The following is a 72,089-nucleotide window of genomic DNA, read 5'->3' as shown; positions in this document are numbered from 1 at the left end:
TTCATTGATGATTTCTCCAGACACACATGGGTGTACTTTCTTAAGTACAAGTCTAATGCCTTCGACTCATTTCAAGTTTTTAAGGCATTTGTAGAGAAGTAGTTTGGACTTTCTATTCGGTGCATACACACGAATAATGGGGGGGAGTATGTGAACCAGGCTTTCAGAGATTTTTGTTTTGAGCATGGTCTTTAGCATCATCTTTCAGTGCCCTACACTCCTCAGCAGAATGGTGTGGCCGAGAGGAAGAATAGAACCCTTCGGGAGATGGCAAATTGTATGATCCAGTCTAGGTCCATGGATTCATGTTTTTGGGCAGAGGCAGTCAATTGTGCCAACTATATTTAGAATTGGATGCCTCACAAGGCACTTTGACATATGACTCCTGAGGAGGCATGGTCCCGTGTCAAGCTTGATGTGTCGTCATTCAGAGTTTTTGGTAGTACATCATATGCATTTGTACCTACTGCTCAGAGGAAAGCAATGGAACTAAAGAGCTGACCATTGATTTTTGTTGGCTACTGCGAGGATGTTAAGGCTTACAGGTTATTTGATCCTGATTCCAGAGAGGTCCTATTTCGACGGGATGTCCAATTTGATGAGAGCCCTCCTGTAGTTCATTCCTCACCTCCAGTGCCTCCTCCAACTCCCACTACTCCCTCTTCATCTCCACTTTGTTTCACAGATGATGAGGATGATGATCATGGTGATCCTGATATACCTCCACCACAAGATCCTCCCTAGATGCCTAAATGGGCTCAAGCTACTATTGATGCTGCAAGATCTCTAGCTGGTGACCCATCCACATCTCGTTGCACCCTTTCTCACACTACAGGTTCCAGTCTACTCAATCATGCTATTAGTACTAATCGTCAAAATTTTGCGGAGGCGATAGGACATTCAGAATGGGAGAGTGCAATGGAGGAGGAATATTCTTCTTTGATGAAGAACCACACATGGGATCTTTGTTCTCTTCCTAAGGGGATAAATCTAGTGTGTTGTAAGTGGATTTATTGCACTAAGTACGCTGTTGATGGTTCCATTGATAAGCATAAGGCTCGTATTGTTGCGAAGGGTTTTTTGCAAGTTGAGGGTGTTGATTACTCTAAGACATTTGCCCCTATCACCAAGATGAATTCTATTTGCCTTATCTTATCCCTTGCAGCTTCACAAGGATGGTCAATTTATTAGATGGATGTGAAGAGTGCCTTCCTACACGGTGATATCACAGAGGAGATTTATATGGAGTAGCCTCTAGGTTTTGTGCAGGATCCCACCTTGGTTTGCAGGCTTCAACGTTCATTGTATGGTCTCAAACAAGCCCCTAGGGCTTGGTATGAGAAGATGGACTCATTTTTTCTATCTATCGGCTTCACTCACTGCCATTCCGATCCCATAGTGTACATTCAGCATCTTGGTGATGAGATTCTAATTCTTGTTTTGTATGTTGATGATCTTATCCTTACAGGTAGTTTGTCATCCATGCTCCAGGATGTTAAGCGTGCGCTAGGGACTAGTTCGAAATGACTGATCTTCGTTTGCTGCACTATTTTCTTGGTCTTCAGATTCATCAGTCTCCTACTGGCATTTTTGTGTATTAGCAGAAGTATGCTCTTGACATACTTCGTCGCTTTCACATGCTTGATTATAAGGCTGCTCCTACACCATTTCAGTCGGGTGTCACTTTTTCTACCTCCTGCTCTTCACCTACAGTGGATGCTACTTTGTATCAGTAGTTAGTTGGCAGCATTTTATACCTGACACACACTCGCCCTGATCTTTCTTTTGCGGTTGGCCTAGTCTCTCAATTTTCTCAGGACCCTCATGAGAGTCATTGGCAAGCTGCCAGGCGTATTCTACACTACATTCAGGGCACCCTTATGTATGGCATTCACTACACTATGGGGACTCCACACACTGTTGGCTACACTGACTCATATTGGGCTAGTGATGTTGATGATCGAAAGTCTACTTCTGGCTTTGTGTTTTGCCTTGGCTCCAGTCCCATCACATGGTCGTGCAAGAAGCAGCATGCTCGAGCACTTTTATCTATAGAGGCTGAGTACAAGGCCGCAGTTCTTGCTAGTTAGGAGGCTTTATGGATTCGTTAGTTGATGACTGAGTTTGGATTTCCTCTTGATCACCCTACTGTTTTGTGGTGCGATAATCAAAGTGCCATCCATATTTCTCGCAACCTAGTGGAACATCAGCGTACCAAGCACATTGAGTTGCATATGCATTTTATCCGTCAGTTGATCCAAGATGGTGTTATTGCATTGGAGTACATTCCTACCGCTAGTCAGGTTGCAGACATCTTCACTAAGCCTTTTGCATCACCACGCTTTCTTCAGCTATAGTCAATGCTTGGGGTTACGAAAGTTGTCCTTGGGGGGATTGGTTGAGGCCTTCCTTCCTTCACTTCATGCTTTTTTTTCAACATGTTGTTTTTACCTCTTTTTGGAGGAGGGTTTTTCCCGTAGGGTTTTCCCTCTTTCTCTATTTTACAGAGGTTTCATTTAGTTGCATTGTACTTGGGTACCTAAAATGGCCTTGTTGCCGGGACCCATTTTTCTTTTTTTCCTTTATTTTGTGGGCTTAAGGCATTCCCTAAGTTGCACTTAAGGGGGGGTGTTAGAGTAAATAATTAATTAATTGTTAATTATTTATTCTATTTACTTAAGCTTACTTAGGTTCATGCATTTATTTAATACTTTGTATTTAAGGCATGTTAAGGTTAGTTGTTGACAACACGGGAGTTTGTTCCCTTCTAGCATGTTCCACTTTTTGGTGGATATGTGATGAGTTGTCATCCTTAACTTCTACCTCCTTCCAGCTTGTTCTACAAGCTTCCATGAGGCCTTTATAAGTGGTCTCTCAATCATTTTAAATTCATCCCATTTTTTACATAGCAATTCTAATTTCCTATTGTGAATCATTCTTGTGCAGTTTTTGCTTCAAGCTCTTTGCTCCCTAGGTTTCTCTTCAGCAAGTTATTTGCACTGCAGGTGATCTTGGCACATTATCGGAGTCAGATTCTCAACTCCTACACTCTATGTTATCCTTCACCTCTGTAGATTTAATTCCAAAGATATCTTTCCCATTTATTGGTGTTTTCCAAAATTTATAACTTTTCTTTTTTGACTTTTTCCTAATTTTTATATTACTGCATTATTATGAATCTACTACTAGAATTATATATTCTTCTTCCTAATCTTTTGTGTACTCTATTAGCTTTAAACTTTCTTCTTCTGTGGTTTCCTTTGCCAAGTCTATTTGTTGGTTCATATCCTTATTAATCATCATATCTTCACCATCCCAATATATATGACTAGTGTCATCCTCAAAATAGTTTATATCTAATCTATTTACCATCCTATTGTTCACATTGATCTCAATTTCTATATTAGTATTATAATTCTCCTTCTCTTTTCTTTGGTCTATAGGTTGTTGTATTACCTCATGTTCCTAATGAAATTGTTCTCCTAGCATAACCTGATCTTCAATTTTGACCTCTAATAGTTTAATCTCATGTGTCATTTTCTACCATTCTTTAATGCTTCTTTCTGTTTCTTTCAAATTGTCATTCTCCTTGTGACAAATTTTGCTTTCTTTCAATGTTGCTACTATTGTCATTTTCTTGGGTATACCTTTGGTTCTCTGTTATGGTACTTCTAAATATTTCAATTGACTTTGTTCTTTACTCTTTTTTACTATAGGTGTATTTTCTATTTGTGTGCTTTGCTCAATATTTTTCCTTTCATCTAATTTTTCTATCTTTTTATATTTGTCCTTATTATTTGTCTTAATCTCTTGTTCCCTCTTTCTTTATTCTAATATTTCTAAAGGATTCCTCTATGGTTGATATATTATGATCAATTTCTAGATTTGTTTTAATAATGCCTTTAATTCCCCCTTCATATTTCTTAAATTCAATCTCATAAATGGATCTATTTGTTATAATCTTTTTTCTCCTAATCATTTTTTGATTTGGTTCCTCATCTATTAGAAATTTAACATTACTGATTTTGTCATACTCTAAGTCTATACCTATAAGTTTACCAATTGATTTACCTATTCTAAATAATGTATATAAATGTTTAATTTCTATTGGAAGATTATTGCATTCATACCAAGTTGGTAACATATGCTCTTTTTCAACATTTCAATTAGGTATCCAAGTTTGAAATTTAACTACATGCCCTTTATAATAGCATTTTGATATAGAAATTATTATATTTCTAATCTCTTTATTTTTGCAATGAATATAAATTGATGAATTTGATGAAGTACTAATACTTACCTATTGTTTGCAGAGCTTCTCTAATTTCTTTGTCAATTTTGATAATAAAAAAATTCTAGTCTACTCCAGAGTACCTATGCTCCTAGCTCTAAACATTCTTTCCACTTTTCTTCTATGTACCTGTCACTAATGATTAGTATATTAGACCAATTATAGAAATTAGTTCCATTTACCTTATCTAGTGGCAGAGTTGTCATATTGTCTTTTGTGTTGGCAACTTTGCATTATCTGAAATACACTTCTCCCTTTTATGTGGTGGTGTATAGATTTTTTAATTTTTCTCAGAAACCCTAAGTACTTTTTCTGAGTCTACTTGTTATTGCTTCTACCCTAGCGGAATACAGTTAGCTTCTAAAATTTTGGCAGGTTTATATATTGCTAGCTTACTATTGTTGTCCACTTTTTCTTGGAAAGTAACTAATTTTGTTATTTTCTTTTCTTCCTCTACTGGTTTGATAATTTGGGTAGACTATTTCTAAGGATATTTACTTTCTTCCATCATTGGCCTCTTCTTTTGCGATGCATTTCTTCTTCGATTCCTATTTGAAATTACAACTTGCCATCCATTGAAATTTTCACATGGATTTTTATTTAGCTTTATCATCTTCCTATCCATGACTTCATGTTGTTTAACCAGGTCACTAAATGTGTTCAACTTTGAATGATCATTGTTTAAAGCTTCAAATCTATTGTTGGTTGGAATAAAGGGGATTGCTTGTTTTCCTTTTAGCCTATCTCCTTGTTGCTTATATTTTGACTAGAAAAAAGGAAAACCCTTATTAGGGCCAAATTTATTTTCCACTGATTTTTGGTATCACTGTTGTCCAAAAAAGGAATAATTTAAGAATTTGGGAAATACTAATTTATTCACTTGATTTGCTACTTTTGTAATTCTCACCATTTTTCAGAGCAGTTTGTGATCGAAAACATTTTTGGGAACTTTTTTAACTGCACTAAGGTGAAGGGCATCTTTTAGTGCTCAACTACTATTTGAAAATCATCAATCTTCATTAGTGGTAGTGCAGAATTTGGTGATCCACTGTATTTGTCTATGCAACCATTAATAGTCTTTGAGGAATTGATCCATGAGGTACCTATGAACTTCATAGGGTTTGTTTAGAACTTAAAATCATGCCACAAAAACTAGGGTTTAAATATTTATGTTTCTCTTCCCTGATATTGATAATGTCAAAGAACTTGCCACAGTTAATTCTTGATCATCATTGAAATCTAGATTCTTCTTTCTCTTGTGGCATGCAAAATGTATCGGCCTTTGCCTTATGGGGTTTAGCAATTCTATGTAGAAAGGTATAACAAATGAATAATTTTATTTTTGCCCTCGCTTGTGAGAAATCTGGAGGAAAATGTAGACCAATTAGGAGAGACATATGCTTGCATCGTCAATATCGATGTACAATATTACACACTACTCTTATACTAATTTAATTATTTCACATTTTGTATTTTAATATTATATAATATTTTATTTAAATGAATTATTTCATCATATCTTTATTACATATATTCTACTTATATTTATTTAATAATTTAATAAAATTAAATTATTATAACTTAGGGCAAATACGCCACAACGTGCCACTTGTTTAATTATGTATTCACTCCAACTTTATAGACTAGCTTATATATATTTTATAATATATATAGGGAAGCCGAGAGTTATCAAAGCTTTAATTTTTATTATAATATATAATTTTTTGTATCAACTATTAAATTAAAGCCTCGAGAACTCATCTCTTCCCTATATATAAGCTAATAGGAATGACATGCAAACATGAAACAACCAAATAATCATTTGTTAATAATTTTCATGTCTAATAACTTATTTCATATGATGTAAATACAAGATTATCATCTAATTAGTATTATATTTAGGTTTTAATATTTAGTGTAGTACCATGTTTATTATTTAATTTAGTGTACTACTCTCACCATATTCGCTCTCTCTCTCTCTCTCTCTCTCTCTCTCTCTCTCTCTCTCTCTCTCTCTCACACACACACACACACACACACACACACACACACACGCGTGTCTCTTAATCTCTAGTACTCTCTCCATATTGAACTCATGCATATAACCCTTTCCTTTTTGTCCCTCTATCTCTCACACACACACATGTCCCTTCCTTAATGTATCTAAAACTCTCTCTCTCTCTCTCTCTCTCTCTCTCTCTCTCTCATTATATATTTAATTTAATTTTTCTCTATACTTCATCTACTCAGATAGTCTCCTCTACTGATTGTCACCATTTTTACCCCTTTTTAACTACATTTCTATGTGTATGTTGTACTCTTAACTAATTACTATAAGTCATTCTCTCCTCTCCCCTATCTTACAATCTCTTGCTCCTTATTTACCTTTACCTCATAGGGTAAAGCATGAACCTATGTAACCATTTGGGATATCTTGGAGGATTATGGCCAAACATTTTTTGACCGAAAGGGTTTTAGCCATAACCATATCAGTTGTACTTATGTGGCACATTTCTATGCCAATGTGGCAAGTGCAGTTATAGCTGAAACCCATTCAGCCAAAACTGTATGAGGTAATATATATACACCAAAATCACTTTGGCAGGTCATTTCATTGTAGTGGTTTGCAGATTTGGTGGAGTGGGTTAGGGTGTTTCGATCGTAAGAGGCTGGTGGTTTTTAAAAAAAGATTATTTTGTTAAGTTATTTTTTGTATTACATGTTAGTATTAGTTACATTAATTATATTTTAAGTGTTTTATTAGTTAGCTATTTAGATTAGTAATTTTTTTATATATAGTTAAATCATATGTTAGATAGAGTACAAAGTATGTAAATTAGAAAAGTATATCTAGAGTGAACTTTAATTTAATTAACCATAGCTATAGATTTAACATAGAGATAACTATAGTATTGTAATTAAATATCTAGTTAATCATAGACATAGATTAAATGTAGATAACTATATAGTTAGATTTAATATTAGTTAATTATAGTCATAGATTAGACTTAGTTAAAATGTAAATTAATATTAGTTAATTGCATTTTAGAAAATATTAACATAGTAAACCTATAGTCTAACATATAGAACGTTTAAGATATAGAACTAACATGTAGTCAAACATTAGGTAGAACTAAACTAGAATAACTTAGTTGTTCAAACTGTTGAGATAATGGGTGTTGCACACATTGCATAATATTGTTATATTGTATTATTTTATTATGTAATGTTGCAACTATATGGATGTACAACATGTAAATATTTCCATGGGATATACTTGATGAGTTGTATTGTAACATTGTGATAATATTTCATGTAATTATTTAATATTGGGGAAAAGAATTAAATGCCCACTATTAAATGTGGGATCAGTGGATTAGGTAGCACATGGTTTTAGCACATGGTTTATGTAATACCACTTGGTGGTTTTGTGGGACTTGCTACTATATAAGCAGCCATAAGGGTAGTTGTTGGTGTGAGAAGAAGGCGAAAAAAGAAAGAGTCAAGTGGGACAAGGCTTGATAGATTAGCCAAGGGAGCATTTGTGAAAGTTGGAAGCATGGCATGGGATGTGTGGATTCATGCTTGTTCACATAGTTTTCTCAATTTTGGCTATGGCTTTGAAGGCTTCCATGGTTGTATTGCAATAGTTTTTTTATTGAATAATACATGGTGATGGATGCTTTTGGAGGCTGAGTTTTTCCCTCAATGAGGGTTTTCCAGGTTATATCTTTTGTCACAATTTTTGTGGGTATGTTGTCTATTCTCTTGCATGTGGATTTTAATTGCATATTTATTTTAGATCTATTATGGGTTATGTGAAAATGGTTACATTCTTTGTTGTTGAGTTTCCTTACAAGTGGTAGCAAAGCTATGGTTTTATTCTTATAACCCTAGATTGAATCCATGGGAATGCATGAGAGGATAAAAAAAAGGGTAAGATATATGAGTGATTTATTGTAGATCTAAGGGTTTTGGGTTTGCTATTATGATGGGATGTTAAAAATTTGGGCATATGAATTTTTTTGAAAAAAAATGGATTTTTTTGAATGTTTTATTTAAATGAGGGTTTTAGGGGGTAGCTTGTAAAAATGACCTCATGGGTAAAAAAAAAACTCACCATTAGATCCAAGTCAATGTTTCCATAAATTTTGATATATAATATGCCCTAGTTTGGCTATGTTCAGAGGAAATGAAAGAGTTTTTCACTTTCAGCCCATGATGGTCATCAAAATTAATCTCGTCAAAATTTTCGTCACAAAAAAAATCGTAGTGAAAATGGTAAAAAAATTGTCTTAGTAAAATGACCATAACTTTCTCTCAGGATATCAAATTTTAGACTTCTTATAGGCATTGGAAAGCTAATTTAGAGTACTACAACTTTGTGTAGGTTTGGTTTTGTGATTTTGAAATTTTGTTAGGTTTTAAGAGCCCAAAAGTTAGATTTTATTTATCTAGAGCATAGATTAGGGCATAACTTGGGCATACAGAGTTTAATTTTTGAAGTCAATGGAAAGCTCCTGGAGAGCTCTACACATTGGTTAAGATTTGGTGTAGGTTTGACATGATTTATTTGGTGATATATTGATCTGAATAGTTTATAGATATATTTTGACTATGGTAACATTGTGAGTTTATGGCATTGGAGATTTAAGATTTGATCTCATTGTATACTTAGTTCATATTTTAGATTGGTCTCATGATGATATAGTTATCAATGTTTGGTTTGTATATGTATGATGACTTGTTGAGTCTACAAGTTGTGTAGTGTTGTAAGTCGTCTATACTTACAAGTTGCATTTATAGCTTGGTTATGGGTTTTCTTTGCCCATTTATCTTTCATTATTGATACATATTTAGATTGGTGGCTTGGATTTGGGTTGTCTATGCCCTAAGACACATGATTTTCTAATTTTTTTCTTCATACAAAAGGGATGAGATGTTGTTACCAAGTACACTCATTGCAGAGGATTATGGTTGACTATTCTATGTTAGTAGGTTGGACACATTGAGAGCCAAATGCTCAGTTCACGAATGTGATCATGGTGCCATAAATTTTGGCATGATATGATTGGATATTCAAGTATATCCTTGATGTTCATTAGTTTAGATTCCTGATTTGGTTATGGTGGTATATCTTCTTGGTTGAGGATCATGGTTATTTGGTTTCTTTTGAGAAGCTTGTGATGTGCACTTTAAGTTCTTTGATGGTTTGATGTCTTGGTTGATTCTCATGGTTAGAGGATGGTTTTTCATCATGATGTCATGGATAGCTTGGATACACGATTTAGTGGGAGCTTGTGATAGTGATGGGGTGATAATGCAAGATTAGTTCCTAGTTTGGTTTATATATTCTTGGTTTGGAGATCTTGATTTCACTTGGTATTGACACTTTGGTTGTGTGGGTGTAGACCTAAAAGATCTTCATGTAGGAGATGGATTTATATGATGTTATGGATGACTCAGTATCATAGTTGAGTGGGAGTTATTGGCATTGATATATATTTATTGAGTGTTTGTAGATGTTGGAGATTTGTCTTAGATCATGTTGTTGCAGAAGCATCTTTGAGATTTGCATGGTGCACTTTGTTATCTTCATGGTGTGTGAAGATGGTTTGATCTTGAGGACTCAAGGAGTTCTTGGTTATCTTCATGGTGTGTGGATATGGTACTTCATGGTATGTGGAGATGGTTCTTCTTTCTTCATAGTGTGTGGAGATGGTTGCATCTTGAGGACTCACAGAGTTCTTGGTAGATGTGTGGTTTATGCTTTTATTTGGAATGTTATCCTTGGTGTGAGGATAGTTTTATTATTATGTCATGGTATACTCTTGATACATGTTTAGAGCTTTGACATGTTATAGTAAGTTCATATGGAGTATTTTTTCTCTTTGGTTAGATCATATTGTCATGTTTATGTTCCTGAGGCCATGGTTGGAACTTTGACATTGATCTTGGTTTAGTTTCTTTATATTGAACACATTGATCATAAGCTAGATACTTCATAATATTGATATGTTGCATTTGGAGTTGGCATGGATTGATTGGTTATAGGTGCACATGGATACTTAGAGATGGTGGTAATGCTAATTTCTCTTGGATTAGAGAAGTGTTTGTTGGGATGGTTGATGGTTTCAACAAGAAGTTTGAGGGGCATTCACCTGATATGGACTTGACAGGAGATTGTTCTTAGATGAGTCTTGTTTGGATACTTGGATATCTTGATGAGCATTCTCATTCTTCACTCTTGGTCTACTCAGTAGTTTTTCTACTTGACAGGTATAACCCATTGTTTCTCTCAGATGCATTATATTTATGCTTTACTTTCATGGATATGGATCTTGAGCTATGGTACATGAGTTAGTTTTAGAGGGTTCATTTGAGAGATGGTTTAGCATTGGTTATCTCTATTTTCATATGTTGTTATGTTGGTTGAGTTTGGAAAATGGTTTTATAATGGGCATATTCCTAGGATTAGGATGGTTATTCCTTGATTTAGTAATAGTTTATGAGTTTGATCTTTTTGTGAGAGACTTACATCCATGATTAGTTAAATGGTATAGTTTGGGTGTTGTTGAGGCTTCTTGTTGGAGTTTAATGGAGGAGATCATACTTACATAGTTTACATCTAGAGGTGTGTGTAGAAGGACATGATACAGGTTATGATTTGCATGGTTTCTCTCTGGTCATGGTTATATTCTTGGATGTTTGGTTTCACTTACGTTGAAGTTGAGATTGGTTGGAGATTTTGATCATTGATTTGTGCACATGTATGTCATGTGAAAGATGACATGGTTATTCCTTTGTCTCTTTCCTCTGTTGGTTGTGGAGAGCTTGGGAGATTGTTGAAGACTTGTTATGAGAGTTATTCTTTGCAAGTTATTAGTCTATGTATTGTGGATGTCCTTGAGACTACATGGATTCACTTATTTGAGATGTTGTGAGTGGATTGGTTATAGATTTGATGTTATCTTTTGCATTGGAATCTTCTTGGTATATATGTGGTACGTATTGCTCTTGAGCCTTGTGATTGTAGGTTACAGATTGGATATGTTGATGATGTGAGATTCACTTGGTATACCTTTGGAGGTATGGATAGTTGGATGGGTTTGACACTTTATGTGGGTTTTATTTCAGCTATGGATATTTTGACAACTACGGATACATTTTATTACCTTTGGATCAAGTTTTTTTGTGTTTGGCATTTCAGTTGGTCAAAAATTTTATGATCTTCTAATGTGACAGGTTGGGTGGATTTCTCTTTGGACGGCTTCTATGTATGTTTAGTGGTAGTGGCATAATAAGAGGTGAGATCATTCATGTTTGAGATGCTAGATACTTTGATTTTGTTGTGGATACCAGGATGGAGCACATGATGTATTTTGATCCATGATGGTAGATGTGCTAGGAGGGATTATTCCCTTGTTCATTTATGTGGCTACAGATTAACCCTATGAAATGCATACAACAAGTGAGATATTGTTGAGATAATGGGTGTTGCACACATTGCATAATATTGTTATATTGTATTATTATATTATGTAATGTTGCAACTATATGGATGTGCAACATGTAAAGATTCCCATGGGATATACTTGATGAGTTATATTATAACATTGTGATAATATTTCATATAATTATTTAATATTAGGGAAAATAATTAAATGCTCAATATTAAATGTGGAGTCAATGGGTTAGGTTTCACATGGTTTATGTAATACCACTTGGTGGTTTTGTGGGACTTGCTACTATATAAGCAACCATAAGGGTAGTTGTTGGTGTGAGAAGAAGAAGGTGAAAAAGGAAAGAGTTGAGTGGGACAAGGCTTGATAGGTTAGCCAAGGGAACATTTGTGAAGGTTGGAAGCATGGCATAAGATGTGTGGATTCATGCTTATTCACATAGTTTGATCGATTGTGGCTATGGCTTTGAAGGATTCCATGGTTGTATTGCAATGGTTTTTTTGCTGGATAATACATAGTGATGGATGCTTTTGGAGGCTAGGTTTTTCCCTCAATGAGGATTTCCTAGGATATATCTTATATCACAATTTTTGTGGGTATGTTGTCTATTATCTTGCATGTGGATTTTAATTGCATATTTATTTTAGATGTATTATGGGTTATGTGGAAATGGTTACATTCTTTGTTGCTAAGTTTCATTACACAAGCTTGGAACTAAAACTTAACCAATTTCAAAAGATATATATTAAAACAAGTATATCTACATCAAACTTAGGAAACTTATTCAAACCTATAGCTAAAATTGTTAGAAAACTTAGGTACATCTACATCTACATCTACATGTGCATATTTTTTGTTCACATACATAAGCTATACATTGTTGATATACAACATGTGTGTTAAATAAAATGGTCTATATTTTTTAGTTGTTCAACTTAGATACATATGATTGAATAGTGCATATACATAATATTGTACATATACGTGTTTTAAATTAAATTTAACTTTCAATTATATTTATTTACACAAGTACATTTATGTGTATATATGCATGTGCAGATCTAGGTCTTTATCATATATACTTGTATCTTAGCTCTTCATTTATAGACATATCATCTTTGTACATCATACATTACAATATCTAGTAGTAGGGCTGCACCTACATCCTTAGGGGAGGGTAGTGTTTAGGGAGGGGGTCATAGTGTTGAGTCTCATACAACATGTAGATGAATATTATCTATTGAGGAGAGAAAGCATTTATTTAGAAATATGATTACTAGGCTATCTTGTGCTAATGAGTTCCTAGATTCTACACTTTTGACTTCTACCACCCTCCCTAATAGGGAGAAGATTACTGCTAGCAGAGATGAGTTGTGTTGTATGATTCAGATGATTGAGTCATACAACCGATATGATGATATTAGTATTGAGAGTTTGTATTTTTCTCTTTCTTCCAATGCCATTGGCACTCTAAAGTATAGAAAGACTGATATAGAGGTCTCCATTGCTATGGTGAAGACCATGTTTCCATTTTATATAGACAAACCTAGGGTTAGAGGTTATTCGGCTACAAAGTGTACATATGAGCTTGTTGCACCATTTATATATCCTTGTTGGTTAGTTGCACATCACAAATGGCCACAAAAGGATGAGTTTGCTCTTTATTTCTACAAACAATTATTTGCAAAATTTTATTTATAGTATGATGTAGATTATACATATTTTCTAAGTCATGCTGGATAGGGCCTTGATGAGTTCATACCTTTTGGTCATGTCAAGATCTCCATAGATGGTTTTTACGAGTATGACTATTCCAGATGATACAGTTAGGACTCAAATCTATCATAGAATTACCTCAGTTTCTACACAGTTACGGGGGATGTCTTCTAATCGATGTGGTAGATATATGTTATAGTCTCAAGGTACTATTTTGATAGATGCATCCTCTAGTACAGGAGTTGATGATGCATATGGCATAGTAGACATACCTTGTCCACTAGAGATTTCTACTATATCAGATGTGGATGCATTGCATCGTATGACATCCTATTTAGTAACTAATCTTCTTGGTTAATACTAGGCATTATTGATAGCTACAAGGATTCCTCTTAGTGACATTCGTGGACAGATTAGCCATACTCTCTCATGCACAACAAAATCACAGGGTTCACAGAGACAAGAGGATATTCATACACCTTCTACAACACCTGCTCCTACATAGGACCCTACAACCCTCCACCCCCCACCCACCCACCTACTTAGGACCCTACACCTCTACATCACCCCCCTACCTAGGCCCCCACAGTACGATGTTGTCTATTTACCACTATGCTTTCAAATGAGACAATCGACTTAGACACTGACCCTATTTTATCACTACATGATTCAAATATTAGTCAGATTAGTAGAGCATTACATGGTGCTATGGTAAATATATCAATTTATAAATTTATTTTTTATTTTTTATTGTAATTTGCACATACTTGAGCTTAAATACATGTACCTAGAGACATACACATATTCTTGATTCAATGTAACTTGTGTAATGTATGCATATGTGCTACAGGGTCTTAGTGACAATATGTTGCATTTTGGTGATATTTAGATGCCGATAAATCCCATGTAGCATGAATCAAAGGTATGTTACAATTTTTATATATATTCTATATACATGATATAATGTGTGTATATAATTTTATAACTCCGTTTAAAACAAATTTCTTTCATTTGACACAGGGTTCAGACCCAGATCATAGAGCCTTTTAGGGTCATGGATCAAGAGGGGGGTGCAGTTGATCTTCATGTATATGTAGTGAGCTTGTCTTATTTTAGATGTTTTTAATTATATTTATTTTGAAATGTGACAATTATTTTCCATATTTGTAATAGGTATAGATCGATCTAATCCTTAAACTTTTCAAGAGGTTTTATATGTGTGTGTGTGTGTGTGTGTGTGTGTGACAATTATTTTCCATATTTGTAACAGGTATAGATCGATCTAATCCTTACACTTGTCAAACGATTCTTGGTATTATATGTTTACATCAAGTGATGACTAAAGGACACCGCAAACCTCCAATGATTAAAGTAAGAGAGGAATCATGTTTTTGCGATGATTGCATTAAGGACAATCCAATGAGTGTATATGAAAATATTGTGAATGGATATACTTTCACATTGGAATTCTAAGGAGATAGTCAAAAAGCCTCCTTTTGAAGATGCTAACATTGACATTAACATTCATGATTCTGTATATTTAGCTGATTATGAGTGTGTTTCTGATTTAGTTATGATAGGTTTGTGCATATGTATGTTCATTAAAATTAATTTATATATTTAATTTTTCACTTTCAAAACATGTTTATTTTTATGTACATGGAGGATATATTTTTGTTGTCCAAGCTTAGTAGATAATGTAGAAAATGTAGACTATTATCTTCTAAGATGCACAAAAGTAAAACACAAGTTGCTAGAAGGAACTATAGATGTTGATGGACAATCATATCCAATTGGATCAAATTTTGTTGAAGGAACATATTATCAACGTACAAGGGTAACTAATAGTGGTATTGAATTTATTGAATACATGCTTGGAGGAAAAAAAATTACATTACAGTAACCATGTTATAGCAACAAAGTTGCAATTTGACACAACACAAAGAAGAGGATATCACAAAAATCAAAAGTGGAAACTATCTATTGAAGAACATGAAAAACTTCTAGAGATAATAATAAATAGAGAGGATCCTAACAATGCAATGTTTGTGGAGCTCTAGTTCAGCTATTTACTTAATTTAAGTAGCTCTCATACCGTCATATTTAATGTACACATAATTTTGGATATATGTTTTAAAATTTTGTATACATTGGATCATGGATCTTGGATATGCTAAATTATGCATGTGTTGTTATTTATATTTTATGTGTGCATTATCTATGGTTCGATGTAAATATGTATTTTGGAAGATTTTATTTATGCTTTAATAGTTTATGTTTTTATGTATGCTCTTCTAGGACAACCTCTTAGGACCTCCCCTTAAGACAACCCCTTAGTACCTCCCCTTAAGAAAACCTCTTAGGACCTCCCCTTAAGACAACCTCTTAAGACCTTCCCTTAAGACAACCCCTTAGGACATCCCCTAAAGGCATCCCCTTAGGAGCTCCCAATAAGACAATCTCCCCTTAAGAAAACCTCTTAGGACATCTCCTTAATATATCCTCTTAGGAAATCCCCTTAGGACCTCCCCTTAAGACAACCTCTTAAGACCTCCCCTTAAGACAACCTCTTAGGACCTCCCCTCAGGACCTCCCCTTAAGACATTTTCTCAGGACATCCCCTTAAGACATCCTCTATTCTTTAGTGTATTACATTCTTTATGTTCATATGGATTGTTTAGTGATTAAATGCTCTTATGTATTCTGTAGTTTATTCTTTATGTTCTTATATGCATTAACTTTATTGATTAAATGTTGTAACATGTATTCTTTATGTTATTATGTACACATGTTCTTATTTATGTTCTTACCTATGCTTCAATATACATTCTTATGTATATGTTAGGACCTCCCCTTAAGACATGTCATTTTATACTTAATTAAACTTATATTAAGACATCAAGATCAATAACATGTACATAAACATGAATAAAATATGAATATTGAAAACATACATACATTCAAAATCAACATGTGAACATAAACATGAACATAAGACATGAGCATAATATACATCTACAAAATAATATATACATGCATATATAATTAAATGTCTTTGGAGAATAATGTATTCACATAAAATGTAGCCAAAATACCATATAAAATGTCTCCAAAATATCATATCAAATGTATCCAAATAACATATAAAACATTGAGTTCTCCATATCAAATGTATCCAAAATAACATATAAAATTTCTCCATATCAATGAAATTTGAAGAATATATTATATATATAACCTTTCACTTCCCAAAAATAATGCTTATTGTATTCAATATCTCAAGTAGCAAAATGATCTTTGCAACATTCAACAATTTGATTCACACTCTTTATTCTATTACCTATATGTGTAACATGCATACATATAATTTCAAATATACTAAATGTGTGTGTGTGTGTGTGTGTGTGTGTGTGTGTGTGTGTGTGTGTGTGTGTGTGTGTGTGTGTCTAGATCTAGAGAAGATATACGTTATAAGTATTGAACAGACTAAATGCATATGTACCTACAAGTTCATGTTGTAAAAGTGCATGCTTTATACATGCTCCTGCTCCATCGTGCTCCCCTTTTCCATGCCCACTTTCAAAGAAGTTCCACAAAAAACTAACATTTATTCTAGCATGTTGCATGGCTAACCAATTAAATGCTTTTGTAGATTTAAATTATCATGTGAGCATGAAATGAGCTTAAAACCAATTATATACATCAAATTGAAATACACGTACAAATAAATATAAGTTAAATAAAGTTAAAAATAAATACATACACATGTACACTAACCTATACCATGAGACCAAATCTAGTGCTCTAAAACATTTATTCCGTGATTTCCAAGATCTTCAGAGAACATTGCAAAACAATAAGCCACTTAACTCATATCATGAACTCTATCATCACTAATATAGAAATGAACCTCCTTGATGATAATGCATTCATTTTTCTCTAGACTTTCTATCTCATCCACCTCAAATTGTGCATGTCTATAGGTCATTTGCACAAATATTGCAACTTGTTCAGAATGAAAATATTACCCTTGAAGCTTTTTTTTAGGTGAAAATGTATAGTTCTTAGAGAAATCTACAACTGAAAGAATACAACCAGGTGGAAAATAATTTTTTGAATCACAAAATTGTTTACCTTGTCATCGTGCACCATGAGAATGTTGGATGTGTGGATATATCAGTAGACGAAACTTGGTCATCAACTCATCATATTCCAATTCACTCTCCTTCAATACAATTTTTTGGATTCAACTCTTGTCTTATTTTGGTATGTCTCATATTCATATCTCATCCATGAAACTGGTGTTAATTCATTAATATTCTTGATTTTTAGTGGAAATTTATGTAAATCTCAATAATATTCACATTGATTTTTGATGCATTGTACTTTGAACTCATCTGAGTCTTCTAATTTATTACATAATATAAACTTCACAAATTATGTTGTACTGCTAGGGATGACAAAATTTGGATCAAGTGTCGCCATAACTTTTTTATATAATTGCAAATGCAGACCAAATTCAACATGATTTGACAACAACAAGTTTCACGTATCTTATTTATGCATACAAAGGAAGGATGTGGGCTCTCAAACATTCTCTAACACATTTTCACATTTGAAAATTCTTGCTTAGATGTTTGAAATAATTCACTTTATCTTATATCTATAAAGTGTTTGGATGTTCAATTTTTGCCCTTGTCTCTTGATCTTTAATTTGTATAGTATCACATCTATTGGAAGAAACATGAGAGAATGTGGTCCAAATTTAATAACCTATCTTTTCACATCTTCAAAAATTCTATCTTTTCGAGGAACTTTGCAAATATTCACCCAATTATTCTCAATGTTTTCATCTAGCATATTTCTCCTCCTAATGTATCTTTGAAAAGTTCTAGATATATATAGTAAATCAGAAATTACATGTACTTGTTTTCTATGTGTTAACTTTCTACTAGATATAATAGTCATCAACACTCTACATTTAGTGCTCAAATCGCCTCCTTGATTTGTGTTGTCAATTTTTCTATTTAAGAAGTTTGCAAATTTTCAACCATTGTTTTATTAACATTATGTGCAGAGTTTTTCTTGTTAGATGAACAACATCCAACAACTCCAAAACAAGTAACATATCTTTTCTCCTAAATAACTCGACAAATAATTTTGTCTTTCCAAATATACTTTTATTTTTGAAATTTTCATCCCACATGTTTTGGCAATGATTTTTAATAGTATTCTCATTTACCATATGTTTAGATGGAATTTGATTAAAAAGTAGTTTCTCATCCAAATCCATCAAATTTCCTATGCCTAATAATTTGTTTCTTCATTTTTTTTGATAGGTAACATTATTGGTATTATATTGATATTAAAGAGAGAGATTGCAATACTTGATGTATGGCCATATACCTTACTACCATATATCTACTCATCCCAAGGCCCCATACATTTAACATTACAAAAACTACAGAGTATTAAAATTTGTTTCTATCATTAGAACTACCAAGTTGTTACTCTTCATGAATATCATCCTCTTCATGAAGATCTCATCTTCTTCATGAACTTTAGTAGGTTGGTTTTAATTTGTTTTGTATGTCCTTTCATTTTTCCATCTCTTATTCTATCATATTTCCTTGATCTAGCCTTTTTTTATTACCCATTGAATACTTTGATCTATAGACAAATATTTTAATTTAGATTCCACTAAATACAATTCAATGCTTCAATATAGAGTATAAAAATAACTAGGTGAAAAAAACATTCCTTATTGATGATCCTTTGTAGTTGTCGTTAAACTCCAAGGGACAACTAATGAAAACGACTTCAAAAAATATTTATTTCTCAAAATGCTCCTTTATTTTTCACTATTTACTATATTTATTATAAAATGAAGAAAACAATTTTTTTTTATGAAACCACCATGTGACCACTAGTAGTTGCATCGGGCTAACATGGGTTATGACCATAAATATTTTGGTTGAAACTATTATGGACGAAAGTGTTTCGGTCGTAACTATCTATGTGGCATCCTTTGTGGTAGCCACATAAGAAAAAATACAATTTCTGCAAACTTTTCACTTTCAATGTTGATTTCTCCGTACAAAATGAACTTTCTTCAAAAACTAAAAATACCTTTTTGTAGATCTTAGAGTCAAGATTATGGTCATATAAATTTTGTAGTATTTTGAGTAGTTGTAATATGTTATAATTTTGAAATATTACAAATAGGTATTTTAAGATTCAAGAAGACTTTGTTAAAAAAAAGAAAACAAATAGTAAATCATGTTCAAAAAATAAAATTTGTAAATGTACCTCTAAAGGAGAGAGTCATCTTCAAGAATATGTAATTTGAATAAAAGAGTATAAGTTGATTTGATAGAAAAAGTTTAGTGGAAAAAAATTGTCAATTTCTACTTTGACCACTTTTAACTTGAAAATTTTTAATCCAATTTTGTTTTTTTGTCCACTAGGTATACATGTAAACTATAAAATATTACAAAATGAGACCAAAATATATGATCATTTGCATATATTTGTTTGGCCGGAGAAAAACTCTATATTTTGATCATTAAAAAAAAAATTAGAAAATAGACTTGATTTTTTTAAAATTAAATATTTTTGACTCAATTTTTTAAAAAAATTACATGCGTAAACTTCATCATTTTTTACACATTTCATAAGTTTACATCATCTTCAAATTCTAAACACAAATCTCACTTTTATGTCATTAAAGTCCAATAGTTCAAATTTTGATATCCTTTTCCTTTATAAAAGGTGACACAAGTTTGTACTTTCCTCTCTCTTTCCATCACTAATCTATCTATTTTCTTTCTTAATTATCTTTCACCCCTTATTTATTTTCTATATGAATAACTAACTCTACATACAATTAGTTTCTAAGATAATGATGAGAGATTTTTATTTCTTTGTTAATCAATATGTTTTAGTTGTAATAGTTATTCTTAAATATAAGTTTTAAAAGGAGTAATACTAGAATTGCACAATTTTTTTAGATTTTTTAAATCTAAAAATTTAAAACTTTAACATGGAAGGGTAAAATAATTATTTCAAAAATTATTTTTAATAGTGGACATGTATATAAATTGAGATGAACAATCTTAGAGATCTTGTTATCTTATGAGAACTTTGTAGTAATGACACAATATTAATATAGCGAGCTTTGAAGTAGTAAATATATATATAAAGCTCAAGATTGAATTGACAATATCTAGGTAATTTCTTAAAGATATTATTTTTCATATAAAATATACTTTATTTTTTATAAAATAAATTAGTCAAATGAAACTTTAGGACAATGCATTATAATATACTACTCAAATATAATATAGTATACATATGTATATCTATACACATATAGTCATAATTAAAAAATTAAGAATTTAATCATTATTTAAAAAAATATATACATATAATTTAACATGGAAGGAAGAAGTACCGAGCTTTGAGTTAATTTAATCAACTCATTTGATTTTCTTGCATAAAAATATTTAATCTTTTATTCTAAAGATATTTCACTTGTTTCAATGACAAAGTAGAATTGTACCCTAATTTTACAAATATAAATATTTTAGGGGTTTTGAACTTAGGTCTTGTACACACACTAAATGGATAGTACTAAATAAAGATGCAAAATTTACAATGCATTAGAAAAATGAAAGGAAAGGAATTCTTCTTAGTCCATTGAGCATCCTAGAACAATACAAAATACATATGCATATGTTTCTCTAATTCAAACATTAGCCAATATGAATTGTTGGAGGTTGTCCTTGCTCCCATTCCCGCTAATGAATACCTCTGATGCACTGCTGCATTGCACAAAAAAATGTTATATTTCCTTTTACCTCAAAAATCTTCCCTAATTTTAAGGTTATTGAGCATATAAATAAAAAAGCATACCATCCCCAATAAGAAGAACTCAATCCCCTTTGTTGGATACAATTGTTAATTGTGTATTGTCTTTGATGTTACACAAATGTCATATCAGCCATTAGATAGAGTCTACCGAGCTCAGACGGTCAGCAAAGCAATTTACAGTGTCTACCGAATGTTCCTGAATAGCACAAAGGAAAGTTAGCTCTTACCGAACTCACTCGGGCATCAAAGGATTTTGTAGCAGAAAGTTAATGTTAACCGAGCTCCCAAGGTTAACAAAAGGAAAGATAATGTCTACCGAGTTGACTCGGTCATCAAAAAGAAAGTTAGCTTTTACCGAGCTAACTCAGTAAACGAAGGAAGGTCAATGTTTATCGAGTTAACTCAATCTCTGAAGGAAGTTGCAAGGTTTGTAGTGATTACCGAGCTTCACTTGGTTAACACTGGGGAAACTATTCTGGAGCAGTGGTCACCGAGCTGGGTCGGGCAACGAAGAATTTTATTATTCTAAAGAATTAAGTTTAATTGTTTTGTGCAATGTTTGCAACCGACTGATTTATGTTTTTCAGTTGTTGTAACTTGTAATTAAGTCAACTTGACAATCTGTAAGATATATATGAAAGGTCAAATTGTGAATTCATAAGATGTAAGAGTTTGGATGCATAAGAGTGGAATGTATGGATATGGAATGAGCAAATATTGAATATATGAGCGAATGTTGAAGAAGGATTAGATGTGCTTATGGAGCTGCAAAGTTATATTCGATCAGTGAGGATCTAGTAAAGCAGAACAAAGATCTGTATTTAGCAAAGATAAGTTGCATATATTTCAGATCACTTCATTGTTGCTTTCTAATCATTGTAATAGTGGTTCAAAATCTCTTAACAGAGTTGGTTTAACAGCCATTTTGTAAATCCTCTAACAAGGTGACAATTCAGTTGAATTGTTCTAAAGACCTTTGACAAGGCCACTTCTAACAGGGTGATTAAATCCTCTAACAGGGTTACACCTAACAGTGTGTTTTGTAACCTTTAACAGGGTTGGCTCCTAACAGGGCTCACTTCAGAAGAGTGAAAATTGGTAACTAGTTACTTGGTGGTTTTTCCCAAATTGGGTTTCCACGTTAAATCTGGTGTCTCTTGTGTTCATGTTATTTCTTTATGCATGCATGTTAGTCACTTTAAATGCTTAATAAGTTAACAGAACATCTATCAAGTTTCAACATTTATTTGTGTGGTTACCGAGTATTAGCAGCAACTATATTTTAAGACATCTAAGGACCTGTGGATTTATTTTTGTGGTAACTGATTCACCCCTCCCCTCTTAGTTACTCCATCTCTATTTCCAACACCCTTATCAACAAGCAACTTGTACATTCATGTATTAATCTTTGATCTATGCCTTTGATGGAAGGTCTCAAATCATCCCACCCTTTCATTTCCTTGAGCATATCTAATGCTCGTTGCTTTGATATACTCTTGTCCAATCCTACCCAGAATCTCTCCTCAAAATCATTCTCAAGTTTATTGGACCTATCTCTAGACATTTCAACAGCCAAAGACAATAACCATGCCCTACACACCCAATTGATGCAATATATTTGGGAAATATATTGAGGATTGAATTGTTAGTATGTAATGTTTAAGTCAATTGGAAGTACTTCAAAATATAAATAATATAGAAGCCTCAAATCTGAATATGAAATTTGTTCAAATTTCATTCTTAAATAAAAATTCATGGAATCAATAAATTAAGAATTTTAAATATATGTTAAAACCATTCTTTGGAATCAATTCTCCTTCTTATTCATGGTTGATACCAATTCTAAATTGTAGGTTTATCAAATTCTTATTATTCAAATCAGGCAACCAAAGTTGTATGTTGGTATTTAGAATCAGATTGGAGCTATGACTAAATCGACTAAAACATCCAATAATATTTATAGAAACACACGTATTATTCTTAATACTCAAATTGGCTATAACAACCCAAAAATTTTCCTATCAAAAACATTAAATCATCAGACAATATGAATATTGAAACAATTATTAAATTCTTCATTCATCTTTCATTGAACAAATTGAAACAATTATTGAATTCCAGATGCAAACTATTATGAGATCACTTGCACATTCTAAATCCAAACTAAAAAATCTAAAAGCCAATTTTTTAAAATTTGTTTGCTAGAATGATTAAAACTATCTAAACAGAGATAATTGTATCAATTACAATTCCACCTCTTTTATTCAACCCCCTTCTAATCATCTTTCATCCTCATTTAAATAATGAGGCATAGTTATAATTCTTGTAAACTACATGTGAATGTGACTAAGTCTCATGTTGTTCTCCACCGAGCCTTTTCCCTCTGACTTGTAGACAAGAGATTTGCAGATCCTTCATGTGGTCTCTTTTAAAATTGTTATCTTTCTTTAAATCATTCTAATCAAGAAACCTAGAAAGATCTCATTACATTTTCATTACAATTGATTTTTCCATATGCCATAAAAATTTTCACTATTTTTGATTCCTCGAGTTTCACATTTTTTTGTTCCTTCACCACATTCTGCTTCACAAATGTAGAGGTCTTTATGTGACTAAAGAGCCTCACGACTAATAATAAGTTTATTCTAATTATTATTAATATTTTTATATTATAATGAACATTTAGATGTTATATATATTTTAATATTTTTCATTTTAATTATTAATTTATATTTTAATTATTGTTAATTTTATTTATATTTTAATGAACATTTAAATTATATATATTATACTTTTTAATTTAGATATAAATTTGAAATATTTTAATTATATATAGATCTCTTTTTATTCTAATCAAAATATAAACTTAATGGTAATAGAATTTTTATGTTTCTAGTTCAAAAATTTAAACTAAATATTTGATTTCTATTCTCCATTCCTATACCTGCCTATAAATTTGAACGTTATTATCCTCCTCATGTAAGCAATAGTAGCACAACAACACTTAGCCGTTTGGATGCACATTCAAATATCTCTGCCTAACGAGTAACGACTTCCATTCTCGCGGCATAAATATCTCGACGCAACTGAACCGAGTATGATAATGCAAGTAATAATTAATTATTATTACATATTTAACGTAGTTCAGTTCTGCTTTCTGGTAACTTCATAGGAATGGATATTAACAGGTATTTTGAAATCTACAATGCTTCTAAAGAGAATGTAAGGCATGTCGAGGAAATATCTGGCATCGTTTCCAGACAAAATCAGGCAGGGTAAGTTAATCTTGGAGTACATTTTTACAGTTTGTAATTTTTTTAAAGTTTATTTGCGGATCATTTGATTTTTTTTCCTAAATAACGCTTTTATGGGGGTATGCCGAGGTATGGGCAAACCCTTCGTCAGAGATTTAAAAGTTATTAGTTTTATTGATTGCGTGAGAATTTTGGGGGTTTTCTTGGTCCATATATGAGCAAGATTTGCAATAATGGGCTTTCAATCGTGTGCATGCTGTTGGTTTTGATGCATAAAAGTAGCTTTGATTGCCATGAATCCTTCGGCTTTTGTTGGATAAATAATAGTGTTTTAGGGTTTGATTTTTTTCGCTTAAATTAGGTATTACCATTAAATTAAAAAATTACATATCAGGAACTTTTGGTTCTTAATAGTTCCGCTGTCTTCATTGCCATTTCAGTATAGGAAGAACATCCAAACATTTTCTTGGTCATAATCTTGCATTCAGTTTGCCCAGTTGTGCTCATTTTTCACCTTTTGAAATTACCAGAATTTCAGATATCTCCAATGGTTTCTTGAATATAGAGGTAGACTGTTGTATGCATTCGCTTTTTGTAATTTCTACTTTTATTCCTTTCTTTGGAGAAGGAACCAACTCGGCAACCATGGTGTCAACATATTTAAATGTATGGATGCCAATTCTTTTTGCACAATCCTCAAAATGTATAGATATCTAAAATTGAGATTCCTCCATAGGTCACATTTTCATTGCCTACTTAAGCTAAATATTTTGCATACCATGTTCTTAAGGAAACTATTGTTAAGGAGCCTTCGCTTTTTTTAAAAAAAATATCTTTGGTGTAATGCTCATATTCAGTTTCAGTATGCATTCCTTGATTCCTAAATTATATGAAATGCACTCTTAATGTACTTGTTGTTTTATTTTGTAAGTTTATTTTTATCCTTAAATTTTAAATCTCTTAGTAAGTTATTAGAAATTTTGAAGAAACATTGTTTAAAAAATGTTGAAGAGACATAGTTTATATATATATATATATATATATATATATATATATATATATATATATATATATATATATATATATATATATATATACTTTTTATTTTGAATCATTGATTAATATACATTTTTAATTTTAAAACTAAGTATTATTTTCTTTAATTTTGAAGATTTTCTTATATGATTTTTTTGGCTATATTTTTGCAGAAAATTGAATATTGAAGTGGATTCATTTATGATTTTCAAGTCTTAGAGTAATTTATAATGGAGGTTAGTTTTAAAAATGTGCTTTCCGCTTTTCTTTAGTGTAACTATTTCTTCACCCACCTCCATGAATACGTTTTAAATATAAATTAAATGATATATTAAAATAAAAGCATCAAGTCATTAGTGAGTCTACTATTTGACAACAACAAGAGAGGTGAAACATCCACTAAAATATCAAGTGTGTCTTCTTACACATGTTTCAACTGATTACTCAAAAAAAATGTCATGACTGTATAATTACCTATGCCTAAAATTTTTTTTATTTTCATCCCTAAAAGCTAACACTTGTGACATTAAGAAAACTACTAAAATAATAGTATACTATTGATAGGGTGATTTTGCTTGAATTTATGAAAGAGTTTTAAACAAGGATGGTTCCTCTCTCAAACTTATGTCTTCATGCTTAAGAATGGTTGGTTTTATCACTTGATCTCCTTTTTGTATGGAAGGTGATGGTATGGAAAAGACATGTACCTAGACAGGCCCCAAAATCAATTTTTTTTGCTTGTTGGATCAACACCCAACATATTCCCTTCCCTTCTGATATGCTCAATAGATATTAGATTATGATTATTCATAAATGTTATCAATGTCTTGAAGAATTCTCTCAAGCCACAAAGTGTAAGGAAACTCAGGTGCGGAAACAGCTTCCTACACTAATCTCTTAAGAGAAGTATGGTGCAAATTGTATTAAAATATTTTACACTTACAAATTCAATATCATGTAAACAACAATATTTCAGCAAACCAAGTATAAAGAAAATAGATAGAGAAAGAAACACATAACACAAAGATTTTTCGGTGGGGAAAAACTTTTCGGTAAAAAAACCCCACCCCTCCAGAACTTGCACAATGTATTATCTTCAACACAAGGTTACAATACACTTGCAATGTAAGTTCAACAGTGACAACAAAAGACTCTAGTAGCAACTCACAGTACCAACAATAGCTCTTACGTGTCACAGGAATCTGTCATAACTGTTTGATCTCCTTATACAAAATTCAAGATGCCGACATATCAACATTATTTGCAAGAAATACATTTTACAAAACAAATAATAAGAATAGGAATTATCCAAGGTTGAGACACCTTATTCCTAACATAAAGTTCTCTTTTTAGGAATTTTATTGGTTATTATTGTTGAATTGCCTTTGATTATAAGATTCCTCAATCCTTCATCTTGCAAGGAGAATCCCTATCCTTTTAAAGGGCTGTCCTTTTTCCATGTTAATAGTGACAGGTGAAACAACCAACTTATTCTTAATAAATAAGATATGAGAATAAGTTTCATTATCCCTAAATGGAAGACCTACCACCACAAAATGAGTATGTTTTCCTCCCTTATCCATCTCCATAAAAAATTGGATAATTCAAGTGAAGTGATTTGAACTATAATTGTTTTGGTTAAAATTATAATAAATAACTCACTTAAACATACTTCAACTTATTAACTTGGCTACATTCAGCATTATAAACTTGTATTTGAACTTGATGTTTGAAAATTATAATAGATAGGGCTTTTTTTATTAGTAATTGTGTAGTTTTGATTAATATTAAATAATAAAAAATAGTGTATCATCTACTATAGTCTCTACCCCCTGCCCCTCCCCCATCTGATTACAAATAAACATCCTACTATTCATTTTCATCATTACAAAACTAGTGATTAAGCATTATAGAGATGACATTCTAGACTCATGTATTGACAATTCCTTGACATTACTCACATGATACCCTATGAAAACCCTCCCTAAGATTTTTTTTATTTTTTTCAGTTCCTAATGCCCATTACAAAAATAGAAACATAAAATTTCATCTTGCAATACCTACCTTAACCATTATTTATAGAGCCTACCTAAACAATTTCATGGCCATGTTCTTGGTCTTTGTGGACCCCCTTTTCCTTGACACATGTGGTTTTGCATTCTCTAATTCCATGAAACTCGATGTATTTACACTCCATACTTTCTCAAAGGAATCTTTAGAGCTTCTTACACTATTTTCACATTCACTTGATACCCGTATCTATTTTCTCACCCCAAACATCAAATAAAATGGACAATGGAAAACTCATCTACTTTTGATTAGTTCTCAATCTCTTTCAAAACATCATTTCTACTCATTCAAACTTGGAATCCAACCTTAACAATAAGTCATCAACAAGAGGTCCTTCAAAATCCATTTTATTGTTTCAACACCTTTAACAATCTCAAGACCCCATGTTAGCACTAGGGTGATAATGCCCATGTTTAGACTGTATCTGTGTTTAACATTGATGAATTCCTCTCCAACAAATCTAATGTTACCTTCACCACCTTAACTTTCTTGTGCCAGCACATTGGAACAATAGTTTTAATCTTTGGTGTTTAACTGCTACACAAATAACTTCTTCTTGTTGAGATATCAGATGAGAAATGTGGTGCCTACCCTAGTTTGCATTTTGCCATTGTTGTCGAACTCTTTCTTGGTGAATTTTCTATTAATTAAGTCTAATTAAAAGATTTAATTAATGATTTAATTATATAGAAAATTATTATGATATTTTAATATTTAATTTTATTTAATTAATTGAGAAATTAATTAAATAAAAGAATTAAATTTGAAGATAAAAGTTATAAGGTTAAAGTTAGAACGTGGTAATATTTATTTAATCTAATAATAATATATTTAGAGTTCATTTTTAAATAAATGTTAAATAATATTATTACTTAAGTTAATAAATATTTTATCAATTAAGTTTCAAAAATGAATTTAAAAGTGAAAAAGATATTAAAATTATTAAAAGATTCTAGATCACATGATGCATGCATGTGATTAAAATATATTAAGATAAAACAAGTAGATTTATTAAAGTGAGTGCATGAGATTTAAAAAAATTAATAAATTAAGTTGAAAAGAGTAAAGTGAATATTAAATAAATTTATGTGCATTATATTTATTCACATAGGAGTATGCGAGCTCTTGGGAGTTGTCATGTTGACAACACAAGAGTTTGCACTCTGATTATGCACGTGTTGTCTACACTTAGGAGTTAGCACATTATTTGAGCACATGGTGTCTATAACATTCTAGAGACCTCATCATGTCTATCTTCTTGTTGTGGAAGTTATGTGCTTAGTTGTCATGCTTATCTCCTAGTTCTTTCTAGACACATTCTAGAGGCATCTTAGAGGCCTTTGTATAGAAGCTCTCCTAGTGTGTATGGACAAGCGGATATGCATTCGAGAAGTTCATATGCTTCTACATGCTCATATGTTTTTACAAGCACTTCTAGTCACTTGGGGGTTTCAGTTGGTTTGATTCTTGGAGGAATGACAAATGTTGGAGAAGGAAGGGATTTTTCTATGAACTTCTGAGGCATAGCAAATTAGCATCAGTATCTAGGTGCACTCGTGATTTTCGCATATTCCATTTGCACTCTTTCTCTTCCTGTCTTCATCATGTTTGTTATGTGTGTCTGAATATTCTATGTGATTGAATCTTCAATCTAATTCTATCTGCATGCGAAGAACTCAATTATAAAACCCTAGTTCCAATTATGAAAGAAATTAGGTGTTGAATCAAGTTTGGGTTGAATTTAATAGAATTGAAGATATAATTTGACAAGGATTAGAATTTGAATGGAATGAAATAATGGTTGGTTGTAATCTTTCTTTTAGATCACATTTACAAAAGATTATATATACATACGCATTTAACATTTGATGTTGAAGGATTGTGTTATTAAAATCATGGATTTGCTACATCAAATTTGCGTTTCAAAATAAAATTTAATAGAAATATGTTGTGTTAAAACCATATATACATTTAGATAAATTTGATAAAAACGTTTATTATGATAACGTTTTAAATTTAAAATAATAATAATTTATTTATATCATTTGGGAAGCGCTTGAAAAGGTTTATAAATAAATTTTAAAAAAATGTAAACTGGGTTTGGGAAAGGGATGGACCCGTACTCCCCACTTAACCCATTATGATTCGGTGTCCCCAATGCCTCTGCGATGACAGTGCGTTGGCAGAGCCAGTGGGGAGGCCGCACGGCCTGTCATGTGTATGAGTTAGTGATTTAAATATCGCTTGAGACCTTTGCTATGCCCGGAGGGAATTGCGAAACTCGATTTTGATTAGGTTGTTGGAAGTCTTTGCTGCTAATAATCCATGGTAATTTTGTGGCTTCCATGACTTTGCATGCTCTCCGGTCATGGATACATATCAGTGACCTTGTGTTGACATAAATATATAGCATTTGAGTTCGATTGACCAACATCTAGAATTTTGATCTTGCATGAGGCATCGTTTGCCCATTATAATTCCTTGACTTCCCTATCATGTCGACCTTGTCTTCATAGTGATTGGCTTATTAATTGTAATGATTGTTAACTGGTACTGATATTATTGCTGACTGTATATCCTGAGCATGTTGTCACTCTTATTGTTGCTAACTGCTATTCTCCTCAATATAATTGTAATTCTCTTACTTGGTGTACATATGTCACGACCCTCTAAGGTTGACCTTTACAATTTGGATTAGTAAATGTAAATTTTGATCACATCCATGTCTTCGGACTGCGACAGGCTTTTCAACTACAACACGGCCTGTCACATATATGGACGACTTGAGAAGACTGAGCGATTAACAATCGCTTCATTTGTGATAGTTTTAAGAAAAGTTTTATCTTAGGTTATATATATATGCGTACTTTAATGCTGGCAGGAATGCAGTTTTATATCAAATCTTATAAGAACTTATCTTGAAATGGCAAACACTAGGTTTCACTGATAGCTATTGCCATTAAAAATATGGTTCTAAGTGCTCTAACTTAAAGTATTAGTAATAAATTGAAATATTGAGATAAGTCCCGATAGAAGACAACGATGTAATATGAAGACAAAACATCTGAAGATGATCGCGTAAATAGTCAAAGAAGCGCGCTTCTTTGAATGATAACTAAGACGGTAATAAAGATTGTTACAGATTGTAGAAATATTGTTAGAAGTTAGAGTTTTTAGAACAAAAGAGTCATCATTCAAATTGTAAATACCTGGACATGAATATAGAGCCAACAAAGTATGCAAAGTGTTATCGGGAGTTAGAAAACTCCATGTCATGGACTGCACCCTTGATTAAAATGACTCAGATTTAAAAAATGATAAACATCGTAGAAGAAGTTAAAGATGGGGTCACTTTTAAACGATGGAACATAAGAGTCGATAAAAAAGAAAAAAAGATCAGTTGTAAGAACAGAGCAGTGGTATAAAAGAATATAAAAAGTGATTTGGTGATGTGAAGTAAATATAAAAGATAAATAGTTTAAAGAGTAAGAGTTTATAAAGATATTCTTGAGAAGTTTATTAAGTGTGCGATGTGAAGCGATGAAGTAAGGTGTATATATATTCAGATTTGTTAAATCTAATATACATATATAATGGCTCTACTTTCCATATTAAAATCAATTGGACCCTTGAAGGTCTTTAAATAACTCATCTACTTTAGAATCTCAAAGTGAACCAAAATCTGTGCGCCATGTCATCAAAAGAACCTTTATAGTTTCCAGCACATGGGGCAAGCACTAGTGTGTTGTGAAGTGGAAAGAGAGTATCAAGGCACAGCGATAATAATTTATAAGCATATAGTAGGTGCTGTTAAATATATTTATTATTATATTATTAGAGAACGGTATAAAACTACCAAAACAATGCAATCAGTGGTTTATATAAAAATATAATCAACACTTGATTAAGATTGTCTAAGAAAGACTTGACTGATTTGGCTAATAATAATTTTAATCATTATTATTAATTATTAAAATTGTTAATGAGACTATTATTCGTTGATAATTGTTAAGTTTAACAAATTACTAACGAATGATAGTATAAATAGCCTGATTTAATTACTAAACAATTCGACCAAATTTAATTGAGGTGGGTTAATATTAAAGAATTGTTATGAATTATAAATCAATGGATTTAATTGAGATCGAGAATTGGAGGAAAGTATTTAATGGAAAAGAATTCTTTTTATCAGGATATTGAGTTGTAATGAAGAGATCATTAATTATAAACATGATGATTTAATTAGTTCAAACATTTATCTTGGGTGATTTTGGGTAGGTTGAATTCAAAATATCATGGGGGAATTCAAAATATCATGGGGGTTAAACTTCAATTGAATCGACTTTTTAAATGGGTATTATAGATTCAACTTCAATATAACTTGTCAATAGATTAGATTATAGTTGAATGTAATTTACAAGATTGATTTTAATCAATGAGGATTATTTTTAATAAATGATTTTGTTGACAAGTAATATTCTAATGTCTCAAATGATGGGAAAAGCTCTTAAGTTTAGGAAGTTATTTAATTGATTCGAGTATGCAATGCAGATAGTTTAATTAAAAGTCAATGGAAAATTAGTTTAATAATTTAATAATAATCACCTGATTATTTTAGAGAATTGTTTAAAACAATGGAGGGATAATTCTATGTTTTATTCGAAAAGATAAATGGGTTGACTTGGAGATTAAACGAAGAATCTTATACGCTTGAAATATACTTGAAATAAAATCTGAAAACCTCAGGTTTGGCTTAACCATGTGATTGCAAAAGCAAACTAAAACATGTGTCTGTATCTTGTTCCTCTATGATGTTTGTTATTTGAATATTTGGATGGGTTTAATTATTGGGGTGAATGAAGAATAGTCTTACCTAGAAATACTTTGAAATGAAAATTGAAACCTCTTACTTGGCATAACCATGTATTTGCATCTTTATTATTTTGAGAATTTGATTTGGGTAATTTTGTATTCTATTTGTTGAAATGAAAGGGTTAAACTATATCGAATAAGATATGCCTCTTTAAATTTGAAAAACTCACACTGAAAGGGAAATTCGAACTTTGCGGTGAACTGACATTGTATGATCAGAGCTAAACCCAAATATGGAACTTGCATTGTTGTATGTATATTGTTTGTTTTTTGGGGTTGACTAGGTTGTTGACCAATCATAGAACATGTACCAGAGGCTCAGGGGTTTATGAGATGTGATGGCATGTTGATGTTATTTGGTCTCAATTTTTTTGAAACCCAACCATGGTAATGTGATGGTATGCTCTATGAGATGTTTGTATTTACTGATTTTTATTGCTTTCCAGTCTTCTTGTGTGAAGCTAAGGTGTATGTATTTGAGACACTTGACTTAACCATTTTTGAGTCATCGATCAGTTATCCTTGGATTACTTTCCAGTCGCCTTGATGGGACTGAAGTGTTTGTTTTGATCTTGATGATGTCATGTTGTGACATGTTTTGACTTGACCATTTTGGAGTCTTTGATCAGTATTACTTTGAGATACTTTCTGGTTGCTCATTGAGAACCGACAGATATTATGATTATCATTGGATGCTTTTTGGTTGCTCGTGGAGAACTGATGTGATTATTTTGATTATCTTTATGATGCTTTCCAGTCACTTGTTCAAGACTGGGCTGATTTTATGTGATTATGGATTTGTGCTTTTATTGAGCCTAGGGTAGGTTATCTACTTGTAGTGTTGGGAAGTGGCTTGCAATGGGGTCCGGGGCCCTAAGTGGCTGCCAAGGTAACTCATTGTAAGTTGTTTTAATAAGTGAAAACATTACACTAAATGGGGATTAAAATGAACCTAATAAGATAATTGTTTGTTCTCGCCCATGCCTCGAGTGCTAGTATAGACTAGGATGGGAGTAGAGAGAACGCTTGGTTGCGACCTTGCATTCTGTAGTATGCCTCATCAGTACGAGAGGATACTAGTGGTCGCATAGCGATCACTAGGGGGTCAGGGTCTATTGAGAGACTACCAGGGTAACTCTAGCATGATACGTGCGATGACACTTTCTCACTTACATAGTAGGTTTCCTACATGTCTTTGTGGTGCCTCTAGAATTAGATGTCGGTTTGTGTTGGAACCTTTAAGTTAGTATACTTTTAGGATTCCTAGACTTAAAGAGTATTTGAGTTATGTGATATGATATCTTGCTTGAGACTTGAGACTATCTCCTCCAACGCTTTCTTATTGGTATCTATCTTCATTCTATTCTTGGATTATGATGATGGACGTGTATCCTTATATTGATGATTAGCATGTGATAGATGATGTTATCCACTTTGTAGGATCATCAAGTAAGCTTTATTCTTGCATGTTGGATTTCTTTATGTGTATGTTCTAGCATGTTAGATTTCTTTATGCATATGTTGTAGTATGTTTTAGGTGTGACATCCCTATTACTATGATAATACTGATGATCTATTCGGTAACTTGGGATGTTACGCACGGAGGGATGGCTAGGGCCCACGATGGTCTAATGATGCTATTTACGGTTGGGAGGAACCGTGCACTTAGATTAGTTGTGTTTTATGATGGATGGTTATCTTTTACGATGGTTGTTATATCTTTATTGATGGATGGATGTACCATGGATGTTAATAGTTTCATTTACTTTATTGCACTTGTATCATGGATTCAATGAGGTTGACGTATCTTTATTTTTACATATGTATATTCTTTTAAGCTTTTCATACCCTGTGTCATGTATAGTGGATGATTGAGCATTTCGAATTTAATTACCAAGAGGCATTCAGAACAAAAGTGTAATATGGACATTAGACTTTCTATTTATTCTTTCATTTGGATGTGGTAGTGGTTATACTTAGTATTAATTAAATCAAACGTGACTCAACATCTTGGGATCCTTAAGGAATGTAACCTGTTATGTATACTTTCAGTTGAATGTTGTCATTACTTCCACTACTATGTGTATGTTTTGAATGGTTTAACTTTCATGTTTAAAAAAAAATTGTTTGGAAAACTTAGTAAAATTTTAGGTTAATTCTTTTGGATCCCTTGGTGGGGCATTACAAGAAAAGGTTGTTTCATTTGCACTTCAATTACACAAAGAAAAACAAATAACTCTACTACAAAACTCTGCCAAAACCAACAAACTTTTACTTTTTAAGCCCATCATAGGCACCTATTTCTCATCACAGTCTCTTCCATCTTTTTCAATAAAGATCTAACATTCATTCATTGTCATCAATACATCACCAACCTTTGGGTTTATAATGATTTAATCTTGTAATGAAATATTTTGAAAATATTTTGATCATACTTCCTCAACAATGGACATTAGCACCCACTTTGAAAGTAAATTTCCACCTCATTTCCCTTGATGTTTAATATGCAAGATTCTAAAACCTTCAAATTTTTATAATTCCTTTCATATGACATGGATAAAGTTTTTGTAAATGGCATGCTTATGTTGTACTTTCTATATAATTGCTTCTACAATAAGGAGGGAGTCACCTTCTAAATGCAAACCTTTAATGCCCATTTTCTTTCCTAGCTTGACCACTTGTCACAGTATTATATATTTAATATTATGTGGTATCCCCACTATTAGGGTTAGCTTGGGACAAATATTACTTCCAACATAAATATCATAATTAAATAATAACAAGTCTAAATATACTATTCTACCCTCTATCTTAACCCCAAACCTTAAATGTTTCAAGAACATGATTAATAACTTTTTGAGGATCTTCGGGTCCTAAATGATATATCATTGATTGTAGTACCAACCTTGATTATTTCTCTATCTTCTCTAGAGTGCTCCCTCTAAGGCTCTTCCTAGAAGAGGTAACCTTTGTCTAGGGCACTTATCACATATTCATTTGTTGACATCAATAGAATATTTTGACTATAATGTCTTCCTCATCTAGCTATATATACTATTTTTAAATTGACCTTTTGTGCTATCACTATTAGCCATTTATAGGAAGACTACATACTAACCTCTTATGTTGACACTATGAGGTATCATTCTTAGAATGCCATTTATATAGGGATAATGTTGTCCTCTTGTATTGCTACTACCTGCCATTTATATGAAGGATATAAAAATAGAGCTCACACTAGAACTATTAGACTCCATTAAAATCCCAACTTAGCCATTTATATAGAGATAATCCCAATCGCTACACTAGCACTTAGCCATTTATATAAAGTTGAGCACAATGCCTACAATGACACTATGGGAGTTTAATCTATTACTTTTTTATATTCATTTAGTGGAACACAATATCAAATTTTTAGTATTTATCCAATTATTATACTTTTTGAATTGATAATAATATACTCATATATATAATGAAAGCTTTAAATATATAACATATGTAATGCCCCAACAAGGGATCCAAAGAATTACACTAAATTTACCAAACATTTTAATTTTTTTAAACATGAAAGATAAACCATTCATAACATTCGCGGAAGCAATAGTAACATCCAACTGAAAGTAATCATAACATAATAGATTACATTCTTCATGGATCCTTTAACATAGTATCACATCTAAATTAACGATTCATCTAACATCACATCCTTATGAAATGATACAACCAACATTCTTAAACTACATACAAGTGTCCTTTTTTTGTAATTACATTTTAGATTGCTCAATCATCCACTGTACATGTTACAAGGTATGAAAAGCTTAAAAGAATAAAGCATCCATGTAAATAAAGTACATCATCATCCAATATTAATCCATGATGCAATAAAAGTAAACGAAACTATAAACAATACATGATACATCATCATCATAAAGATATAGACATCCATCATGTAAGATAACCATACATCACAAACATAAATAACTAAGTCCACGGTTCCTCCCAACCGTAAATAGCATCATTAGACCATCGTGGATCCTAGCCATCCCTCCATGCGTAACATTCCAAAGCACCGAAGAGATCATCGGTATTAACATAGTAGGAATGTCACTCCCAAAAACATCCTACTAACATGCAAAGTAAAGCATAATAAATCATCAACTAACATATGCAAATCATCAATGTAAGAAACATACCAGTAAATACATCTATCATAATGATCCAAAAACATAATGAAGATAAATACCAACCAAGAAAGCATCAACCACGGTGTCTCAGACGGATCTCAAATGATAAGAGTGGAAAATACACTACCCACCAACCGCGTGGAACCTAAGTGGTCCACTCCCACCGTGCTGAGGAGATAATCTCAAGCCCCAAACAGACTATCAATTCACAAAGCACAAATCTCTATAAGTCCAAGAATCCTAAAAGTATATTACTCAAGGGTTCCATCACACAAAATCGACATCTAATTCCCAGAGGCACACAATGACATGTAGGAAACCTACTATGCAAGCGGGAAAGTGTCATCGCATTTATCACGTACAAGTTACCCTAACAGTTAGCTAAACTCCACGGGTCTATACTGGTCTCATGCGGCCACTAGTATCCTCTCATACTGACGAGGCATACTACGGAATGCAAGGTCGCAACCATGCATTCTCACTACTCCCATCCTAGCCTATACAAGCGCTCAAGGCATGGGCGAGAACATCAACAATTATCTTTTTAGGTTCATTTAATCCTCATTTAGTGTGTAAATGTTATCACTTATTAACCAAACTTACAATGAGTTACCCTAGCAGCCACTTAGGGCCCCAGCCCCCATTGCAAGCCACTTTCTGACACTACAAGTAGATAACCTACTCTAAGCTCATGGAATCATAAAATCACCACAGTCTTATACAAGCGACTGTAAAGAAAATTCAAAAGATAATCCATAAAAAGAATCATCAAATATCCACAATATAAGCATCAAATATTCATAATAAGAATCATCAAATTTCCAAGATAAGAATCATCAAATCTCCATGAGCATCTGGAAAAAGCATTCATAGAAAATCATGACCACAACAGTTCTCTGTTGGCAACTAAAGGCATCACTGATAATCATAAGTATCCATTGGTTCTCAACAAGCAACCAAGAATATCTCAAAATTATACTGATCGAAGACTCCAAAATGGTTGAGTCAAACATGTCACAACATGACATCATCAAGAAATAAATCCACATTTCAGTCTCATCATGGCGACTAGAAAATAATTCAAGGATAACTGATCGATGACTCAAAAATGATTAGCTCAAGTGTCTCATATACATCTCAGCTTCACACATGAAGATTGATGAACAATAACAATCAGTAAATACAAACATTTCATAGAGCATACGATCACATTACCATGGTTGGGCTTATAAAGATCGAGACTAAATAAAATCAACATGCCATCACATCTCATAACCCCCGAGCCTCTGGTAACAACCTAAGACTGGTCAACACTAGTCAACCCAAAACCCAAAACAAGAAGCATATAGAAAACACGATGCAAACACATGTTTTGGTTTTGCTATATTACATAGTTGAATAATGTGTAGGGGTTTCCAGTTTTCTGTTTGCAAATATACTTCAAGTGTCTTAAGTTTCATCATTTGACCTACAAGTCAACCCATTTGTTCCTCGATAGCATTATCCTTCTATTATTAAGTATTACATTCTAAGAATAACTTAAGGATAAATATTCACTAAACTGATCATCATTGACCTTTAATTAAATTGTTTTCTTTATTAGACCAAGATCTATATTCTAATTGATTAACTCTTCTTTAATGTTACTTCAACTTCCAACATAAATCAAGGATCATTATTTGTTAAATTATAAAAGAACTAATTATCAATCTTTGAATAAGAAGAATATAACTTTATTTATCTCAATCCATTAACATAGTTACACCATCTATGAGGTCCTATTAACATCTAATAATTTTAGTTAAGACTTAATTAAATATTATTAAAATTTAAGCCTCTTAATTCAATCATTAACATCATTGACAATCATATAATATCTAAAGTCATAAGACTTATCAACTTCAATATAGATAATCTACAATCTCGTTAAAAGAATTATGTCAATTAGATCTCTATTACATAACTTAATTATTAATTAAATTTAATTAACTCTCATTAATTGATTTAATTAATAATTGCATAACCATAGCAACGTTCCAATTAATATCAGTTGACTAATAACCAACTAGAATTTTATAAGTTGAAAGTCAACTATAATTCAATACTCAAATGATCATATTAAGAATTCAATAATAATAATCTTGTTAATAATTAATAACAAGCTATATTGGAAATCTTATTAATAATTCCATACTAACCAAATTCATCACTCTTCAACAAAGTTCCCATTTATATTATAATAATAAGTTATAATAAATCCCCAATACCAAGTATTATTATCTCAAATAAGTTTCTCTTATGTACGTTGATTCAGTTAATTGATACTCCTCCAAATTATTAACCAATTCAATTTGATTAATATATTTTACAGTACTTCAATCATTAACTAATCTCTTCTAGATTAACTCTAATCGTATTAATTGATAACTATTTAAACTATTTATACTATTATTTATTAATAGTTTGTTAGACCCAACAAACATTAATAAATAATAAACTCATCAAAACTATTAGTAATCAATCTAGAGAACTTTACATAAGCTTCATTAGTTAACTCTTAATACCATTAAGGTATATCAATAATTATAACATATTAACAATTCAGATTATAACTAGGTTATTAAATGTTATAACAATGATTTTGACCCTTGTCAATTAAATCCAATATCATTAAAGTCTCCTCATTTAAAAACGTAATATAAAATTATCATTTCTAAATTATTTAATATATATTAAATAGTATTTAATATACATTATAAAAAGTCCACTATATAAACTATATTAAAATCTCTTTTCTTTTAATTTTTTCTGATTTAAAAATCCATTACTTAGATTGACTAATAATTAATTACACTTCTTCTACTATTAATTAATCTTAATTAAATTTGATTTAATTAGATTAGATAATAAACCATATAAAACTAATGCATATTAATAAGATTCTATAAAAAGAAGATTGCAATAATATCTTTAATTCATTCCATGTTTTGATATATTATTTTTGTGAAGTTTAAGCATAAAGAACTCTTGGTTATGGAAAATGGAGAAATATCTGTATTTGAATAAAACAGTTTCAGTACAATGGTCATATCTCCCTAATGAACCGTTGGATCGGGCTGAAATTTAAATATGTTGGAGAGGGCCAAGTTGCGCTAATTCTGACCGGAGCGATCGAATAAATTCGATCATAATAAAAAGTTATGAATGACTGAGTTCGGGTCTATCGAAGGAGCAGCGACAGGTCAATTTGTGATGAATTAAGAATTTCTTCTTAAATAATTGTTCTTTAAATTTATCCAATAATTTCACTAATGGATTTGGCCATAAATCTTGAAACCATTTTCAAATCTATTTCAATTTGATTCTAATTCGAACCCAAATCCGTTTAGATCTAATTTCTTCCTTAATTGGATCTAAGGTTTTTCTATTGTTTTCTTTGCAACTATACATATTTAGATTCTAATTTAATTGTAGATTCAATCACAAAGAGTATTCAGACACATAAAAAACATGATGAAGACAGGAAGAGAAATAGTGCAAAGGGAATATGAGAATATCACGAGTGCACCTGGACACTGATGCTAATTTGTCATGCCTCAGAAGTCCATAGAAAATCCCTTCCTTCTCCAACATTCGCAAATTCCTCTATGATCTAAGCCAACCTAAATTCCCACGTGACAAGAAGTGCCAGATTCTGATGCTAATTCGCTCTTCCTCAGAAAATCTGCAGAGCAAGCTCCCTTATTCAGAATTCTTGAGTCCTCCAATGCTCCAATTGCTCTCTACACGCTATCCCTAAGCTTATATGAATGTCTGAATATAAAGAGCTCTCAAGAAACCTTTGGAATACTTCTTGAAACAGCTGGAAGGTGTCACCAACTAAGCATGGGTCTTTTCCAACTTTTTTGATGAGTCATAGAGTTGTAGACACCTTGTGTTTAATTGATGCACTAACCCCCATGTTGTTGACACATGTTAATTCCCATGCAAGCTTATAACTCCAATTTACTTTTTAAATAATTTCTATTTAAATTTTATAACTTTTATTTTAATTTTTATAACTTTTATTATTATTATTTTATTTATTACTTTATTATTATTTTATAATTATTATTAATTTTAATTTTTAGTTTTCTTTTATTTAATTCCTTACCTCAATAATTCACATTTAATTAATCACAATCAAAATATCAAAGATCATGATATTTTATTAATTTTCTCAAATAAATAATTTATTAATTAAATCTATTTGTTAAGACTTAATTAATGAAAAATTCACCATAGACCTCCAAGATAAAATATGAAAACCCATCATAGAACAAATCATGCAAAATAAATTTAAAGGGTTTAATATCACGAATTACGTCATCTAACGCATTCAGAGGGTACTCAGCTCAGATACTTGTCTTAATTTTCAATTAGGACAAATGGCTTAAAGGGTAGGGATTTGGACTTGAGAATTTATCTCCCCTCTCTTATCATTAAGATAATATGATAGGGTACGCTCATCCTGGCAAATTCAAGGAAGTCGATACCCGGTACTTGCAACCTGCATAAAAACCATGCATGTACAAACACAATATATACTAAACTAAATAGGCAATGGCAGGAAGTGGTGCATCGTGTAGATCCCGACTAGCAGGTGACTACGACTCTCTTCCTTAACCACATCAGACACGCCATACAAAAGCAAACACGCAAAGCAAACACGCACACCATACATATGCAAGTATGGAGTAAGTATCCATAAGAAAACACATATGGTAAATCATCTTACTAATCATCATTAATAACTGAAAGCACTAAAAATAATCATTATGCATACTTGAAATGTAAAGTCTAAGTAATCTCATCACATAATAAACTGAATCCATAGCACAATATCTGATAATCTTAAAAGAATGTTGCTAACCAACAACATAAAACTAGCTCTAAAAGAGTCCAGCAGCAATAACAAAATGCGAACTAGGGGCAGGCACTACAACATACCTTTACATATGATGCTTTTACCACCTCTTATAATTGCCTTGCTTCTCACATAAAATATATGTCAAGAGGTATGTGGTTATGTCTCTTGTTCTATTTTCTCCCTTTGATAACACTATTTTTTTCCTTATTTGATACCAATTTATAAATGTTATTTTATTTATCATCTATATCCTTTAGAAAAGTCACAGCCCTTCATAATCACAATCCTTTTGAAAAGTCGTAGCTTTTCATAATCACATTCCTTTCAAAAAGTCACAACACTTAATAATTACAATCATTTTGAAAGGTCAACACCTTTCATAATTACAACCCTTTTGAAGGGTCACCTCCTTTCATCATTACAACCATTTTAAAATATTACTTCATTTTCTTCTCATTTCTTTTCTCTTTCATTAATCCTTCTTTAACTTCTATCTTCTCCACTTCTTCCTTCCTTCTTAAAATGGACTCTCCTTTTATATCTTAATTTGAAGGAGTCACATCTTATCATTAGATTTAATTAATTTATATTATTTATATTATATTATTTATTTTGTATTTATTATGATTTATTATGAAATCCTATAATTTAGAAAGGTAACCTACTTTCTACAACATTCTCTCTTTTATTTAATTTCATTCATTCATTCATTCATTGCAATTTTATTATTAATAATTATTTTATTATTATTATTTTTATAGGTTATAGGTCGAAGCCTAAATTATTTATTATACTATATTGAAATTAATTGTTATTATGTGTTATGCTTGAGAAGATTTGAACCTAAGACCTCGAAGATAAGAGGCTCACAATTTACCATTGTGTTATATAGGCATTTTGTCTTATTTTAAATCTTATAATATATATTATTTTATTGATAATGGAAATTACATATTTTTAACTATTATCTAACTATTATTAAAAAATAATCTTAAAATGGGGACATGACATATTATGTATCTCATTTTAATTATTTTTTCTTTTATCCTTAGAATGTTTCCATTAATATCCCTAGCCACACATCCAATTTATGAAGGTCCTAGGTTTCCTTTTGAGGCCCTATCAAAATTTATCATTATCCAACCATTCTCTAGTTGTATCCATTGACTGCTTCCTCATTTTTAGGAGTCACATCTTCTCATTAGATTTAGTTAATTTATATTATTCTATATTATATTATTTATTTTATATTTATTATGATATTATGAAATCCTATTTAGAAAGGTAGCCTACTTTCTTCAACATTCTCTCTTTTATTTAATTTTATTTATTCATTCATTCATTGCAATTTTATTATTATTAATTATTTTATAATCTCCTTTTTTGATAGGTAATAGATCGAAGCCTAAATTATTTATTATAATATATTGAAATTAATTGTTATTATGTGTTACACTTGAGAATATTTGAACCTAAGACCTCCAAGATAAGAGGCTCACAATTTACCATTGTGTTATATAGGCATTTTGCCTTATTTTAAATCTTATAGTATATATTATTTTATTGATAATAGATTATATATTTTTAACTATTATCTAATTATTATTAAAAAAAATCTTAAAATGGGGACATGACATATTATGTGTCTCATCTTTAATTATTTTTTCTTTTATTCTTAGAATGTTTCCATTAATATCCCTAGCCACACATCAAATTTTTGAAGACTACTTCATTTATTCATTCATTCATTACAATTTTATTATTATTATATATATTTTAATAATCTCTATTTTTGATAGCTAATAGGTCAAAGCCTATATCATTTATTATAATATATTGAAACTAATTGTTATTATGTGTTATGCTTGAGAAGATTTAAACCTAAGACCTCCAAGATGAGAGGCTCACAATTTACCATTGTGTTTTATAGGCATTTTGCCTTATTTTAAATCTTATAATATATATATATATATATTGATAATCTATTATATATTTTTAACTATTATCTAATTATTATTTAAAAAGTATCTTAAAATGCAGACATGACATATTATGTGTCTCATCTTTAATTATTTTTTCTTTTGTTCTTAGAATGTTTCCATTAATATCCCTAGCCACACATCCACTTTATGAAGATCCTAGGTCTCCTTTTGATGCCCTATCAAAATTTATCATTATCCAACCATACTCTAATTGTATCCATCTGGCTACTTCCTCATTTTTAGAAGTCACATCTTTTCATTAGATTTAGTTAATTTATATTATTTATTTCGTATCTATTATGATTTATTATGAAATCTTATTTAGAAAGGTAGCCTACTTTCTACAACATTCTCTCCTTTATTTAATTTTATTCATTCATTAAAATTTTATTATTGTTTAATTATTTTACAATATCTTTTCTTGATAGTTAATAGGTCGAAGTCTAAATTATGTATTATGATACAATGAAATGTATTATTATTATGTGTTACACTTGAGAAGATTTGAACCTAAGACCTCCAAAATTATAGGCTCACAATTTACCATTATGTTATATAGGCATTTTGCCTTATCTTAAATTTTATAGTGTATATTATTTTATTGATAATAGATTATATATTTTTAACTATTATCTAATTATTATCAAAAAGATATCTTAAAATGGGGACATGACATATTATGTGTCTCATCTTTAATTATTTTTTCTTTTATTCTTAGAATGTTTCCATTAATATCCCTAGCCACACATCCAATTTATGAACATCCTAGGTTTCCTTTTGAGGCCCTATCAAAATTTGACATTAGCCAACCATTCTCTAGTTGTATCTTTCTGACTACTTGCTCATTTTTAGAAGTTATATTTACCCATTTTTACTCTATAATGACCACTAATGCAAAGAGCTTTATTAAGTTATAGACATTATATGATATTGTCTAGCAATGCCCTAAGTTTGCAATCCATGACTATAGGGACCAATTATATCACACACAACTTTTAAGTTCAAGTTGTTGAGTTTGAAGGTAAAATGTTGACATTTTTTATATTTAATGCTAGTTTGAAGCTATGAGTGCTCACACTATGAATATATGTTATTTACAAGCACTTTAACCAAAATAAATAGCATGTGTGTTTGGTGTTTTTATGCATGATATATTTCTTTCTCAATATTTTGATTTTCATGTATATAATTTAGACATAAAAAAATCCATGTTGAAATATCAATTGAAATGTTTACATGTTTTCAGAACCAAGAGGGAGAATGTTCCAATGCATATTTAGAGACATTATTGCAAGCCATGCAATCATGGTCATTTGATATCTTTCAGATGCATGATGAAGACTTGCCAAAGGTATAATTTGGCCATTAGAACCTAGTCATGCAATATTAGTGGTCCATCGAATACAATGCAAGTCAGTGCAGGATTCCAAATTTAATTTAATTTTTATTCTATACTAGACATATGCAATATTTATAAGATACACAAGCTCTATCAAAAGCATTTTAAATTAATTTTTATATGTTGAAATTTTTTTTTGGGTAGGTAAATTGATTTTTTTATTAGTATTATAATATAATTTAACATAGTGTCAATAGTCTATGAAAATTAGACATCTAATTTGCCATGAAGCATACAAAAAAAGTATACAACTTCTAAAAATGGTTGTATTCCCTACATCCCCATCCTAGCAAAGTCTAAAAACCCCATATCCAAACTGCAAATTTAAATAATTTGGTGATATTCTCGATATCCAAGTACTCCCCTATTCATACACAAATTTCAAAGTTAAACCCTACAAAAACCACCCTAGGGCATTCATCATGAGAAAAATGTGGAACAATCACACCCATGGAATATTCATGTCTACATCAACTTAGAGAACACTCTATGATTCAGTAGTTGTTGGCCTACATCAACAATATAGCTCCTTTATCATTGTACTCCACTTCCACCACCCCATTCATCATTTGTAGTGTGTTGAGATTACCTCTTCTCTTGTCATCTCATCCACCACTCATGGAATTTCTCTTCCGTCTACCTTACCCTTGTCCTTAAGCACTTCTTTTGCAACCCTCTTGAGTAATGTTCTAACCTCCATCGTGCTACTAACCTATTCACTTTCATTTCCAAGACCAACTCTCTTTAATAGTTAGCCAATTGAATTTAAGCTCACTAGTGTTAAACTAATTTTTTGTTTTTTCCCAGTGAAAAGATCTTTTTGCAATCAATGTTGTAATCAAGTATTACCATTTGTATCTTTTGAGCATTGAACTTCCTCACTTCTCTTTTCACATCAACTTGCTAAAAGATGAAATGGATGTAATTGTGGAGCTTACTTAAGAACATGTACCTTGTCCCCTCCCTTGATATTCAAACCTTTTCCTAGCTATTTATATCGAATAGGGGAATCAAGACCTTGTCTCCATTCATCTCTCATACACCTTGTAACTACCCTTCTCACTTTGTCAATGTCCCCAAAATCCAACACACACACACACAAAAAGAAGAAGATAATTTCTCCTTATTGATTCAAATTTTACAATTTTTTTAATAAAAACTCAATGCCCAACAACTTTACACCATCAAGAGAAAGAAGGATCATTTTTTTTTGTTTATCATTATATTAATTCTCTAATAGAATAATACTTCTAGATATATAAATTATATCTCATATATAGTGAACATATATATATATATATATATAGTGTGTGTGGGTGTGTGTGTGTGTGTCTATGTGTGTGTTAGCATTGTCTTATATGGTTATCCAACTAAAGCTACCAAACATTAAAATCAATTACAATCTTTAAGACTCTAACTAAGTGCCTATTTGGCATTCTTCAACTGTTCAGATACTTTTTTTTCCTTGAAGTTGGCTTTCATCTTTCAAGAGAACTTCCCAAATACTACCACATATATAATTGAGAGAGCACTTTCTATACACACCACAAAAATAATGGAAAAAATGACATTCCTTCCAACCTTTTCTACAAACCACCATGGGTAGCATGATAACTTATTCACTATACTCTAGATCTTGGAAAATTTCCCAATCATCATTCCTTAACTAATTACATGTCCTTTCATACCCTTTTTTAAATTCTCATTTGACATGTATACCACCTTGAAAACCACCAAATTGCATCATCCACACATCACCCTCCACTCAAGTCCTATCAAACGTATCATAAAAAAAAGTAGCTCACCAAGGTATCAACACCACCTCATTATTGTAGTGGGGTCACTTCCATTGTCATACCTAGTTGTTGAGTCAACATTGCCTCATCAATACTATGAGGTTTTTTTATGTTGCCTCTTTTGATAGAGAATCAACCAGCATATTACCTTCCCTATAAATGTGTGAACTTTTGGAGTTGCAAAAACTTACCAATTTATTCCATATGATTGAAATAATTTTATCAAATTTCAAACACAAGCTCTTCCACTATCAATTGTATTTAGTGTTAACTATGAATCTCCTTCCAAGCGTATACTTTTCACCATTTCAATTGCTAAAAGGGATGCCTAAGTTTGTACTTCATTATTAATGTCATCCTCCAATTTTTTCAATTCAATGGCCAAAATGTTGCTAGAAGGGTCATGCCACACATCCTATACCTAATGACTCTAGATTTCCTTCCAAGGCTCCATCAAAGTCTATTTTGATCCAACCTTCTTTAGGCTTTTCCCACTCCACCTCATCTCTTCTTCTTTTGAGAAGGACCAACCCTTGAAAGCCCATTAGAAAGCTTTAAAAATTAATGTTTGATATTAAATATATTATTTTTAAAAATATAATATGTTTATGGGTAAGTGCACCATGTTACAAGCAAAAAAAGTGTTTGTGTGACAAAAGAACACAAATTTTCTCAAATCTTGTTTGCAATAATTCTTAGGTTCTATGTTGGACATCCATGGATTTACAACATATAGTTTAAGCTTTTAGATATTGAACTATAGGGAGGCTCCTTCACTTGGTCCAATATGAGGACTGGAGAGCCTAATTCTATCAATTAAAAAACACCAAAGGCTCTCCATGACTTCATAGGTTATGGAGAACTTAAAAGTTCTTAATAACTTGCATTGGTTATGGAAAACTAAAATTCCTTTATATCTCACATAGGCCATGGAGACTAAAAGGTCTTCATAACCCACATGCGTTATGAAGAACTAATTTTATTTATTTTTGGATATTATTCTTAAATGCACCATGTCCTTGTTACAAGATAGCATTGTTGTTGCACCAAAAGATCGACCTGTTAATGGTCGATACAACCACTAGACTTATAGAGCTCATGAGGTGGTTAAGTCATTTCACAAGTCTTGGAGGGAAACATTGGTGATTATTCCTACTATCCCCCCTCAATGATACTCAAGGATATTTGAACACTTTGGCCAAGCTTTGATAACATTTGTTGCAAGTTAGCATTGTCGTTGCACTAAAAAATTGATTTGTCAATGCTCAATAGAACCACTAGACTTATAGAACACAAGAGGAAATTAAGCCATGTTACAAATCCCAAAGGGGAACATTGGAGATTAGTCCAACAATCCCTAGTTCTACAAAATTCATACACATTTTCCTATTTTAAAATATCGCTTCTCCCTAAGACATATACTAAATAACATTTATGATTTTATTGAAGATATATCAGTAAGATATAAGAGAGGAAGGGAGATGTGTGTGTTTGTGTGTGTGTGAGAGAGAAGGGGGGGGGGGGGGGGGGAGGGGGGACAAGGAAATAGAAGAGATATAGATCAAGGAAGATAAATTTTAGGACTTAAAATAGACAAAGACAATGATGTGGAGAGGAGGGTGAGACAGAGTGAGGAAAGGACAAGAGACATGCATGTATATACATACATACATAAATATATCTATAGTAATATATGTATGTATTTATAGATATACATATATACATACATATAAACCTATTATATGTAAGTATATAAATATGTGTAATGTATGCTAAGTTTACAAGCATATATTTTTAATTCTTCATAATCCTGCATGCATGTTACATGTAGAACTAAAAATGGTGCTTTTATTTCTACATAATTTGCATGTAGGTATAGAATTTGGAATGGTACTTTTGGCTTTGCAAAAATCATGCAGGTTATTTAGCACATAGGAACTCGTACATGTTATGGCTTGGTAAGAGGGCTGGAAAACAACCTTAAGACTTGCATACTCATTTCCCCTCTATTTTTATTTGTTTACACAATCTTTCATCTTTCCAAATGATTTATTGACTTCCTCATCATTAGGTTTACAAAATTCGATCAAGCAAGTTTCTCTAAAATTACCATCATAATTTCATGTCTTCTTAGCGTTTTGACCATTTTTTTCTACTCAAACAACATTAGCATAGTAAACTTTAATTTTCTTTACTAGTGTTTTGACAGTCCTTAGCAACATATGTCTACTACATTTTAAATAATTTTTTATCTACTTGACCAAATTCAAGCAAATTACATATCACTAAACATCTACACTTGATCTTATACACTTTTAATAGAAGTTTACATTTTTAATTATTTCAATGCAAGTTATGCCTAGCGCACAAACAAGTACAATTTTTTAAGGACACAATCACTTCAAAAAAAAACTCAATAGAAAATTATAAAAAGTACACAACTTCTAGTATTCACTCTTAGCTATCATCCTACCAACGAGTTTTGCAAAATATTAAATCTAACTATATCTTTTGTGAAGCACAATATAAATTTATATTTTTCTAAAAGAAACATAAATAGTTTTTTGTGTGTAGTAGGTTTGACCTTATTAATCTTGTCGATCTTTGAAAAAATTTAGTAATTTACACACTAGATTTAGAGTACTACAATTCTTATTCTTTAAAGTTCTCTTTTATTCAATTTTTTATAAAAAAGTGGCCACTTATACCCCCAAAATTTGAGCCTAATTTTGAATATACAATCCTCAAATTTCTCTTTGAAGTTAAGGTTCTATCCAGTTTCAAAACAAAAGTGACCACTTATCCCCCTAATTCCACCTTCCTTTTCCACACCATCTTGGTGCATAAGTACCTTTTTGAATTAAAATCTTTTGATTTTTTTAGGTAAGTATGTTTAATATAAATGTATAAACTAATTATGTGGTATAACAATAAAAACATTGTTCTTTTTCTCATTGCAGATGGTGGAAATTATATTTGAAGATTTACTTATATTTGATGTGCTTCTCATAGATCGACAAAAATTTCGAGCATTTGTTGATTCGGTGAGGATCTTGAAATCCATTTACATTAAAAGATGATAAATATTGTTAATTATATTTTCGTTGTTTATAAGATAAAGATATAATTGTGATCTCATAATAAATATAACTTTTTCTATGTGATGAATAACTACTCTTTTGTATGGTTTCTCTTTATTTTTTTTGATTTACTAAATAAAGTCTTAAGTATACTAAACATATAGTAGCAAAATTTTTTTAAAATATATTTTCTTACCATCTTTATGTCAATTGCTTTGTAATAAAGTGCAATAGAGTTTGAATGATGAACTATGCATTTATAACTTTCTACTAGATCTGTTTGCCTTTTATTTATACTTTTTAGTTTGATAGACAATAGGACAATGTGTGGCTGAACTAATTTTGGGATTAGTAAAGAAAGTTCATTGTAAGAAAAATAAAATTCTAACCTAATTTGAACATGTACTTATTTATAATATGTGGAGTGATTTTGGATGGTTGTCATTTATATGAATACTTGACTAAAGACATCTTTTTGGATTCACCTAGGACAACAAGTTGAGATGCCTTTTGATTAGAGACAAAAAATATTGACTTTTTGACTAAGATAAAACTTTACATTTATAAAGTGTTGGTTGCAAGCTGATCAACTCATACCTCAAAGTTGCACAATGCCAACTAGGTTGATAGTGAGTGTAAACAAAGTCACACAATGCCAAATTGGTTGATAGTGAGTGCAAACAAAATTGCATCAATGCCTAAATGGTGGATGAATTCACTTGGTTCCCATTCACATTATGTAAGAAAGAGACTGAACATAATATAAAATGGGTTTAGCAGTCCTACCATCTAAGGATATATTGTAATGAAAGAACAACTGTTGTTGACTAGTACAATCTTCTAGTATTGCAATGAGAAAAGCTAAGAAAGAGTTATTTGTTACACACACACACACACACACACACACACACACACACACACACACACACACATACACACATATACATATACATATACATATACATTTGAAATGGAAACACAAAATATTTACCTATATTAAGCTAAGTGATCAAGTGGTGTAATTGTGTCAAATAGTTTGATACATTGTTTCCATCCTATCGTTGGACTATTATATGCTGATTGAAATATAATACAAACTCGGCTCTATTGATGTTTGAAACAACTTCTCTTATTAAATGATCAACCCTAAAATGAAATACCTCAAAATACCATTGTCTACATATTCAATGCTATACAATAATTGAAATACCATTATACATAAAATGAAATTTACAAACTACTCAAAGATGGTAGATTCTTCTAGTAATTTTGACTCCAAAACTTTCCCATTATCAAAATATTTCTCTAATAAAGGTGACACTCTCTTTAAAAAGTTGGAATTTCCAATGATGTTGAATGGAAATATCACACAAATTCAAGCATATGATTAGGTTGATAGATTTAATCAAAGACTCCTTACAAAGCTACAATCTCCATCTTAAAGTAAATTTGTATACTCATTGAAAATAATTCAAATTTTGTTAGCATAGAGGATAGATAATAAAAAAAATGTGTATGCTTGATAGAAAAGAAGCCAATCTACCTTAGCACACAATAACAAATAAAAATATACCTTAGCACACATAACAAATAATTAAAGCATTTTAATGGGGACTAAAAGCAAGATAGATATTATCAAATTTCAAAGATGGACATTACCAAATTTAGTCTTGTAGATGTTGAATGTTTTATTCTTCTATTATCAAATTTTAATGAACCAATATTTAGTTCTTGCTATAGACAGGAATACTTATGCATTCATGTTAGTGCTAATATGATATTAACTCGACCAATCAAATCAAATAATTTAAAAGTTTATATGCAACTTCCAATTTGTATATCTATTTTTCATTTTTCCTTATTTTATAAATGACATTTTGTGCTCATTCTATTGGTCCATACTATTTTTGGTAGGGAGAAAATTCAATTTTCCTTAACAAAAATTCACACATTTTTTCCAACAACAATGATGTCATGCATTAATGATAGCTTTATCCTTTTCACAATTGTGACAAATTGATCAGAGTTTCCAAAAAGTAAGCATTTTATCTTCCACCTCACTACCTAAGACATAAATGCATGTCTTATCAACAATAATAACTAAATCATTTTCCTTACCAAAGATTGTAAATATATCAATCTATTATTTCTAACATCTTGTGAGTTTAAGTTTATTTAAAATCTTATTTAAAAACTAATTATCATATCATTTTAAAATACATTTATTTAATTTTTCTTCACAATAATTTAAAATTATTTTATTTTAATTTTAAAATTATTTTTTTATTCTAAATTATAATTAAATTAATAAATACAAAAAATATATTTTTAAGAATATATTTATTTGATAATTTTTTCCTAAAAATATTTATAAATTTTGATTAAAAAAAATTAAATTTAGTTTTTAATGTTTTATATTTTCTATTTTAAATATATTTATTAGTTTTACATTGTCCCTTACTTTTGTCAATCATAAAATACTAACTTTTTTCACACTATGTTTAACTAGCTATTTTTTCCAATCTTGTTTTAATTTTTTTTTGCATTTTGTAAAACTAATATTATTTTTCAAACTTACTAACTCTTTTGTTAGTTTGGATCAAGTAGTCAACAATTTATTTTTTAAAATTTAATATTTGAATTTATATTAGAAATGGTAGAAATGAATACTCAATTGATTTAACTCAATTTTATAATTATTATTTAAATATTTCTTAAAATAACATAATCTTTAAATTTTTTTTAATTCTCTTCCAAATATCTCTATTTAGTTTTCCTAGTTTTCTTATTAATAACGTACTCTCTCTTTTAAATTTTTTCATATCCTTCGAATCTTTCATTTCTATTTATAAATCTCTCTCTCTTTTCAATCTGTCTACACAAGAGACGAACAACGCTACTTAAGCAAGCATTCAAGGCTTGAGAATGGTCGAGTTTAGGATTCAATGCTTGAAAATGGTCCAGTTAATGGTGGCAATTTGAATACGCCTATTATTCAGATACCTCCTCCACGAAATCTCAGTGTCAAGGCTATTCGGCTACATGGAGATCAGAATTTGTGAATCCAAAAGACAAGACATCGGCAAATCGGTTGGAGAGACAGAAAAGTAAAGCTGTGGGAGGCACCGGGGTCAAACGCAGCCATTCGGGTGAGCTTGATGGTAGAGATGAGAAAAATACTGAAGGAGAGTCACCCTGTGCAACGGCCAAAAGCAGATCCCGTCTTTGCGAAACAATGCAGTACAATACTGAAGGGGCTTATGCTTCGAATGTAACGCCGAGTTTTCAAAAAACCCGTTGATTATGTTAAACTTGCAATGCCCGACTATCTTAAGGTGATAGAGAACCGCATGGATTTGGGAACTATTAAGATTAAAGTAGAGAAAAATGAGTATTCAGACCCGCGGGATTTTGCGGCTGATGTTAGCTGACATTAACAAATGTAAGAAAGTATTATCCACCTGCTAATGACGTTCATGTTATGGCTGTTCGGTCGAGCGAATTATTTGAAAGCAAGTGGAGGTTCATTAACAAGAAACTTCCTGATGTAGCACGCCCGTCCTGTTTTATGAGTAAGGTTGTTCTGTCAAATTTGGTGCCAAAACCTCATCAACGGCAGCAGCAGCAGATTCATGATAAAGTTACAGAAAAACCTAAGCTATGTAACAAGCCAAAGGCTGCCCCTGCAGCCTTAGAGCATAAACCGCAATTGGAATCACACAAACGGCTAACATCCTTCGAGGAAAGGCAGAAACTCAGCAGAGATCTTCAATCATTCAGTTATATGCCGGGACTTATATTTAATTTCCTGATGAAGCACTCCGATCTGAGTCAGAGTGAAGATGAATTTGAGATTGATATTGAAGCTTTTGATAATGTTACATAATTGGAATTTACGAAAGCTAGTGACGAATTCTCTTAATAGTAGAAATCAACACTTCGCTGCAAAGAACCTACCTAAAGCGGAGACTAGTGAAGCTGAGATTCCCAGTGGATTAGGGGAGAGCAATAGTTCTCCGGTGCAATAGATGTTGACATTCAGGGGGATGATCTCCCTGCTTCACATTATCCTCCTGTTGTGATTGAAAATGATACATCAGGCTGGAATAGTAAATGTAGTAGTTCATCGAGCTATAGTAGTGCCACGTGGTCTAGTTCTAGTGATCTGGACTCTGCAAGTTCTTCAGGCAGATACTCTTATCTACCAAAAGCACCATCCCCAAATGAAGTTCCTAAGGAGCCAATGGGAAAAGGTGCTGAATGCAATCAAAGAACCAGTCCTACCATGGAGACCCCAGAGGTGACTATGGACGCTTGCATTGTTCATTTGGATAAAGGGAGTACCCATCTGAGGGAGTTAGAGTTGGACACTCCCAATGACATAGCTGTACTAAGAGGAGTCTGAGGGCAAAGCTCCTGTGCACATCAACATGCAATGTCTGAGACTCACTGTGAGTCGGGCGCCATAGATTAGTTTTTGGTGGATATGGTGGCAGGTGCACCGTTTGCCTTGGTACAAGAACTAGCTCATGGGAGGGTGGATCAGGCAGTGGAGCGCCTACTTGCATTTGCTACCGGGGGTTGTGCTGAGGTGTTTGTTCATTGTTTTGACTTTCTGGATTGCTTGCTATGGAGACGCTTGCCATGGAGGCTTCAAAAACTAGTAGGGGAGACTAGGACCCACTCCTAGCTCAAGAGGGTTGAGTAGGCATTTCAAGATGGAAGCTATTGTAGTTCAGAAGGAGCTAGCCACTCGGCTCTGGATGGTAGAGGATGAGCTAGTTCAACAAAGGTCTCAGGTGGTAGTATTGGAGAAGCAGTTGGACCATAAGAAGGTTGAGTGAGCAGCAGTAGGGACTCGCCTTATTGCAAAAGTGGAGTTGACGGATAAGAAGCGCAAAGAGGTTATGGAGGCAGTGTTTATGGTGAAGACCGCTTGAGAGAGACAATTGTTAGCCGAGAAGGATCTGCCGTGACAAACTGAGCAGGTCTAACAGTTGAAGGAGCAGTTGGTGACATTGACAACATCTGCGCCTTCCTTACCAAGGATGCTCTCTAGGCCTCCAACTCCTTAATTTCTTGTGTATAGTTGTATTTTCCATTTTGCTGTGTGTCGTCTAGACAAAATAATTTTTTTATTGAGGGGGGTTGATGTCAGGATACTTAGTAGTTATTAGTTGTTGCAAGAGATAGACAGTTGGCACTGACTAGTCAACACCCTTATATATAGTATTGTACTCATCTTTGCGAAGTGTTGGAATGTTGTGGTGATATTTTTGTGGTTGTTTTGGAGATGCATGTTAATTTTGCAATCGGTGAATATATATTTGTGAGTTCTCTATACATTGTTCTTCCATTTGTCTTTAAGGTTCGGGCCTCTCTTAGGAGAGTCCCTTACTGTTAAGCCTTCAAGGAAGCAAGCCCTGCCCTATAATTATCTATAGTACCTATCAGAGTACAGTATTTGCTAGTAGAAGCGATCCGCATTCATGAGTCTAGAATCTCTCCGTGTGTGTTATATTTTTCTTGCATTTTGTTATGTTTTGAACACTCACCCTACGAAGCAAACACAATGGGCTAGAGAAAGGGGACACTATGTAAATACAAGGACATGATTGGTTTGGTAGATTGGAACAAAGACTCAATGCAAATCCACAATCTCCAACTTTGAGTAAACTTGTATACTTCGTGAAAAAGAATTCAATATACCTTAAATTCACATAACAAAGCATACAAACATCTCAATGGTGATTAAAAACAAAATATATATTACTAAATTTTTTAATGAACAAATAATGAATTTTATATTCTTAATACTCAATGAAAAATAATTTATATTACCAAATTTTAATGAACCAATAATGGATTTTATATTCTTAATACTCACAACATTTACAATAAGAATATTAAAAAATTACCAATTCAAATTTAAGAGAAACTAACATTTACTTACAAAGTTTCTAAACCTATTGTATGAGAAAATAATAAAAATCTAAGTGAACTTTTGTTTAAGAATTACTAGAAACCATGCTCAATTACTTAGTCAACATCATCCCCTAGCCAATTATATCATATCCTTATATCAGTCTTAATAAAAGTTGTGGACCACTTCATGCTAACAATTATGTGTCTGAAATAGCTTTAAGAACTCAAGGAATGACTTTGAGCGGGAAGAGGAGCGGGGGTGGATTTTAACATTCTGAGTGCTCCGGAGAGGACGATGCTGAGGAGGATGATCTTGGAGAATTCGGAAGGAGTTTATGCGGAGGGAGATTTGAGTTTATGCAGAGGAAGATTTGTTCTTCCCCTTATTTGCTGCACTCTCGGAATTTTCTGCTGGGATTTGTGTTTATGAGGTTCCTTTGGCCTCTAAGGTTTTCTTTTGGTGGGTCATTGATATTTTGGCATACTTGGGCCACTTTATTCCTGGGCTGAATGCTTGGTTCCCTATCTTGGTGGATTTCTCTAGCTGTGTGCCCTTTGTTATGGGTTCCCCTTCTCTTTGGCTGCGTGCTCATGATGGGGAAGGTCTAGTTTGGACTCATTTGGAGACATCTTACCAATGTTGGGACTTGCATTCAATGGGGTTTGTTCCCATTGCTTTGTCAATTGCCAATGATGGTGTGGGATCTTATATTTTTGGGTGGCTCCCAAAGATGTTCATAGGCTGGGGGTCTGATGATGTGGGCTCTTTTACTTCTCATTTTTGTTTCCCACAAACCCTTTGGGTGTGTCTGGGGAAAACAACCTGCAAAGCCATGGGTGGGAGCTGTAACTATGGCTCTCAACCATCTTTTTGTGGCTTCTAATGGTCTTGACAATATCCTGTGTGGTGTTGTTAGTAAAAAGTATTATAGCCGATGGGTAGAATTGGTATCCGAAAGGGCGCGTAATGGTTGAGTCACCCCTTCGGGAAAATATATGTACATCGTCCGAATGGACTATTGGATCATCATTATCATTGTAATCGTTGTAATTGGAATTGCATACTGCTTATATGAATAAAGTATCCTGTTTTGCATTACATTCTAATACCTTAATACGATAAGTATCCGTTTACCCTGTACGGTAAACATTTGGTGCCATTGCTAGTTGAACCTGGTATACAAGAGGTGTTATGAAGATTAATGCTGAATTTGCTCAATAAAGATAGGAATACAATAAAAGACAAGGATGATATACGCACAACACGGGAAGCATTAATTTTAACACTACAGGTGGAGCGCAGACAGAAGTTGTAGTAGCCTATTGATGGACACTGAGGGGGTGAAGGAGCACTGACAGAGTGAGTGCATTTACCTAGTAGACTGAGGAGTGTTGAGGATTTACTTGAAGAAACGCACCAGAGATTGAATTTGGTAGAAGAGACAAGGGAGGAGTTCCTGAACTTGTAAATGCCAAGGGTAGAGAATCCGAATGGAAGGGAAGGAGGAACCCGCATGGCTCAAAATGTTGAAGGAGCACGAGCGTGAAGTGAACTCTTCATTCTCGATACACCTAATGAACAGGTACAAGTAGAGAATCGAGCAACTTCGCTTGAAGAAGATCTCTTTACACCAAACAATGCGGTTGTCTGAAGTAATGTGGTTGTGGAGAACAACGCAGGTACTCAGAACAATGTGGGTACACAACAAGTACCACGGATTCAGAAAAATTAGCAATGGCAAGATTGAAGGAAAAATTGCCGAAGTTTAATAGCGACGAGACAACTGATCCAATCAGACATTGTAAAACATGCGAAACAATCTAGACGACAAACAGTGTAATGGACCAAGATGACTGGGTCCAACAGTTTTCGGTGACCCAATGGGGTGTAGCGATTGATTGGTTTTTGGATGCCGACCCCTAGAAATTAACTTAATGGCCAAATGTCAAGAAAGAATTCATAGCAAAATTCCGACTACTGAGGTATAATGAAATAGTAGTGGAAATATATAGTACGAAATAGGGAAAGATCGAAACAATCTATTTATATGAAAGAAGGTTGAAGGAGCTAGTGGGGAAAATGGAAAGCCAACTAGTAGACGAGTTAAAGAAAAGGTGGTTTGTTGAAGGGCTACGAACAACATTGAAGAAAAAGATGAAAATTGTACCTCCAACGTCATACATAGATGCATATAATTGGGCGATGGATTTGGAGAGTGAATAGAAAACGAGCAAAAAGAAGAAGAACAAATCATCGGACTCAGATGATTCATCTTCCGAAAGTAGTAGTAGCGACAAAGAGTCAAGTAAGAAGGTTTGGGCACTATAGAAGGACATGTTATGGATGATGGAGTTCAAAAATCTAAAAAAGAATCCTGACTAAGCGAAAGGAGGGGAACTGTGGTGTACGGATTGTAAGGAGGAAGGCCATACAAAGGGCTCTTGTTCGAAGAAACAATTTTGCGATATCTACCAAATTGTAGGACATTCCACAAAGGAATGCCCGTTCAATATGAAAACGAAGTGACATCAGCAAGTGTTATTGACGCAAGAAGTGTCCACCTTGGGAACAGGAACAAGTATAAACAACGATGCAACAACCTTAGGAGGGTACTGTAACAACAACCGGTGTGGACAAGGTGGTAACAATAATAATAATAACAATAATGGAAAATATTTGCTTGTTATTAACAAAGACTGAGAGGTCTATATATACAAAAGAAATGAGCAATGTTTCCTTAGGAAATGAGCAATGTTTCCTTAGGCAACGATCGTAAAGAATAGAAACTATCTATTCTAGCTAAAAGAAAGCTAATAGATAACTACAACTAACTAAATATTAGAAACATTCTAATATTTACAATAGATTACAAATAGATAACCATTAACTAATAATAGAAGCTTCTCTATTATCGTAATATTAACAACTCCTTAACACTCTGCTTTTGTGGAGAGTGAGACTACATGCTATTTTTTACTAGTCCAGGTGGCTGCACTAGATCTCAAACTTGACACATATCCAGAAGTTGATGCCTTATCATCAATTGAACCTGTCCAATATGAATTTGTGAACCCACCCAGTCTTGAATCACGACTTCTAGTATAAAGAAGTGTATACTTAGAGGTGCCCTTCATCTAATTTAACACACGCTTCATTGTTACCCAATGATCACCCTTGGGCAATGTCATGAAGCATGAAATGTAGCTTATCACAAAATTGAGATCAGATCTAGTGACAATGAGATAGATGAGACTACCGACTATTGCCTGTAAGTGGTTTCATTAATAGGATGAGAATTAGATGTGGCTGACAACTCTAGTTCTTTCTCCATAGGCATGGAAATTGATTTATAGTCTTTCATATGAAACCTATCAAGCAAGTTCCTGACATACTTAGACTAAGAAATAAAGATGCTATCCTTAGTTTGCCAAACCTTAGCACCTAAACAATAACAAAGGAGCCCCACATTTTTCATATCAAAATCCGTGTATAGGGTTTGTTTGTTTTCTTCAATCAAATGTGTTGAATTGTCAATAATGATGAAGTTATCCACATTTAAACAAGAAAATGAACATCATCACAAGAGTGTTTGAATATCGATTTCTCTTAGAAGGGCAACGTTCAAAGCTATGAGTAACCAAGTATTGATTAGTCTTGATGTACCATGCTCAAGGGGCTTGTTTGAGTCCCTTTTCTAGTTGATATACTTGGTGGTGTTTGCTAACAACCTTGAAATTAGGAGGTTGCGTCATATAGACTTCATCCTGTAACTCACTATTGAGGACGACACTCTTAACATCGATCTAATGGACTTTCCATCTAAAATGAGTTGTAATGGCGAGAAAAAGACAAATTGTACTCATCTTGGTAGTAGGACCAAAAGTCTCCTCATAGTCAACGCCCTTTCATTGTGTGAATCTGCAAGTAACTAATCTAGCCTTGTATATATCTGAAGTGCCATAGACAAGACACTTGAACTTACACATCCATTTGCAGTTAATGGACTTCTTCCTTGGAGGAAGATTAGAGATAACCTACATGTTGTTCCTCATAAGACTTTGGTATTTTGCATCCATTGCCTATTCCCAATCTAGAATCCTTTTGGCCTCTTTAAATGCTTGAGGCTCATAAATACTATAAAGGTTGGCCATAAGAGAAAAATTTACTATATTTTGTTGCTTTCCCTTATTTCTAGAAGATCTACCTTAATGAGCTCATTAGGACGAAGATTGCTTACTGATGGTCTTCGCCCACCATTTAGGTTGGAGAGTAAATGTGCCAATATCAAATGGATGAAGAACAACTAGAGTTTGAGGTTGAAGAGATCTACAACAAATATAAGATTAGTATTATCTAGAGGAAAGTCAAGTAGTACATCATCAAATTCAGATTTTGCATCATCCCTTCCATCAGGTGAACCCAACAGAAGACGAACACCCAAATTTAAAGTCTTCAAAGGTTGATCATTAGAACTTTGCTTTGACGAGGGAAGCTGAAATGGTCCTTGTTCTTCATCAAAGATAACATCTTGGCTAAAGATAAGATCTTGGCTAAAGATAAGATGATCAGTGTCTACATCAATCAGTTGGTAAGCTTTATGGTTGTCACCATATCCTATAAAGCTAAGCTTTTGACTCTTGGAATCCAACTTGGAGCATTGGGCATTTCAAATCCATACATATGCTAAGGAGCCAAAAACTTATAAATTAGCTAATTCTAGATTTCGACTGTCCGGGCTTCCTCAAGAGTCTTCCATTAACTACATGTGTGGGACTCATTAAGAAGATGATAAATACTACTTCTATCCAATACTTCTTAGGAACATTTTTGTGTTCCATCATAGACATGGCCATTTTTGTAACGGTGTGATTGCAACATTCTACAACACCATTTTGTTGAGGGGTGTATGGTGCAGTTAACTGGTGTTTTGCGCCATCTCTATTTTCTTTCCAACATTAAGCTGGTCAATGATTCCATCATGCATGTTTCCTAATGGACAAAATATGATAATCAAGGAAGAGGCGATACCACTAATCCCAATATAGAAACAAAGACAAATGCGGGTACAAACTTCAAAAAACTAATAAGGTACGACTAACATGGATTTCAAATTTTTTTGGATGACAAAAAAAATCCAACAAAGGCCCAAAAGAGATCTCATAAAACTAAGAAGGAATTTGAAATCAAAATAAAATTTTGATTGGTACAAAATTCAAGGCACAAAAATTGAGACACCCACAAAATTGTGACGACAAGCCAATTGAGGTTTAGAAAAAACCACCAAGAATCTACAATTAGATTTTTAATCTAGTGTGGAAAAAGAGAGTTTCTAAAAAAACCCTCGCTTGCTGCAAAGGCTTTAAAAAATGGCAAACTGTTGTGAAAAATGATGGAAATAGAAGGTCCATCTATAAAGGAGACACAAAGGGTTTCTAGAAACCCTAGCGAACTTGTGGTCAAAAGACAACAACCATAAATCAGATCGAAATGCCCCAAAAATTGTTCTTGCTGAAGGAAAGAGACATTTTAAATCGAAAATGACACAAAGAATTGTCTCAGATGTCATGTAGGCACAAGTTTGACGAAAAACAAGCCTTAGCGGCAACAAACACTTTGTAGGATGCCGAATATGGGAAAAAAACACACGGGTTGCAAAGAGAGAGCCACACACACAACAGAATAAGAAAGAACTTTTGCAACACATTTGTCCACGAACCTGAAAAAGAAAGATGACTCCAGCAACCCATGAACCAGAGGCAAACAAAACCTAGTTGGGTTTTGAATAAGAGGTAAAATTCCCACAAGCAAAATTTCAAAAAAATTCAATTAGCAAATAATTTCGAAAATGAAATTATTTTCCGAAATTATATGAAAACCTTGCTCTGATACAATATTATGCAACTGGTAAATTATTTGTTATATTAACAGATGATGAAAGAGATCATTATAATGAATTTACAGTGTAGAAAGAATGTAATGTTCCCTTCTTCGCGCTAGGCCTTATTGGCACCTTGTTGGTCTATCTTTCCATCCAGATAGGCTAACGACATTAATCTTGAGGATGCTAGCCCGTCATAGGAATCTACTTGGTTTCGTTGGGGAAATATTTAAGTTGTGAAACTTTTCTATAGTTAAGTCACTTTATTTATAAAGTTGATTTGTAAAGTTACTTTATGACTTAAAGTCATTTAATAACAAAAGTAACTTAAGTGATTAAAAGACAACATATTAAAAATGAAATTGGTTGCTTAAATGTGATTGGCTTTCTTAAGGATGAAACCCCTTGAGAAGATTTGGGAGACTGGATGTAGCCCCAATATCTCTTGGATTGTGGCACACAAATCCAGGTATGGGAATTGCAGTATAGTGCATTGTTTCAGTGAATCTCCCATCGGTTAACAGTGAAAATATTTGGGAATTTAGTTTTCACCAGCAAGGAAAAACCGCAAGATCAGGATCCACGATATATGTAGAAGGGAGAAGTGAGTGATAGCAGACGTGGCCCATATAAATCTCTGTGTGCACATATATATTGCAGAATAAGAGGTGGTCAGATCACTGTTGCAGGAGGATGGCAATAGTACTGTTGGGGCAGATACTAGTAGGGAGTGTAACTGTAGTGTGGAGTACGGGTGTCTTCAATACCAGTTGGGAGGCAACCACAGAATTCGTAGTCTATCACACCAACACTGGGAGGTCTGAACGTGGTGCAAATAGGCAGCTAGCGGGGCATTGTGTGTCATAATTGTTGGCCACAAGATCTGCACATATCGGGTGTAAGTGGGAAGGCCGTAGGGGAGCAAGGAGTCTGCAGACCCAGATCACCACGCAAATGGTAGGCTCCAGCAGCAGGCGTGAGTATAGGAGTGGCATCGGTGCTGGGATTTTCAGAACTTATGTCCATGGAAGAGTAGGCCAATGGGAACCATATAGATTGCTCGTTCACCCGTGGTTACACCCAGGTTCCATTGTTATTTTTTGTATTGTGTTCGTGAATCAGTATTTTTAATGATCAGACCCTGATTATGAATGTATGATCTCATCCAATAGTTATTTCTGCACATTCAATAGTAGACAAATCGATGTACTAGGTCTGATGTATTTGGAGAATGATATGAGTTCAGAATTGTTTTCTTTCAAGCTTTCACATTAAATTGGATTTTAATAATTCTATTGCTACATTATTTGGAGTTGGATTATTGCAAAGAATAGAAAGTTTCTAATAAGGAACTTAAGAAATGATCTTATCTACGAAGGTTTGCAAATATTACATAGATGACCATTAAAGTAATTAAATAATACACTGATATGTTATTTGCAGATTGCTAATGATACAATATTGTTTGTTTTTTCCAATCTTAATTCAATTGTAGAGCACAAACTTTGTAAATCTATGTTGTGAGTTTGGTAAGGTGGGGGAGGATTTGGTTTTCCATCATCATTTATGAAGTCAAAACAAAAGAATTTTAAATTTCTGAATGCCCAATTACAAGTCTGCTATCTCACATTAATTGGTTTTTTCATTGCTGTCTGTTTGAGTCAAGTCAGCTACACAAGGGACGATAGCATGCTAGTTTTATTAAATTGTTCACTAAAATCTCAACTTCCCTTAAAAAAAATCACGATCTTTCTTATATAGAAAATTATCTATCATGAGCTTTTTTCTTTTTGACTAAATATATTTGTAATTGTAAATGTTTTGAACCATAATACAAAAAACACTTGTATGCAGAAATACAATAACAATTGACAGAACAGATTAATCTTGGGAAAACCCTCCTACTCTAGGGAAAAACCCAGCCACACCCAAAATAGATCTTTTATTAAATGCTAAAACAAATACAAAGATGTAGTGCCTCTTTGTGTTTGCAGTCTGTACCTTGTCTATTTTGATTCGAGAGATACATGATACTCTTATTTTATGTACCTTGAGATGATCTGAGGGTTAGATGTTATACTTTGATTCAGTATCATAGATGTTATATTGCTAGGCTATTCAGTTTATCATATTTGCATGTTGATGCCATTTTGAGATAACGACATGCCTATGATGATATGTGATTATTTGGTATTTGGACATATTTTCTAATTATGTTATGTGATGGATTTTATGTTATGGTGATTCACTTCATTCTTGCTTCAATATGCTTTATGCGAACGTGAGTGATGTAAATGGATTAATTAGGTATTTAATGCATTATTGCTTCGACTATGAAATTATATGCAATTGCACTTGATCATGTGTTTTAGTGTACATGAATTATATCCCTAGCAGTGGCCTATGGAGTTAGTGATTTAGCTATTCATTTTACCAATGTTGTCTCTATATGGTTGACATATCCTTATTTTAATTGTTTAAATTAAACCTTTCGGTGCTTGTTAAATCCGAACTCATCTGCATTATGTGATTAGACCAATGAGCGTGTCTATGCATTTAGAGGTTCGCATTGTTGCAAAAGTTGTTAAGGGATTTTCTGTGATTTTGGGTTTTCAGGCTTTAAATCTTATTGGATTTAATTTCTGGCAGCTTTTCCTTAGGTGAAGTCCCGTTACAAGGAACAACCTATTTTTGTTTGGGTTGATTCGAAGTCTAGCTAGTCTAATTGACTATTTGCCCTAATAGACTATTCACTCGAAAAGTGAATAAGTATTGAAAAAGGAATTTGTTTTCTCATTTTTCAATTTTGCAATTTAGAAATTGGAGAGCTTTTTTGAAATCCTCTTTTTGAAGGATTGGTTTTCTGTTCATTGTGAGAGCTGTGAGCGTGGGATCTTTGCGAGCTCAGTCTCGTTGGATCTGGCTCGAGGAGACCTTGCTTTGCCGTCACTTTTGGTAGTATCGGTGGGTTATTTATTTTATCAGGCTGATTTTAGTTTTTGCCCCTTTTGCTATCAAGAAAGGCTTTCCCATTTTCTTGTTTCTGCTTCGTTTCAGCTTCTATTTTTGGTAGCAATTTGTTAAGAGGCTAAGAATTAGTGTTCCTCTCCGTTTCTGTCTGCTGGTTTTGCTTGGTTGGTCAAGTATGAACATTTTCCCTGTTTTTGGGATGGGGGTTTGGGGTTTTGCACCGTTATGTTGGTCGTTTTTGCATACGGTGTTCGAACTCAAATATTATTGAATTTTCGAGGTTTTTGTAACCAAAAACCAAATGGGTTTTATTTTTGAAGTTTTCTGATTTTTGGGGTTTTTACCTCATTTTGTGTGCCGCCCTATTTTCTTGGGTTTTCTTGGCATGATGTTGGCCGTGGACCTAGATGATCCATTTGGAGGTCAGTGAGACCACTGTTGCACTTTTATGTTGCATTGGGACATGTGCCGCATCCGTCCTCCTGAGTCTTTTTTCGGTTGAGTGACTTTTTTCTTTGTGTTCTCATCTAGTCCTTGTGTTATGATCTTTGTGATGGTGGTGCACCACACACGAGTACATGCGCATACATTTGTCGGGTGATTTGCGAGGCCCGCACTTCTGCAGTACTTCCGAAAGTTATGATCATTGGGGTTGGGTTGGCAATTTGCATGCCTATGGGCACTCATCATTGGATGAGCATGGGTAGGGTAGGGTAGTGTATGGAGGGGGCTTCTATCTTGCAGCCTGGTGTCATGATGCCATAGGGTTGGTAGAGGAAGTTTTAAGTAAGTGATAACTAAATAAAACACTGGGTGGTAATAAAATTTAAGATAATAGAACAATGCTTTAGTGTGAGAGCCTTCTGTTGGGAAGTTGAGTCCGCACAGATCCAAGCTTGGGCTTTTGGATGCCAAGCGACTTTTCATGATGTCAGCCCCTACTTAGTAGCCCATTGAGTGACTGACCAAGACCTGTAGTTTATGCATTGTCTATGTTTTCGGTTTTAGGCATCATGCTATCTAGCGTGTGTGTTAGCCATGGGCATTGTGCTTTATGTGTGTTTGTGGTTGGATCATTATCTCCATCAGCACGGCGGGAGTGGACCTATGGATTCCATGTGGTTGGGAGGCATAGCTACTTATACCACTATTGGGGATCAGTGTACAGAGACGGTCTATTGTCCTAGTGCGACCATTGCTGGATGTTTTCACTAGGTACTTCGGGTTCCGAAGTATGCTTTCTTATGATTATGCTTTCATTGGAATGCTTGTATATCATGTTTCGATGATGTTAGTTATTGACGCATTTCCTTATTATGATGGTTAGCATATGATAGATGATGTTATCTATTTTATAGGATTATCTTATGCTTTACTTCTAGCATGTTAGATTTCCTTATTCTTATGTTGTAGCACGTTTTAGTAGTGACGTCCTCATAAGATAGCACCAATGATCTGGTCGGTAGTTTGGGATGTTACACGCAGGGGATGGCTAGGGCCCACGATGGTCTTATGATGCTATTATGGTTGGGAGGAACTGCATACTTAGTTTGGTTGTTTTGTTCACTGCGATGTTTCCTTCTGTACTTTCTCTTCATTGCTTGTTAGATTGTTAGATGCAGTTTTTGTCTTATAGCTTTTGTGTTCAAGTGCCTATTCCTCAACTGTGGATCTAGTACTCCTTGGTGTGGAGGTTTTAAGTTCTTATTTTATCCTGTAATTCATCCTTAGAGTTTTTCTTGTATTCTTGGGTGACCATGTGTCAGTATGGGGTGATACTATAAAGTGTCGCACGCCCAAAAGAGATCTATTGTGCGATCCCTAATTGTATTGCACATCTCTTAGAAAAATGTCGTGTGATACTTTTCAGTATTGTACCCCTTTTGAAGAAGTGTTGTACGATACTTGTAAAGTATCGCATGCCCTTTTGAGGAGTGTTGCCCAATCCCTGAAAGTGTTGCACCCTTTCTTGAGAAAGGTCTTACGATACTGGAAAGTATTGCCTATGGCTGATTTAAAGTATTGCCTGGTATTTGCAAAAGCTTGTTCGGGCGAACAGCGGGCACTTTTTGGTTTGATCCGAACTTTTTGGGAAGTGTTTTGGCTACCCTCTTAGGTACTCTTCAATCCTTTGGCTTTGCATTTTGAATTCGGAATGTTTTGATTCAGATTCAATTATGCATCTTTTGTCATCAGTCGTTTTGGTTAGTAGTGGTGTTTGGAGATCCATTGGTGTCTGGATGTTTGGTTAGTCTTTTGTTGTGATCTTTGTGATCCTCGTATGTTGTATGTCGTGTGCATCCATACTTGTTAAAAAAAAACTATCTTGGCTTATATTTGTCCTTGTTTCCAAGGATCTCCGGGCAGAGCATCACAAAAGATCCCACGCTTATGATTGTTGACACTAAACAATTAATCAATTAGGCTTGTACATAGTTTGATCACTTTAGTTATGCAAATACAGAATATAAAAATCTCAAGTATCTTACAAATACAATCATCAATGAGACAAACTCGTCCACACAAATCTAATGCACACAAATCATGTGTCCAATGATGTTGTAGCATATATTGCACTTATTACAGTAGATGAGCTTGTTCTTTGAACAAAAAAAAATCAGAGCTTCATTTGCTAAGATCTCCATCAATCTTTGGTAGAATAATAATCAACCACTAATACTCTATCAAAGATGATATATATCCAATGGATAAGAAAGAAAAGTCTTTTCCCCACGAGTACAAAGGGATACACGATTTCATTATCACAGACTTTCGGCAATCAAGAGGACGTATTCACACATGAGTCGCCTTAGATAAGAAGGAACCACGATGCCTAGTTATAATCACATAATTTCTCCAAATAGGAATCACACAATAATAATCAATAGTTAATAAAGCTGCTGACAAAGAGCGATGATCGTAGATACAATCCTATGACTCGCACACTTGTAATAAAAAACAACTTAGTGGTGACAAAATAGAAAGGAAGTCGAACCACCTTTCCCGTTACAAGAATAAAGAAAATCATTTAAAAAATTGATGCCAAAAAGCACATATAAGAGCACCATGCTACATACCCAATTACCCTTAATGAATGATTGTAATGGAATGCTGTGCCATTTCACCTTGATAAAACATGAAGACTCAAGATGGTAATAGAATAAATAGTAGAGGTGAATGGATGATATCTCACACAGGTACCAAAATTATTAACATTCCTCTTAGGAAGAAAGAGATCATTCATGTACCATAGTGTGTCTCTACCTGGCAAGCATAATGGAGCTACAACCAAAAAAATGTCAATGACAAAAACTCATCATAGATTTACTCAACATAATATTGTCATCTTAGCATGACCTTCACCATGGCTACTCCCAGAGGGTGACAAAAAAAAGAATTTGAGTCACGGAGTCTCACACATGACTTCCACCATGGATACTCCTAGAGGGTGCAACAAGGGCTTTTAACTCAAAATTCTCTCGTAGAGAAGAATGCATTAACAAGGGATTGTACCTCAAATTTCTCCCACATGGAGAAGAACTTGTTAACAAGGGATTACACCCGAACTTCTCCCACATGGAGAAGAACTCATTAACAAGGGATTGCACCAAATGTCTCCTTCACCATGACTAGTCCAGAGGGTGACAAAACAAAGAACCTGAGTCATGGAGTCTCACATATGACTTCCACCATGGATACTCCCAGAGGGTGCAACAAAGGCTTTTAACTCAAAATTCTCTTGTAGAGAAGAATGCATTGACAAGGGATTGCACCTCAAACTTCTTCCACATGGAGAAGAACTTATTAACAATGGATTACACCTCAAACTTCTCCCTCTCAAATATGAACTCATTAACAAGGGATTGCGTGTAATATCTTTTTCTCAGAGAAGAATTCATTAACAAGGGATTTCACCTCAAACTTCTCACTTAAAAGAACTCATTAACAAGGGATGGCAACTCATTCTTCTCTCTCACAGAGAAGAACTCATGTAAGCACATGAAGGATCATCTAAATGGTGAGACTCCCTCTCAATAGGAACATCATACTCACTACTTTGACTATCACAATAAATTAGAGCTGATTCCAATGTTTGACAAAACAAGAAGCTTCAGCAGTCACACTGTTACACAATTTTGTTGATTCTGAACAAAAAAAATTGACACTCCCTCTGCTGCTCATGCTCCCTTTAATTGTTATGCCTTCCTCCTCACTGAAACTAATCGCAATTATAATTTGTATAAGTTTTTTTCTTAAATTAAGTTACTTGCCATCAATTCAGTCCCATGGCTGCAAGCAGCATCTCCATGTTCATTTCTATAGCCTTGATGACTTTGCATGTGATTCTCTCATCATTCCATTGCTTCTTGGTCTGTCCTGGGAGCAGTTTTTAGAGATATTAGCAATAGGTCATAGAATCAAACTATTCATGAAGAGAAATATACAAATCAATACAAAAAGCATGCATGTTTCACTCCTCAATATAATAGCATGAATTAACCACATAAAATTCATAATCAATTTACAGATACTTAGCTCTTTACTGCCTAAATTTCCTCACGATCCTGAATAGATCTTTTGCCATCACATAGTTATAGTGTAGGTAGAGAATGGAAACTAGAACACAAGCACATCTGCTATCCTCATAGATATGAATGCCAAACATGTAAGCATAGGTGAGCATGACAGCATCATCTCCATCCAAGTAAGAAGCTTCATCAGAGATTCTATCCTCCAAGGCTCTTCAACTATCCATTCTCATATGAATCCTTCATTTGAATGATGTATATGATTCCCATTGGACATCGCGATTCTTATAGAATCCAATTGTTTTATTTTTATTCAGATCTTTACTTCAACTCACTCTGATACCATGTTAATGTTTTGAACCAGAGAACAAGAGCACCTGTATGGAAAAATACAATAACAAAAGGCACAACAGATTTATTCGGGGAAAACATTCCTCCTCGACGGAAAATCTCAGCCACACCCAAAATAGATCCTTTTATAGATGCTAAAACAAATACTAAGATCTCATACTTATGATTGTTGACACTAAAATCAATCAATCAGACTTATGCATAGTTTGATCACTTTAGCTATGCAGATGCAAAATATAGTGTTACTAAAATTTTGCGCACTTATATACTGTATTTTTCATTCCTCAAATATACAATTGATATTTTACAAAAGAGTGAAATGAATAGAAAGTGCTGGAAATAAAAAATCTCACACAAGCCATGAGTCTGACTACTACTTTTATACATATTGAGAATAAGAAAAACATAGCACAAGGAGGTAGAGTCAAAGGGTAACCAGTCATTTCCTTTCAGCCTTTGACTGGTTAAATGTTCTTTGTTGCCACTCTTGGTCCAGCTCTTGATTTGACAAGCTCTGGGTCTTCGTTCTTCTGCTGGGAAAAATGGGGTTAGATCTTAAAAGATCTAAGCAATGACTGATTATCTACGACTATGTACCCACACATGCAATATCTTGCCTATTTTGAATACATATAAAAACAACAAAATGAATTCTAAGTGCTTTAATGAAAAAAGTAGAAAATTGTAATGTTAAAGGGACATTAATTCTGATATGGAACCTTTCATTATAGTCAATAACAAGTATGCTGATTTTACAAGAAATGGATGCAAATCACAGAAGAGTAATTTATGAGAGTCACGAGCCCGTGTTCGAACCTCATAAAGTATTCTTTTTAAATATTAACGAATGAGATAATTCAGCACTCAAGGGGTTGTTTCAGAATATGATAAGATTTTATATAACTTGCTGCGGGAAGGCTTAATGTGGAAAACAGAAAAAACTTTACTTTTGAGTAAAGGTGGGTATCAAGGACTTGCAAAGAAATAGATATACTTTTGGGTCTTATGATGATAAAACAAAGGAGAATATTGTCAATGCTTTGTCCACAAGTGCAGAGGAAAGATACTAAATATGGATCCATGGTATGATTGATATTGTGAAAAGCAAACGGATACTTACAGCCTGATGCATTCCCATATGAAAATGAAATGTGGAGTAGATCTAATTGACAGGAAAACTTACAAAGATATTAAGCAAGAGTCAACTGAAAATAACTTGATCATAAGGATTTACATGGAGGACTCTATATTTGAGAATGGAGATTCTATAGTTGAAGATAGTGGATATCCAGAAACAAAACTGCAAAAGGAACTTACCAGTATATTGGAAAAGAATTCAGCATCAAGGAATAACAATTTTTATAACATTCATGATATAGATTAAAGAAGTTATCTGTTCTACTATCATGACTCTGCATATGACAAAGGTGGCATGAAACCTTATGTTGGAAACATGGAAAACATTGTATTGATAGGATGCTGTACATGTGGAGCTATACTTCAGGGAGAAGACGAAGATGCTTATTATAGTGAAAGAAATGGATATTACATTTGAAAAGGAACAACAGATGAAAGTTTTAACAGGAAGAATATTCACGCAAACTTGTAAAAAACATATCTGTCTGATTGAAACTAAGGACTTAATTTCCATTTCTGTGAATGAGTTTTGTTTTAGAGTTTCTCAAATTCGAATTCAAGAAACATTGGCATTCACAGAAGAAATCATCCAGCAACTAGACACAATGGTCTTTCCTTGTGGTGGGAAGGACACACCAAGAATATGGTATCATTAGCTTCTGGGATTCTAAGATATACCTACAAGGACCTCCAGAAGGCTACACAAAATTTCACAATGATCATAGGACAGGGGGTCTTTGGACCAGTTTACAAATACGATGCCATCTGGTGAAATATTAGCAATGAAATTGCTTTCTACAGATTCAAAACAAGGGGAGCAAGAGTTCCAAATAGAGATTTCCCTGTTGGGAAGATCGCACCATAAAAATCTTGTAAATTTGATTGGATATTGTCACCGCATGCTAATTTATGTGTACATGAGTACTAGCAGCCTTGCATGCACACCATCTGTACAATGAGCATGAGAAAGGGCAATTTCGTATATAAGAAAAAAAAAAAGCCCGAACCTATGGAAAAGAGCAAAAGCCCGTGAGGAGAGTAGTCAGCAAGAGCAAGATGGGATAGAAAATGCCTGAGATTCATTCTATTCCCTTAGAACACCACATTTCCAAACAAACAACAGAAAATCCTTCACATGGCATTAGCAAAAAAAAAAAAAAAGTTTAAAACCCTTCAAAGAAGCTCCAACAAATATAACGATGGCTGCCAATGAGAAATACATCATGAAATTACACAGAAGAAACCCCACTTGGGTTTTGGATAAAGAGTAATATAGAATAACTTCCACAAAAAACAAAACCCATATGTCAACATTTCGAAATTGAAATGTATAGGAATAACATACCTTTCAAATTCAGTAATGGTGGCCCAGCAA

General features: G+C 33.0%; 1 pseudogene; it reads left to right on the top strand.

Moving 5' to 3' along the window:
- Nucleotides 1–30,423: 30,423 nt before the first annotated feature.
- On the top strand, nt 30,424–55,264 carry LOC149540539 (transcription factor GTE9-like; annotated as a pseudogene).
- Nucleotides 55,265–72,089: the final 16,825 nt, after the last annotated feature.

Source organism: Cupressus sempervirens, chromosome 9 (assembly GCF_028749045.1).
Source record: "Cupressus sempervirens isolate cs-2001-9-10 chromosome 9, ASM2874904v1, whole genome shotgun sequence".
NCBI classification, from domain to species: Eukaryota; Viridiplantae; Streptophyta; class Pinopsida; order Cupressales; family Cupressaceae; genus Cupressus; species Cupressus sempervirens.
Note: the sequence above shows the minus strand (reverse complement) of the source record. Positions and strands in the feature narration are given on the sequence as shown.